The sequence below is a fragment of the Tyto alba genome, unplaced genomic scaffold (genome assembly GCF_018691265.1).
Source record: "Tyto alba isolate M040663 unplaced genomic scaffold, T.alba_DEE_v4.0 Super-Scaffold_2, whole genome shotgun sequence".
NCBI classification, from domain to species: Eukaryota; Metazoa; Chordata; class Aves; order Strigiformes; family Tytonidae; genus Tyto; species Tyto alba.
Genome location: NW_024881282.1, coordinates 56,328,883 through 56,400,971, shown reverse-complemented (window position 1 = coordinate 56,400,971; position 72,089 = coordinate 56,328,883). Strand labels below are relative to the sequence as shown.

General features: G+C 40.8%; 1 protein-coding gene across 3 annotated transcripts; it reads right to left on the bottom strand.

Moving 5' to 3' along the window:
• Positions 1-21,052: 21,052 nt before the first annotated feature.
• Positions 21,053-37,618, bottom strand: SLC38A2 (solute carrier family 38 member 2). Of its 3 annotated transcripts, XM_042792273.1 has the most exons (16): positions 37,293-37,615; positions 36,418-36,646; positions 36,026-36,107; positions 35,789-35,904; positions 32,568-32,641; positions 32,378-32,470; positions 32,101-32,182; positions 28,977-29,059; positions 27,882-27,940; positions 27,603-27,752; positions 26,933-27,012; positions 26,735-26,835; positions 26,225-26,349; positions 25,368-25,512; positions 25,153-25,250; positions 21,053-24,412 (listed from the first exon to the last, which is right to left on the bottom strand). In XM_042792273.1, exons 2-16 carry the CDS (start codon positions 36,534-36,536, stop codon positions 24,314-24,316), a joined length of 1,506 nt encoding a protein of 501 aa, XP_042648207.1. In that variant the 5' UTR covers positions 36,537-36,646; positions 37,293-37,615; the 3' UTR covers positions 21,053-24,313. The 3 variants fall into 3 exon arrangements, with proteins under 3 accessions (XP_042648207.1, XP_042648206.1, XP_042648208.1); XM_042792272.1 differs by having other exon boundaries at positions 25,153-25,512; positions 37,293-37,618; XM_042792274.1 differs by lacking the exons at positions 36,026-36,107; positions 36,418-36,646; positions 37,293-37,615 and adding an exon at positions 34,451-34,572 and having other exon boundaries at positions 35,789-35,903.
• Between the last annotated feature and the right edge of the window lie 34,471 nt (positions 37,619-72,089).

Here is a 72,089-nt window from a genome sequence, read left to right as displayed (position 1 = left end):
CAATCAACCTCCCCTCTAACTTACTAAATGAAAATGTGTATTATGCAAAGACTGTGGTCAGATGATACTGTTGGAGGGAATAAGAAGAAACTCTACTTTGTTTCTTTAAAACTAAATGTGTATCAGGCTGAGTATCAGGCGAACAGTCGTTGATATGATGCTTTCTGTTATCACCATTCATTTTATACCTGTAAAGACGGGTGTTTCCTAACCTGAGAGATAGTTTGATTCTCACCTTGTCATGAATATTCTTAGAACCAAGGTAATTATTTTTCACAGAATTTGGGAAAAAAAAATCTTTTTATCGTATCTTAACAGCTCCACAAAACTAATAGTACTTCTCAGAAATGAAAAATATTTTACTTTGCACTTTTAATATTTCAAATTTCACTACTCTCCCTCTCAATATCTTTCTGATTTTTGGCACTGTTGGTTCTGTTTACCTTGATATGCTGTGAAACCTTGATGCTTGTGACCAGCATCTTCTAATTCTAGCTTTTATGATTTCTTGTAAGTTTTTTTTTCAATAGGTTTTCATGACATTCACTGCTTATTGACCTCATTCACTCCTCCTGGACCTTTCTATTTATGCTTTTCACTTATAATTTCATTCCTCTACCTGGTTTCAGATATTGGAATCCAAAGATACAGGAATTTGCTTTTATATTTCAGGCCCATCATTTTTCTTTCTCTTGTCCATCTAGAACTGGCAGTTCTCATCTTGGATGCTTTTCAATGCACTTTTATCTAGTCAGAATGGATCCTGTTCTCTTTCCTCTTAAATAGCCCTGAACATTTTTCTGTCTGTGATAACACCATTCCCATCCTTCTTTTGTTCAGACCTGCAACTTCCAAATGTTCTTTTGATTATATTTCAGCTCCCTAAAATGCACCAGCAGCCACGTTCATTTTCAGAACTACACTCTGAAGTGCAATGTGCTTCCAGAGTCTGGAAAATTCCCTTCTGAACTGTCCTTCAAAAATTTATGCTTATTGACTAACTTAAACTGTCTAATGGGAACTGCAGGTATGCAACAAATAATATTCCTACATAATAAAAGTGAGCTTAAATCAAAAGACACCAAATACTTATTCAGTTGACTAAATTATCACATGTGTGACAATTTGGCAAGCTCCTCCATGCACAGTTTTTAAATGTTGTTTGATTTGGGGTGCTTTTTATTGAAGGTGGGGCTTGGTTGGCTTCTTTGTTGTCTTTTGCTTCCAAATTGCAGTGAAGCCTACAAGAGATTCCAAGCACAATTCTTGCACTTGGCACAAAGCTGATGACAGAGGGTCATTAAATTTGGATGATTACCCGTTCAAATATTTTACCCTTGGGCAAATATATGGCTACAGCCCAGGGGAATGCAGATGCTGGTGTTGGAGGTAGCTGTGCTCGGGGCGAGGGGATTCATGGCTGACGTGACAAGCCTGGCAGGAGGAGCTGGAGGTGCTTACAGAGTTCTCTTCACCTCTATTTTAGTACATCCGTCACTGGCATGTTTGAACTTACGTGTTAGTGCTTGTGCGAAAGAGAGGCAAATAAAAGAGAACAGATCAGAAGTGGAAAGGCAGCTGAAGAAGAAAAAATCCTCTGTTTTGCAGAGAAGCTGCTTGCTGCCAGAAAGTGACCTTGAACATCCTCGAAGTCTCTGACTGGCCTTCAGGAATGGCCAAGAGTGATGAGGAAGCACAGAGTGTAGGCAGTGGCTATTTTTGCACCTCAGTACTACACCTAAATCTTGTTCTAGTTGAACTAAAATGCACACAGACTTTTGGAACTTTTTTTGTTTGATTTTGTTTTTTGGAAAGAAGACTGGGTCCATTTGCTGCAGAGAGCCCACAAGTACAGGTTTGATAAGGCAGCATTTAAGCTACAGGACTGCTCACAGGAGGGGGCAGTACTGGTCCTCTTTTAAGAAGTAGTTAGACAGTGAGATCCTCTTCCCACCAAGGCTTCACAGAGACTGTGGGCTCAGAAAGTGTTACAGATGTGCTGCAAGGAGGAATAAAGTCCTGTTACCTACTCGGGCTGTGGGTCTTTCAAGTCCACATGGGACCCACTGAGGTGGATGAACTCTTCCATGGTGGTACAGCAAGCTCTTAAGCTGCCTGGTGCAAATTTCTTCTTAGAAATAAATTAAAATTATCAACAAATATGTATGGTTTCTCTAGTCTGCGATGCCAGGATTTGCTATCAGACAAAAATAAAGGTTTCTTGGAAATCTACTGCCATCTTACTGCAGGTAAACAGGTAGTTTCTACTACCCTGTTGCTAGCAGGGTCCTGACGTTGATTCTGTGACATTAGCTGAGAAGGAAAGCCTAGCAGCTGAGCAAGGAAAAACATCATTGACTACGATGCATAATGCACGGTCTGTACATGACTGGTCTTGCACGATACTCTGAAAAGAACTGCCCACACTTGTCACACATTTTGTGAACACTGATAGCATCAACTGTGTTTAAACATGTGTTCAGCCGCCTCCAACTCTGCATGTTGAGACAATCAGTTTTCGAGGGCTGCAAAGTCTTGCATGCATGTCTGCGACTCTGTGATCATGAGATGTTATCGTTTGTTAGTTTCCTGGCCAAAGTGTGGTATGCAGCTACAATGACTAATCCTGGTTTTATAGAAGGAGTTCTCCTCTGCTCTTCCTCTTTAGATTCAGGATTTAATGCAATGAACCAGGCAGTTGTGCTTTTTCTCCTTACCTTTTGATCACCTGCTCTGAAAGGTTTCAAACTTCTTGCACGAGGCTAAGGAAATATTAGTGACTAAAACAAAGGGATTTGCAGGTATGATACTTTAAAAGTATGTGTAACAAAATGTTCTTTTGTTTAATCACTTTTAGGGTGTTGCTTTTTACTGTCAATTTATAGTGTTATAGACAAATTTACATGGTCTGAGTAGACCATAAAACTTTGATCTTTCTGAAATGAGTAGATTCAGACTTTGTCAGTTCACAGCACAAAGAGGAGATCCTCTCTCCCCCCCAGAAAAGGATATTTTTTTGCCATTCCATTTGTATAGAATAACTTTAAAGGCTTGCTCAGTGTATTGAGCGATAATACCTCTTATGTCAGGTTGCCAGTAATGGTCCTGTCAACTTGTAACTCCTAGTGCCAGAATAAGGCATGGCTATGGAAGATGTAATGCATCCAGAAACATTAAATAATTGATAACTATTGTGAATTAAATCATACTAAAGATAATTTCTTTAATCCAGGACTGGCCTGATAGTGCATAGCCCAGTAATTGAATTCTCCTTTGTTAAAAAAGGAGAGATTAAAAGATACATATATAAAAGAAAATAAAAGAATTTGAAAGTTTAATTCAGAATTTGGATGCCAAATATTATATATCTAAATCCATATCACTAATTAGAAGCTTCTGAAGTTGCTGAACATCTCTTGCTCTTGCTTAAATCTATGGGAATTGAGGGAACTCACTGTCTCTAGAAATCAGAGTGCTCATTTATCTGACTATATATGAAATTAGATGCTAGCCTGTAAGTATCCCTGTTGCACATTGACCTTATTGTAATCCAACAATAACATGTCTCAGAGAAAGTTGTGAGACCAGGAAACATCATAAAATGAGTGAAGTTGAGAAAAAAAAGGGCAAATTATTATTTTTGACAATTCCTATCAAATAAGATGACATAAGCTTTTCAAGATAGTAGTAAAATGACGAACTCTTTAAATTACCACAGGAAACAACCAACCAATACAAATTAGCTTTACACTCAAGAAACTCATCGTAAAGAGTAGAGGACTAGGTTAAAATTAAGTAATTTGAAAACATTTTTATAGTTAATATTTTTGAAAAGAACAAACCAAAACAAAGTTAGTGACGTGCCCAAGGGCATGTCAGGAAATATGGCTGAAATACAGCAGAAATAGTAAGCTTATTTAAAAGCTGAGGCTGTTAACACATCTATAAGACCAGGCAAGTGCCTCATGTGGTGCCCAGTACCCATCCCATTGTTCCTCTGGTATTTACATTAGCTTTTGCAATTCTTTAAATTGCAAACAAATCCTGTTTTCATTAAACCTAAATGAAATCAGTGAAAGAAAAATTTAATCCATAATTTACAAGGCTTCGGGTATCGTGTATTCTGTGAAAGTCCTTCCCCAGAGACTGTGGCAGTGCTGTAGGCCAAAGCAATGCTCTGTGTGTGCTTGTTCAGTGGTTATTAAATGTGCATGCATTTAATAATGTGTTTATGGTGGAGTCAAGTTCTGTAGAAAAAACATTAAACCGATAAAATTAAGCTAACTGAAACTTCATGTTATAAATACAGCAAAACTTCCTGATCTGCTTGAGACAGGGAAGTCTCCAGCACTACTGGTGTGGCTGCTTCCCCCGGGCCCCCCTTGCAGCACGGAGCTGGTCAACGCCAGTTGCACCTCCTTGACCTGCTAATGAGCTCAAGCTGCAAATAAGGAAAAAAAAGGCAAATGGCAGACAAAAATATCGAAGTATACAGCTCTACTAGCAGTTGTGCTTAAAAACATTCCGAGGTACCTGTACGGTAACCGATTTCTTTCTCTGGTTTGGGGCTTCATATAGCAGCTGTCATTACAGTAATGAAATGATTAGATCTGCTCTATTGCCTAATTACAGGACTAGAAATGGCACGCATTCCTGCAATCTAGTTAAGTACTCTATATCTGAATCCTCTGATTTTAAGGATAGTCTCTGGGAAATTATCTTTGGAGTATATATATATATATATTTTTTAAGTGCACTTGAAGTGAGGAGTCTATCATATTGTAGAAGTATTGATTATGATAAGCACTTTGAACTTACATAGTTTTTTTTCATCTCAGAATCTCCTAGTATTTTGCTGCAAGGGGCAAATATTATTAGTCCCACTGCTGATTGAAAACTTGGAGGAAAAATGAGGGAATATGTGTTTTTATTTAGGATTCCCATCAAATTGTAGAGCAAGACTAGCTAGTTCAAGACTAGCTGCTCTTTCCTTTAATATCCTTGAGGGGCCTCTACAAGCAAAAGACCTTTCTTTGCATTTCTTTAGGATGGAAGAGTCTTCCATGCAGGTCCTGGTGCTATAGATTTTGGGTACAAAATGAGACTGCTCATAGCCTCCAGTTGGATACAGAACCTGAAAGTTTTCCTTCCCAGAGCAGCTCCCCTGTCTTTGTACAATAACCAGAAAGTTCTGTGTGGTCATATTAATGATAGGAGCACAGTATTACAAGATAAAAGACATCTTAACAGACTTTATGTGTCTGCCTTAATTATCAGTATATGCCTTTACAGGGGTGGGTCTACCTTCATGCCAGACATCTTTGGAGATGGAAAGATGAACCTGCTCTCCACCAGCATCTCTTTTATTGACTTCCACCAGCTGTATATCTGCCCACGTAAAATGTGTTGCAGAATTGTGGGTTTACATCCCTATAGCATCCTATCTGCGATGCTTAGTGTGACCAGACATTGAACATCCGAGTGAACACCACCTGCATTCGACCTACAGCCTCTTCTGGTAAACAGGGGTTAGCAGAAGATGCTGTTCACTTAGAAATGCATACAACTAATTGTGTACATTCTTACAGCAGACTAGATAATGATTATCAGTGGAACATACACAAGTCAAACATTGATAGAGGATCGTCACACTGGAAAAGGGATTCCGTAGTTTTGATTCCCACTGCTTTACCTCATCCACAAGCCCCTCCTGTTTTTCTATCTGTTTCACATTGCTTAGTCAGAAGATGAAGAAAACGGGTAACATTTTAACAAAGCTGTGTCAGAGGAAGTACAATAAAACTTCTAAGATCCATGTAAAAGTCTAAAAGTTAGTTTAAAAGAAAGTATCCTGAGGTAAAGGATAGTAGAAAATATTCTTAGAAGATCATAGTGCATTACATACTTTACCAGTAGATTTGGTATATAAAGCTCTGGGTAACCAGAAGGCAGAAGATATATTACAGCATGTAGTATATATAAATTCATATATATTACTATTTTATAGCTAAAATTTACAGACATATATAGTGTGTATTATATGTTAGCAGATGTCTACTGTAGCTCTTATAATAAATAAATTTTAAAAAACCCTGCAAATGGGTTTAGAACTTGTATTTGATGCATGAACTTGACTGTAGTTTGTTAGAGTATTTTTAGTCCAAAATAGCCATTAGAAAATGCTGTCTTCCTAAAGCCTTTCCTTGGCAGCACATCATAGCCTGGTCCTGCAAATTTTGTGCACTCAAGTACTGAAGTTTCATTGGAAATGTTATGGCACAGCATACATGAAGCTGCCTGAACCAGTATTTTTTTACTATTACCATCATGGCCTAATGTAGTTGTAAAAGAAAGGAGTAAGTGCATTTTGTAACTTAAATATTCATGCTGATCATAAATTCTACCTGGTTCGGGTTGTGGATGCTTTCTAAAAGACTGTCATCCAGAAATGCTGTTTTCAGAAAGACTTGTGGTCCCGGTTTTGCTCCTTGTTTCATCCTGATTCACTCCTTTTGTGCGGGGGCTGCGGGAAGTCATGTCTGGCAATTTCAGGCACTGTTAGGGATGACTGGAAACTTGTTGATGTCAATGAAGACAGACAGGTACATAAAATATAGCCTGGGCTGAAATACTTCCCCAAATTTGGTCCCTAATGGGGACTCTGGGATGTAATGATGCAAATAATTGCTTATAAGTTACAAGGGTCCAGGGGAAAGGAGCAGCCTGGGAGGACCACGCCTCCATCACAGGTTGTGGTTGCACAGATGTCTCTTTTGTTTTGAGCCAGGCTGGGGCACGTGATCTGGTTAAGAACAACACCCTCCCAAGCCTTGAGCTCGGATCAGTTCCCAGAAGGGCCAGTGGAGAGGCAGAAACAGGCAGGTGGTGCACAGGCTGCTTTGCTGCCCCGAAGTCTGCACTAGCATTTTTAACCCACATGAGTTGTCTACAAGAACTTGTCTGGGACCCGACTTCCCACTGCTGGACAAGGGACTTTTTCTTCCTTCTTCTTGTCTCCTCCTCAGGCTGGTTGATCAAGAGTTCCCACCGTGCTGCTGTTTCCCGTCAGCAAAACACATCCCTCTCTGGGACCCAGGCAGCCTCAGTGGGGGCACACCAGTGCTGGAGGTGGCAGGGGCAGGATCAGGGGGATGGAGACCAGAGCAGGGTCACAGTGCTGCCAGGCTCAGTGAGGGCTGCCTGAAAATACAGGGGAAGGATCAGGTGATGCAAACCTCCGGTAAGACTGAGAAAGGACACTTTATATGACAGCCTGGAGGGACACTGGAGCTTGCCCTGTGCCCTGTGCCGGGAAGCACAGCCTTACAAGAGCTACGTGGCTCTCTGGATTATAAAACCACATTTATGCCCATGTCCCAGGCAAATGAAACAGTTCTGCAATTTCTCTTGGGTTTTGTGCTTTTTGTTTTTTGCACTAAAATTTGTGGTTTAGTGCAAATATGAGAGGTGTGAAAAACCTGGTCATTGGGTGACAGATCCACTGGCATCGACAGCCAGAAAGTAACTGAGCTCAGGCACAGACTCCTGTCCTCTCCACTTGGCTGAGACAGGACAAACCCAGGCACACAACACCCCCCAGACTACCTCTGCTGGCTTTGTGTGAGCAGCGGGGTTTTTGGTAGCGGGGGAGGGAGCTACAGAGGTGGCCCCCGTGAGAAGCTTCTCGAAGCTCCCCCGGCTCCAAGTTGGACCCACTTCTGGCCAAGGCTGAGCCAATTAGTGATGGTGGCTGCACCTCTGTGATAACGTATTTAAGGGGGGACCTGGGAGGAGGAGTTGGAGTTGTGAGGAGGAATTGTGAGGAGATCTATGCAAACACGGGGGTTAGTGGAAGAAAGGAGGAAGGGAGGTGGGGGGTGGTGCTGCTGGATCACACCTGCAGCCTGTGATGAGAGGGCAGGGCCATACCCCTGTCATCCATGGAGGTCCATGGTGGAGCAGAGACCCAGCTGCAGCTTGTGGAGGAGCCCACATCAGAGTAGGTGATTGTGCTCGAGGAAGGCCAAGACTCTGTGGGAAGTAGAAGCTCCCACTGTTGTAGTTTGGCACTGCGAGGACTGCAACACGTGGGGGTGTCCCACCTCGGAGCAGCACAGGAACGACTGCAGCCCATGGGAGGGACTTATGTCAGAGAAAGTTTGTGGAGCACTGTCTTCTCTGAGAGGGGAACCATGCTGGAGCAGGGCAATAATGCAAGGAATTCCTCCCCCTCCAAGGAGGAAGAAGCGTTGGGTCTGACTGCACTGCGCATTCGTTGCCCCCCTGTGCTGCTGGGAGGAAGGAGGTAGAGACATCAGGAGCAAAGCTGAGCCCGGGAAGAAGGGAGGGGTGGGGGGAAGGTGTTTTTAAGATGTGGTATTTCTTCTCACTGTCTGACTCTGCCTGTTAGTTTTTGTTGTTAGTGTCTGAATTAAATTTATGTTCTTTTTTCTTCCCATAATGAGTCTGCTTTTGCCCATGACTGTAATGGGTCAGTCATCCTTCCCTGTCCTTACCTTGATTCCTGAGCCTTTTGATTTATTTTCTTCTTCACATTCCTGAGGGGGAAGGGGTGAGTGAGTGGCTGCATGGTGCTCAGTTGCCTGCTGGGCTCAAACCATGACACCACCTGATGCTGGGAGCATGGTTGGCATAGGAATTGTCGAGATTTTGATTGTGGTTTTAAGAAACCCAAGTCAGGATCTTAAATGAAAGGGCAATCAGACTTTGGGTCATGCCCACTGCCTCCTGTGAGAAAAACACAAAACCAGCAGCCTGTGCTACAGGGAAGTAGGAAATCAGAAGTATGGTATATCAGAACTTGTTTCACTTGCGTAATTCTGTTTGAAAATATTATGGGCTTAACCAGGGAAGTGGCTGATAGCAAATTGCTGGGAACCTCACCCCACTCACAGTAAATATTCAGCAAGCAGAAAAGCAGCATCCATAAACGATCAAGAAGCTCTCGAAGCTTACAGCATTATGCAATTATTACAATCTGAGCATTTTTTAAGCAGAGCAAATATTTGCTTTCAATTTCACGGCTAGCTGTTGCTGATGATGTACGCAGCCTTTATGGGCACAAGCATTCACTTGCTCCTTGTTTGCCTTTTGGTTTTCACACAGGAGGAGGGTTTGGTGCCAGTGTGTAGTGTTACATATATAAAGCTATTTACTTTTCTCTGACGTTCGGCTAGTTTGAAATGGCTACTGATGCTTTTCATTTAATTTCTCATGTGGATATTTGGATTAAACAAACATGTGCGACTCACAACAAACACTGCTGCTCATGACTCATTAAGTTGTGTTTCCTAACCAGGTAATCAATTGCCTGAAAATGCTGTGACAACAGAGTTGATGAGCTGTGTAATGTGAAGAGGACAGTAACACAAATGAAGGCCACTTTCTTCAGGCCTTTTTCATGCAGCAGTGCTGCATTGTGACTTCTAAAAATGGAGGGATTTTTCTTCATCTTTTTAATCTCATGTTTGGAAAATTTCCAGATTAAAATTAACGTTTTTTCACCCTGCCTTTTTCCTTACCTTTTTTCTCTTTATTAAGTCTGGGTTATATCATAGATAACATTATATCATGTTACATCATGGAAAGGGTGGAGCGGCAATGTCATTAGTTAAAGACAGACAAAACTTTCTCTTTCCACTAGCTTCAGGGTGTAACACTTTGTTAATTAAAATACCCTACTGCCAGCTCACCTACCTTGCCCAGTGCCCTGGGTCCACAGGGCTGATCCAGACCTCGTCCCTGTATGCCCGATGGGACACAGGAACAGCAAGCACATGTTGTGCCCTTCCTCATCTTGGTGATGTTGCTCAAAACCTAGGTGGTCCATTCGGGGATGTTTGAGTATGGCTGTTTATTTGCATGCTCTCTCAGAGTTCTGGAGTCCACACTGCTTATTTGGAGAGTGAAATAAAACTTTTAAAAATAACTTTCCAGTCTAGTGTTGAACCGCTCTTGGAAAATATTTGGCTACTAACAAAAATGACCGTCCCCCCCGCCCTGAATTTATCCAGTCTAAAAATACTGTGTCATACAGAATTCACTCATATTTTGTTTGCAGGCTTACCATTTTCCCTTAAGAAATTATTTCTTACTGTGAAAGTGTTTATTTTCTCCTGTGCCAGTGACACAAGGCTATTAGCATCATTACACTAATGCTTGAACAGTTCCTATCATTGTTGTGCTGCTGCAATAAAACTTCCCCTCTGGTTCTTAGTCATTTGGATTATTCTGTGTTATCACATCAAGCAGGATGGCAGTGACCCGGGACACAGTTCCTGCAGATGGAGTGTACTAACAGATGCTGGCAAGCTGAGGTCTGCACGCTGAATAAAGCAAAATTCTGAGCACACGTGGCCTTCTTTGGGTAAGATGTAGAAGCAAACTTAAAAGCTTGGTGGAAGTGGAGGGAAGCTGCTTTAAGCCAAATTAGGTGTATGTAAAGTAGGCCACCTGACAGAAAAGGTAGCTGGTACTTGAGCAGCAAAATGGAGAGATTTGATAAATTTATCCCCTCAAGTATGGGGAGGGGTAATGCATCACCTGCTTGACATGAGGGTGGGAAGAGAGAAGACTGTGAAGTGCAATGAAACTTAGTTTCATGGGAAACTTATGTTTGCTGCTTCTGTTTCAGTCCAGAACAAGAGCTTGTGCTCCTGCAGGCTTTTTTTCTTTGTCTGTTTTGTTTTTCTTTTTAAATTAGACAGGTTCATCTAATAAAATATATAATCTCTATGTGCAAAACTTGTCTTGGGTATGTTCTTATGCATTTTTGGCTACAATAATGCTTTTTGATACAAATATTCATTGAATATAACTTCGATATATATGATAGCATATTCTCGTTTTTCATTTTACAGCAAGTGAAGGATGGATATAATATGTTCTTGTGACAAAGTTCACAGAGGGAATTACCAAAATAAATCATGATTCTTATGGGACACTCCCAAGTTTTATAATGGACTTTTCTGAGAAAATGTGTTCTTCTGCTACACTGCAGTTTTTCTGCAGTCCTGTTTAAGACATATAGAAAGATTTCAGTGTTAGTTCTTTGATATCCAAATTGAAAAATCTTTAGTGTAATTCTGTTTTCCATGTCAGTTTTGGTATGCATTTTGTTTAGGATATACAGTTTTGTTTCTTTTCCTTTTTACTGTTCTGGGAGATAGGTGCCCACTTTTCAGAAGAAATGGGAAGCGCTTTATCTTTAATAGAAATGTGTTATGACATATAATGCTCTTATTGATCTATTGTGGTGTTATCCTCAGATACACTTCCCTTTCAGAGCCCAGAGTTAAAGAAATGAGCAGCTGAAGTTCTGATAATCCCAAACCAAACCTAAATCACACTCATAAATCTAAATATAAAACTAATAGCAAGATGTGATCAGGGTTTGCATATGTCAGCTTCATCTGCAAAATCAAATTCTGACAGGAAATGGAAAACAAGAAAATAATTCTTAAGAGGATTCTAATAGATCCAAAATTTGAATATTTTTATCTTTCTTTGTTTGATGCTCTTTAAGGATTAATACAGTATATTAGGATGGTACCTCTTACACAGGAAACTTAGCAGACAGAAAGTAATGTTAAAAGGTCTTGTATCACAGCAGAATGAAAAAATGTCTGTAACAAGAAGAGAACGAAAAGTGTATTTAAAGGAATGGTTGCTTTCTCATAACTCGACTACTTACCAGCGTCAGGCAGGAATTGTCCTAATTTTCTCTGAGGTATCAGATTGGCCACTAATTAGTCGGTGGGAAGGAACCACAGCAATACTGTTCTGTGTGCTGCCGCATGACCTCGCCCAGCGGGTAATGGTGGCTCTGCCAGCTGGCGCGAGGGGCTCAGCATGGCCGCTGCCCTCCCGCTTGGTGGCCATTTTGTGTGAGGGCGCCTGCACGGCATGGCGGTGGCTGCAGGGTGACACCGGTGTTGAAAAAAGATATTCACACAGCAAATGCGTTGGGGCGGTTCCCTTCGTCTTCCCAATTCCCCTGCTAAGAACTCTCCTTCCAAAAGTGGCCACGTCTTCCCTGAAATACCTTCAGGTCCGTTATCTGAGCGTTCCTCGAAACATTTACCGTGAAAGGGCATCTGTGAGAAATTTCTTAATTGGTACAGCTGGAGCAATGTGTGGGAATATTTCTAAGAGCACATAAAACTAAAAAGACCAAATACCTGGTAAAGGTGTCCCAGAAGCTCAGCTTATTTTACCGCTGTTGGTCTGCCTGGCCACGCCGATGCCGTGCCCTTGCTTTCGGCTGCCATGCCTGATGCTGTGGAACACACACAGGCATTTCAGCCTTGAAATGGAAAATATCACAAGAACAGTTTTGGTAATGATCCAGGCACTATTTGTAATAGGATTAGATATCAGCAGCGGGTCCAGGAGCTGGGGTAACTCTTCTCATGCCATAGGGCTTTTCCCCGGTGCCTTTCTTAACACGTGACCAAGTTACTTGCTTGTTTCAGTGCAAAGTTTGAGCTGCATTTTCTTTTTTCATGTTTCCAAATTAATTCTGTATAGGAGGACTTGAGTACAAAAATAACTTATTTTAGGCTTAAGTCCAAAACTACTTTAAAATAAGCCTTAAAGTTAGTGGGACCATTCAAGCTGCTTAAAGCATATACTTAATTTGGATCCCCTGAGGGCCCCAAGAGCAGTGCACTGAATGCAAACTTTGCCTTTAAGTTCAGGTAAGGTTGCTGGTCTCCTCTAGTACCATCATTGTGCTTGAAGTAGAAATGCTTATGTTCCAGCAAAAAAACCCCAATCCTGGGACTGTAATAATGATGCTGTCAGGTTTGAAGACGGTTTTAACAAGCCCCTGCCACTCTTCTGCATAGAAAAGTTGATTAGAAGATGAGTGAGCACCTCCACTGGGTTTTAGAGGGGATTTGCAGCTCTGTTTCTGTCATTGCCTCAATTAATCCTTGAAAATTTTGTGGTAGGTTTAAAAAAAATGAGCTGGGGTAAATATGTGACATCTAGTACCAACAACACATGAGATCACCACTGTTAAGACTGAAATCTCTTCAGAGCAAATAATTTATCCATTTTTGTGTCTTCTTGATAAGTGAACAGCTTGACAAGAGCAACATAACTCAAATTAATTATTAAAAATCTAAACATTTTAGGTTTCTGTGTTGTTACGGTCTTTAAAATAATTCACCACTGTCAGCTACCTCTGGTGCAGCTAGATATAAAGAAAAATGAATCGCCCTCACATTCCATTAAAATACTTCTTCACCTTGTTATTCTTTTCAATAGACAAAGTTATCCTTCCTCGAAACACAGGCATAGTTCAGGTCATCTGTTTTGTTCCACAAAGGCTGTTTTTAAATCCCCAAGAACAAAGATATTTCCTATGAGTCAAGGCAAATTCCTCCCTTCAAATGTGAGTATCTCCATCAATCTCTTGGCCAGAAGGAAATACTTACCCTCTTTTCCTTCCTATCTGGTTCCTGGAAAATTACATCAAGCCTACTGTTTTCTGTTATTTTATTTTCAGGAAGTGAATTTACTAATTCAAGGCCAGAACCTTTTTTGTGACTTCGCAATTTTTACATGATCCTTGTGTTTCAGAATATTTTAATTGGCAGCTACTAGAAAAATGTGCAGTATCGCTAATATGTTTTGGTATAGAAAGACAATCTCAGGGTCCCTCAAAGCTATGGACCAGGCTGACCATTTCCCTAGGCAATGAGTAAGTTTTACATCTTGTATTTGTAGCACCAAAACTCATCACTGCAAAAACTTTTCATACAAGAGAGAACGTTTTTCTGGAGAGGGGCACAGCCATGCCTGTGTATTTGAGCTGTGGCTATTTAGAAGAAGGAAGAATGATCTGCCTGCAGTTTGCTTGTGAGGGCTGCTCCGGGGCTGCAGTGGCTGTCGCATGGGTCATGCCTGCTGCATGACCATTGCAAGGGCCATGGCTGATACACCAGCCATTGTTGCCCACCACTTCTTGGCTGCCCTGAGATGCTTTGCCATGCTGGGAGCCAGCACTCTGTTTTCCAGGATGTTTGCTCATAGTCAGCTTGAAAACCAGGACAGGGAAAGGTTAAGATATTTCTGACTAAGAGTCAGAAAGAAGTGAAGTCTGAAAAAACTTACTCATTCCTTTTTGGCTTGTTTCCAATGGTTATGCACTCTAAAAATCCATGTTCAGATGGTGATCTGGGCCTCCATGCCACTCAGATGGGCTACCTCCTTCATTTTACTAAGCATTTAACGCTAGTAATTGCTCACAGTCAGCAGGAAAGGGTTCTAGCTTATAGTGATTTATTTTATTACTTATGTTAATGTGCCAGTGGGTTAGAAGATCACCTTGTGGGCACTAAGTAACAAGAGTTAAGTAATGACTCAGGTTTCTTTTGGAGACTGTCAACACATATGGTTTTCTCCAACCTTTTTTCACATGATTTCAAAATAATTTTGAATTATTATGAATATTAATTGAGCTGGTTTATGGGCTGTCTGATGTTCAGTTCTTGACTCATTCTATTATATGTGCCTTGTCCAGGATTATTTCCACAAAGTCCTTCCTCCTTTCCTGTTCAGGGAAAGCAAGGAGGCAAACAACCAACCACAAAATCTCTTTGGGATTTCTGATGTTTTGCACAGACGTTCTTCTCATCTCTCTTCTGGTTTATCAGTGGGTCTACTTTTTCTCTTCTTCACAGTCATGAAATTATTCTCTTCTTCTGTTCCTCTCCAGGTCTCTTTTTCTGCCTGTGTTTATTCTGACTTGTTTTCCTCCCCCATAGCTTGTGGCTTCTGTGAGACCCACTGCCAATTCTAAAAAAAGGCAATCTTTCCCTATGTCTTCACTCATGCTTGTGGGAACCCTGGGTGACACCAACCTGCTTGTGAGCATGCTGGGGAGGGTGAGAAGAAGACCTGAGGGGCTGGCAGCCCCCACTGTGATGAGCACTTTGCCAACAGTGGCAGCTCCTTTCCCTGTACAGGATAACTGGCTGCTGACTAGCTCTGGCTCCCACTCTTTAGGCACCACGAGGCAGGGACCTTTCATCAAGCATCCCTTTCATTAGTACACCCTCAAGTTTTTGTCTTGGACACCCTTCTCTTTTGGTCTTTGCAGCCAGTTCAGCACCCTGCCCACCTCTTTGCCCCTGTGGCATCTTTCTGCATCCACCAGCTGCCTGGAAGGCTGCAGGGTGAAGTGGCTCATGGACATAATACCAGCTAAAAGAAAAAAGCACAAACCCTGAAGTTTTGCACACAGATCAGTGTGCAGGGTATCAGATAAGCACAGCTGAGCTGCAGAGGTAGGATGTAGAGAAAACTTTGTGTGGTTACATTTTCAGTTACCCTCTCCAGTGTCGAAGATGAACCATAGTTTAATAACATTAAAGCATCAGTTGGCTGTCATATTCACTGCCATAATATTACAATATTTCTTGCTGCTTCTTTATCACTGAGTCTTTCAAAAATTTAATCTCTTTTAAACTTTTAAAAAATCCCACTCTAAAACTATATGGTAGACTATTTACTAGACTAGGTGAAAAGTACCTATGTACTTCCTCTTTGCAATCAGTTCATCTTTACAGTCTCTGAGCAGATCGTGTGGGAAACTCTACAAACCAAATGAAAAGTAAAGACATTTCTTTGTGGAAAAAAAAAAAAAAAAGGAAGTCCAAAGAAGTTTGCAAAACCTTGCAAGAGTTTGAAGAATTAGTTGTTTTGGGTGTCTGTGGTGGAGGGGAGAAGGGAAGACTACAATGCATTAGTCTGAAGAAGAGCGAAAAAAATGAAAGCAGGAAAGATCTTGCAGAGGAACTTCTGTAGTTTTATCTCTATGTTATTTAACTATGTATAATAATTCACTGTGCACAGACAGGGAAAGCACCATGTCTAGTCACTTCAGCAAGGGAAAAGTCTGAATCACACAAGCAAGTTGACTCAGATAACAGCAGAACTGACAGAAACAAAATGATCTGTAAAAATACTTTAAGTTCCATGTGTTTAAATTTTCTTGTTATTTATAAAAATAAGAAGGCAATCAAAGTAGTTACTCCAAGTAGTTGCTGATGCCTTTTTCAGAAGGATTGCATAGTTTTTCAAAGTTTCTGGATGACAAAGATAGGATCTGATTCTTTCCCACACTTATCCATATGCTGAAAAGAAAGGAAATATTACAGAGGTTTAGTTTTGGTCAAGTTGCTGCTAGAAAATGCAGAAGAGAACCGGTGTTCCCTGCCAAACTAAAATTTGCAGAGGAGGACAGACGGATATTTTAGCAGTTAGCCATGCTCAGACATAATAACTGTCATAGGACTTCTCCACTGGGACTTGGAGATAAGCAGTGTGTTGATCCAAGATATGGATTGTTTAAATGGGTTGAGAAATTTAACCACAAGATGGAAACTGGTTCTGTTAAGTCCAGGAGTAGTGAAATGTTGCCTTTGATCTACCACGATGGCTGGAAATCTGTGGCAGCAAAAAAATGAAACCATTTGTTTTATGTTAAACTACTGACTCAGTTTTGAAACACAGCTTGTATGATAGTGTGACCTGTCTGGTGACATGGCCTGTATTTTCTTTGATAGTTTAGAGGAGCTCACTGTAGAGCTTGGAGCTGAGTCCTGGGAAAGGAAAGGCTGCTGCATTTGTGCCTTATAAACAATTTGGGGTTGAAGCTGACTGTTTAAAATCTGAAGGAGCCAGGTATGTGAAATATGGCATACCTGAAATGAATGCTTTTGCAAAAGAAATGGAGATTAAAGGCCAGCTTGCTGCAGTTACCAGAATAACTACAGGTTTCAAAAGTACAGTGTGCAGGAGGAATTTGGAGAATTCTGGACCTTTCTGGGACCAAGAAAAATAATGGAGGTGTGAGAATCAATACTGACTCTTGTCTGGTTTACTGGAAGAGGGACTTGTGAGCTTCACTTCCCTATTTGACTTCTTATTGTCTTTCCAGGTAAATCCAAGTAGATTGGAAGAGCCCTTGTACCCTCTATTCCCACCATGCACACACACGCACACACACACGAAGAGTCATCCCAAACCACAATCGTTACATCAAGCATGATTCATTTATTTCAAAATGTTTCCTGGGACAACAATGGTTTTAATAATCTGATCAGAAGAAGTTAAGTCTTATTTGTGCTCAGAAACATCATCTCTGCAGTAAGGTGAGACACCTGTCCAATCTTTGGGAAGAGAACAAGTGCCAAAATCCCGCACAAGTGGGAAGCCTGCAGCCCCTCTGTGCTGGATGGCAGGAGGCTACAGATGGTCCCCATGGGTGGTTGGCCAGTGTTAATGCTGATTTAATCATTTCCTGCAGTCAAGACATTTTGGCTTGATCTCTGTGGGTGCTCCTGGCGCTGTTCCTCAGCAGGAAATACCTGCACCCAGTGCCGGCCTCTAGTAACTCTTCGACAGCTCCTTGTGGAAGCTTGATTTCCTGAGGCTGGTGTTCTTAGGAACTTCCTCACTTGTTCCCCAGAAAAACACATTCCTTATATGCCGTTTTCATTTTGAGTCTAGTAAATCTTGCAGAGCAATAGTTTCACAGCTGATGACTCCCCAACTGTGTTAAAAGAGCAATGTAAATATTTCAAGCAGCAGCTATTTTCACACCTGTCTTCTGAAGGTCTCTCTTCTAGTTGCTTCTGTTTGCTGATGGGCACGGAGTGAAGCTGCGGATCTGCTGTGTCTTTTTTGGCCGCTATCTTGTTTTTCTCAGTGTTTTCCTCAGCCACATTACTGGGACATACTCCCTGTGTCCTGCCCATGGTGGAAGCATCTGCCTATCACCAGTTTTATTCATCGCCCAAGTCCTCAGTGGAGGTTCGAGCAGGGCTTCCAGGTGACACCGCTGCAGTCAGGGTGAGGCGCTAGGGGGGCAGCTCCCAGCTCATTCCACCTCTCATGAGACCTGTCTGTCTGTCTGTCTGTTCTGTGTAGTGACCTGGGCTCCAGACCTGTGACACCCTACCAGTGCATTAAATTATTTTACTGAAGTGGGCAGGCAGGAGCGGTATTGGCTGTTCATGAATTGGTATTTATTTTAACAAAAAGTAGGCATGTGGTTGATCATGTTAGCTGTGGCCCAATAACTCATGAGCATTTGGGAATACCCACAACACCTCACTTGGCTCCATTTAATTTTGCTTCAATCTGAGCTGTTTGGAGATGATGTGAAGAAGATTTTTAGAGGTCACCAAAAAACTAGTTATATAAGCTACACTTGCTTTCCAACATCCATACTGATTTTGTATGTTATTGTTAGTACCTATCCAACATATATTACCTATCAATTTATGTACTGCAATTGGAAAACCTTTTTCCCCCTCTTTATTATATGTAAATAATAATGAAAATAAAAAATAGCACTTATTTCTAATTTAAATAACATTTTCAAACATGGTTGATGGGGCTACCTGTTACTGGGATTACCTGACTGTTCTCTTACTGGAATACATTTCTGTTCTTTTAAATGTTACCTAGCTTCAGTGTTTCTCCTGACATTTTCCATTAGGAGTAACTGCAGCAGGGTGGTGCTTTTGTGCATTTGTGTGGAAAAACAATCGGTCTAAATGATTTTTCCCATTTGAGAATAAAAGCGGGGAAAAGAGGATGTTTTCCCATAGTAAAATAATGAATAAATTTTCCTGGGAAAAGTTGCCCCTCCCATCCTCTGCAGCAAGGGCTCCTCACTCAGCCAAAGGCTGGAGGGGCAAGAAGTGCCTGAACTGAGTGTGGCAGTGGGCTCCTCCAGGCCACCAAAGGAGTCCATGCGGGACTGCTGGAGAGCCAGGGCTGGAGGGATGGCCAGAGAACAAGAAAATAATGTCTGTTGTTAGAATGGAGGCCATAAGGAGACAGGCTGGGCAGAGACTAGGAAAATCAAAGGAAGATGTTTCTAGCCGTGCCTGGGTAAAGTGAATGTAGAAGGGTGGAAGCTGGATTTGGGCAGGCATGTGTTTGCAAAGGCAGGAGATGAGGGGAGAAGGTGGCTCTTAAGAGGAGCTGGGAGAGATGATGCTGGAGAGCTGGCAAACGGACTGGGGTCAGAGCAAGAGTGACAGAGCCGACAAGCGGTCATGACAGCCGAAAGGCAGGAAATGCATGTGAAAACAGGTGGGGTTTAGACTGTCATGCTCAAGAGACTGAAACCAGAAAGGCCGAGGAAGCAGGCGCTGGGCATATCTGCACTGGAGATGGGATGGCATATCCATGTTCCTAGAAGGGCAGGACTGGAGGCTCCCTCGTGGCATCTCAGGTCCTTCTGGTGCTGAAACTTGGGCTTACACCAGCCACCCTCTGATCTGTTTCTCCAGAAGTGAAACTGGGGCATGCAGGCTGCCAGGGAGTGGTGCTGCCCTACAAATAGGTACAGGCGCTAAGCCAGGGGGGAGCTTGGGGCATGACCTGATGCGATCCAGTCGCTGCACTAACACCTGGGCGTGACGTGCCTAGGTGTGACCGTGGGGCAGAACAGACTTGGCAAGGCCAGCAGGGAAGAAAGAGGTAAACCTCAGGGGAACCAGAAGAAGGTAAAGATGCCATCTCTCATCTGCAGAGGACTCAAGAGATTCCCAAATCCCAGCACTGTGAATAAACCCTAAGTGACAGCTTATCCCTCTTCTGAAGCAAAGGCCTTGCAGCAGGTGAAGAGCACAGGATTTTAGACACTGTCACGCAGTGCAGTTTCTGTTTGTGTCTTCTTTTCATCATTGCACCAGCTCAGGGTGAGCCAGCACTTGGGAGGAATCGGAAGTGTGTAGAAAAGACTAGTTCACATATTATTTAAATTTATGGAAATGCCTGTTGGTGGAGAGGTAGGCTTAATTGTTCCAACTAGTCAAGGGGCATCCTAGGGAAAGGGCTTCTCTACTGCTATGAAATTCCTGTGATGGCAGGCGAGGTATGAGAATGATCATTTCCAGGCATGACTGCCCCTTCCAAGTGGCTAACTTGATGCTTAGGGCTCTTGTTACAAGAAATATGATCAATCAAAACCTGTTTGCAGTTATGATTCAGAGGCATGTAAGCAAATGCTGAAATACAAAATAAGCAAGTGCAGGACATTGAATTGTGGACTCAAATGCAGGCCTGCTTCACAGTGCTGCCTCTCCATACTTCAGGTCCCCAGAGGTGCAAACTGATTAACACCTTCTTACAGGCCTTGCAGCATTGTGAAAATGAGTAATAATTTGCGTTTCACAAAGATGACATTAAAATGAGAAGTAGAGAGAAATGAGGACATTCATCCCTCATCAGGATGGGCTTTGGAGTTTGAGCAAATACACAAACACTGCGAACACATGGAAAATGTGGTAAAAAAATAAAATAATTCCTTGGGGGTTCCAGCAAAAAATACTGTGCAATCATGTAATTAAAGCAATCTTAATTGAGGCATTTCCTAATTTCAGGGTACTTAACTGTGACTCTTTAATGTTCCTTTCATATAGCATTTTGTTGTATACATAACACACCAAGTTACACCTCCCATCTGTCACACCCAAGTCTTATTTGGGAAAGACAAAGATTCCTATGAATTGATACAGATTTCTGGAGAACAAAGAACTGATATGCTGCACTTGGTTTGTATCCAATTGCTAAAATACAAGCGGAAGAGACACACCAGTTTTGAAAATTTTTACAACAGATTTTCTTCTCCTGGAGATTCAGTTGAAGGAAAACGGCACAGGGTTTTTGGCAAGACTCACTCGTTTATTATCCTTAAACAAGACATAACACATTGAGTCTTGTCTCCAGGTATGCTTGTACTGCAAAAAATGACATAATACAGGCTCATTGCAGAATTTAATCTCTCATTTTCTTTAATGTCCAGACTTCTTCTGTTTACTCCTGTAGTGGCATAAATTGTGGACTTTGTTGTATGCCTTTTTTCCCGCCCCTGGGCCCCCCCGCAAAGTGCTCATAACCAAGTTAAACATGCATGAAATTAGATACACTTTTAACGATACATCTTTAGAGAAAATCCTTCAGATGCCTCCCCCTCCAAAAAAAACACCACATCAGTGCATAGGATTACCTATTTATTTATTTCAGTTAAAACAAACATACAATGTTTCATTGAAACTGTGTTGCACTCCCTGCCAACAACTGTAGCTAGATTGTTGGCCTCTAACAATACAGCAGGTATTTACATATGTACACAGAGGTACCGTAGGATGCCTGAATTTGGTGGCCTAACAAATACATTAGATCATAAAAGTTGTTAAGTTGCTGCATTCAGGAAATTATAACATCCATGGTAAATTTTAGAGAAAAAGTATATGTGAACCTGAACAATGCTTATGGACCCAAGTGACTCGTGTTTATTGCAACATATACATTTGTAATAAATACAATCTGAGTGTTTTCTTACACACCTTAAGCATAACACATTTCTTTCATTTTTGTAAGCATTACACTTTGTTGTAAAAGAATCTTTCCTTTGACAGCTGTTACACAGATGTACAACATGAACAACTCCTTGAAATGATGTAACAATGAGAGAGGAATATATACATAAATCCCAGATTCCAAACCTACATTATATACATCATACTTACAGTATATACAGACATACAATTTATGTACATAGACTATCATAAATATTGAAAAATAGGTTTAATTTTAATGGATTAATGTTTTATAAATAACATGTTACATTTATGACTGAAATATCATGGAAGACAGTAATGTCTAACTGAGGTGACAAAACAGTGGTTTAATACTGAAGCTGCTCTTTTAGGTGGTTTGTAAAGTAGGTAACTTTAAGTAGACAGGTTTGAAAAAAAAAATGAATCTAATGTTGGAAATCAACCCAGCCAAGTGGAACTCAACTGTCACAGGTGGAGAGCCAGTCATCAAATAATATAACAGATAATATAAAATCTAGAAATTGCTACATTCAGAGAATTAAGTGACATGTACGATACATTATGAGGTGTCATCACAAAAATCTTCCTCCTCTCTGGCTGCTGAGAAAGACTGTGTAGTAACTTCTCACGCCGCCTTCCTCCTCTATGGTTACTGAGAGAAGGGTGTCTACATCTCACTTTCTTTCTAAATGCTGGCAAGGGAAGCGCTTCATCCCTTATGTGCTACAAATTGCTCAAAGGTAGACAACATTTTAATCCTCTTCCACCCTTCTACGTTTGCGGAGAGGAAGAAGAAAAGCTGCCAAAGTACCGAGGAGACACATGCTCAGCACTTCTGTGGAGATCAGGTAACATGGAATAGTTAGCCACGGATGTACAGGACCTGAGGCAGAGAAGTACCTAAGGAGCATTCATCAGTGCTGACTCCAGGATCGTTAATTGCCAGTTGAGTACCACCGAACTAATAATACAAACACAAGAGGAATCTAACTTCTCATTACAGTTTTACACTACAGACTTAAGTGACCAGTACTTACAGTCATGCAGAAGTATCAGTATAAAATACCTGCAGGTTTTTTCATAGAATTTATATGGCTGGGCAGAGATTGACATTATCTGCCAAACAGTGACTATCATTTAGATTTGTTCCTGATTAGTTCTACAAGAGCAAAAAAGTCTCAGGCACTGTTTAATCATTGGATTACATGCCCTTACTTGTTCCCTCTGACACCACGACTGAGTGGAACTTTGTACATCAGATTTTTAAAGCATTATGTCAGATGAAGACAGTTGACCACACTGCCATGATTATTTCATTAATAATCTCTATCTAGGCTTCTGTACCCAATATTGTTGTGTTTGAGAACCTCTTATAAGCCAAGTATGCTGTTCTACAAGTGTCATTTCTCTTCAACCTGGGATAAGAATGAAAGAGTAAACATGCACTAGAAACAAAACAGCTAATTACAACCATACAGCACCTGTTTCATCAATTAGCTAGCTAGGGCTCATAAGAAACTTACCTATTTCTGAAGCAAACAAGTATGAGATGACTATCCAGCCTATGAGGTTATCTTTAATACTACTATACACTATAAATTGGAAGAGGAATCCCAGTTGCGTATGCGAAGAGAGTTTGTACCAAGCATGAAATACTGGTGCAGTTATTTTGTAGATTTGACTCAGAAACGGAATAGTCAAGTAATTCAAAATCCAATAATGGATGAGTAATTTGAGAAATACTGTACAGTTTTTGACTATTATACAACTAGTAAACTACCTTAGAACCTTTTTGTTTTCCTACAGAGTGTTTCAAGATAGATTGGACAGAAAAAAAACCCAACGAACATTGCTACAACTGACAATGGACCTTATTAATAAAGAGAACTCCAGAAGGGAGTTTTGTATTAATGGCATCATATGCTCCAGTGCCATTTGGTTTATATCTACAACAGAAAAAAACATAAAAACAAAAACCCCCAAACCCTGTTTTACTCAATTGCACTATTGAGTACCTCAAGAAGGGAAATGTCAATGCCATCTTTATAATTTCTAGATTAACTACGTTTTTCTCAAACGTACCCGTTCTAAAGGGCAGGTTTTTTTAAAGCTTGAAAATTTGTTTTTTCACACCATTTTTGGGAACTAAGGTAACTGTAGTTACTTAAGTAAGCTGACAAATGATTTTCAGGATTTTTTTCACACTACTTTGAACTAAGTGAATTTAATGGGAAGCATTTATAATCAGAGAATTTTGACCTGAATTGGGTAATTTTCTAGTTTAGTCATTAGGAGGTTATTTTTTTTAAAGTAAGATTTCTTTTAATGATTCCTCTACAGAAAGGCAAACTAGATTTAATTTAGGCCACTGATTAAATATTTTTATGAGCACTTCTGTTATTCTTTCATTCTTTTTAGAAAAATGTTTCTTAAAGTCAAAATAGTGCTTTTGAGGTCCATAATAATTTTTGGTACAAAAAATAATAGTGTTTCTCTCTCTCTCTCTCTCTCTCTCTCTCTCATTGGTTATTCAAACACTTTGCTGTAAATTAAAGAGTTATTTCTCACATCAAATGGTTCCATTAGGCACATTCAAGTAAAATAACAAAATACCCAAGTAACAATGACGAAAGCCAAACATGGCTTGATAAATGTCTACAGAGAGTTCTGTCCATTCTCTGGAATGGAATAAAGTTGTCACTTCCTTCAGCCAGACACTCATGTGGTTTGATGTTAATAATATCCACTTCCATCAAGCAGAACAGTTTCTTAAAGACAGAGTTCGGGTACTCTACAATCAGAAGAACCATCAACAAAGAATCTGCGTTTTTAAAGGAAGCTGTATAGCTCATTTTCGTTTTCAGTAGGTATCTGAGTGAACACTGGCATTTGAAGTGGAGTATTAGAGATTAAACCAGTTAATGGCCATCAGATGCAACATTCTGGGTCCAGTCTAGAATAATCAGTGTCATACATCCAGTCATCACAAGTATACCACTTAGAAAGAAGAATGCAGCCTGAAAAAAGAAAACATAAAAGAAGTATTTCAGATTCTGCTACTACACCTATAAAGTCATGTCCTTTTATGGCACAAATGCCATTGCTCATGGAGGACAAAGTAGAAGAGACAAGAGATCATAGTGAACTATTCTCTCATACTTGGGGGCCTTTTTCAAATAAAATTACATTTATTTTCAGTATAGCAGATGTCGCCACTCACTGAGGGAAGTTAATAGAGCTGCTGAGACCAGTCAGGCTGTGCCACTGCACTGACTTGATTCTGACTCAGAATGTCTAAGATTTGATTCTGAGATAGCATGTCTAAGATCAGTAAGAGCACAGAGATCAATCAAGATGACCCAAACAATCATTTTTTTGGTCAGCTTTTATGTGGTAAATTATACAAATAAATCTTGAAAGAATATTTAAAGGAGAACGACAAGACTTTTTTAGTATAGCTCTTAAGGGTAATTGGTTGAAATCTGGTTCTTATGAGCAACAGAATGACCCAACTTGTGTTGAGAACGGGGGCTGGAGGTGAGAGAAGTCACTGAAGTAAAACGAGCCTTGTAATGGCTATTCTCCTTGGTTTTGAGTACCTGTGCAACTCCCATATCTTTTTAAGATAACATTAAATGTCAATTCATTGACTACCTTCACCAGGACTTCAAAATTCTTAGATTGTGAAGATGGAAACTAAAGTTCTTGCTCTGAATTATTAAGTAAGTGTAACTACTATGTATTTATCTATACATACCCCAATCTTTTGCACTGACTTCATTGGTTCTTTCTTCACCAATTTGATATAGAAGGCAGAAGGAAGTATAAAGATCAGCATGGCAGCCGCAGAGGCACCTGTATTGAGAAAGCATAGAAATAAGTATTCATAAACAGGCAAATATAATTTAATTAGATCAGAACCACATTTTCTGAGACTTGAAAGACTATGTGAACTGATGTGAAAATGCTTACCAATGAATCCAAAGATGTCTCGAATAGTAGGGACAAAGATAACAAGCACATTGGTAAACACCAGAAGAGAAACTGTAATGGAACAGTGGCGCCACCATCTAAACTCCTTCCCTGCCCACAACAGCTGGGTAATGGAACTGCGGATCTTTTGAAGAGAGGAGGGGAGAAAAAAAAAAGTTTACTCTTCATTGTGGAAGTCAGTGACTGGCACCTGAATCAGACCTTCCTTCTGGAACTGTTTTAACATAATTTTCCCAAACACTTCAGATTTTAATAAAAGTTGAAAGATAGTAAATTATTTTTTTTATTTTATTTCATGCACTTAAGAGACAGCTGTGTTTCTGGTCTGCTTCTCTTTTCAGTGATTTAGATTTTCAAAGCACAGCCAGTAATGGAGAAAAAAGAAGGAAAAACATCTGTCTCGAACAAAAACAAATCCCAAGGATTTTTGTAACATCTCAGGACGCTGCTCAACAATACACACCTAAATGGCCAGAATTCACATTCACAATGTACTCACAAAAATAGACTGACTTTTGTAAGCTGGTAATGCAATAGTGCAAGTACTTTTATGAAGGAGCAATCTGTTCACCTCTGCAATTAAACCATACCAGGAAAACAATATAACTGAACGTAATTGCACCTACTGCTTTGGAAACGCTGCCTAGTTATTTGTTTTATTTGAATGAACAGTATAGAGGTATTTCATCAAGCTTATTGGAATAAGTTTCCTTTTTCAGTTGAGAGAAAAATTCCATAAATTAATAAATGGGAGTTGCCAAATCAGTAAATGACTGCAGCAGGACAAATGATAAAAATAAAAAATGGTAGTAAAATTTAAAAATTGAATTACTTACTGGGAAAATAACTACAGGTACAGTAAGGGTTACAGCCATAAGTACAGCTAGACGCACAATGAGAAGAAGAACATCAGCACCCAGATAAGCAGAGTAGGTATGAAGTAGTTCTGGTTCAACTCTTCCTATAATGAAAACAGTACTTTAATTACAATACAGTCGACATAAATCTCAAACAACTGCTTCTGCTCCAAAACTTAAGCAAATTTTACAGTTACAGGCAATATGAATTGAAAGCCTCAATAGCTCCTGTAAGCACATCTCCATTTTACACAGGGATAACGTGGAGGCACTGAATCTGTTCTAATCCAATTTTAATCCTGTGCCTTGGGCCCAATTCTACTACTGGTCGCTTTTTAGGTGTACACTTACAAAAATATTAAAAAAAACCCCAACAAACAGTGTATATTTATAACCCATAGTCAATGCTTGCTTGTTCCAACTTAAAAAGAACACTGTAGCTTTGCAGAACATAATTCATTTGAAAAAAGCAGAGAAGGCTATATTCACCATAAAATGTCAGGTATCCAAAGAGAGCAGCCAATAAATACATGAGGAACATGGCAAAAAAAGATACATAGGACACATTCATCATTCTTTTACGGCTTCGGCTATAAGAAGGAGAAAAAGAAACACTGTTAGCAATGAGAACGCAAGTGTTTTATACTACTTTTGTTTGTTTAGTGAAATTACATATCTAACATTTACCTCTTCAGTTCTTCATAGATAGGAAGAATTGCAGGATGACAGACAAAAGAAAATGTTAGGATTGGGACAGCATAGACAGTCTGAAAAACAAAAGTATCTTTCTTAAGTATCTCAACAGACATTAGAAATTTAGTTTTAAAAAACAGTACATTTTTCAGTTTGACTTTTAGGCATTGGTTTAGTTTTTGACAATGATTATTCTTTACTGGCAAAATCAAACCAAGTTCATATTTTCTTAAACCCAGACCCTGAGGTACCAAATACTCTCAAATCTCACTGAAGTCCATGCTGAGCTAGATATATTTGCATTCAGAATTGTGTTCTGCATCTCAAAGGCTTAAGCCATTATAGCCTGATCTTGGTATTGACTATTACACATACTTCTTTACTAACTTGCTTGAGAAATGCTGTGCTGAAGAATGAGAGATGTGTTTATTGCCACTCAGCTCAGGCAGGCACAACAAGCTCCTCTAATTTCTGTGTATTTGGAGGGTGGAAACACCCAGTCTACAGAAGTAAACACTGTCTAAATCTACCGAACAGAAAGTGTTAGCACATCCCAATTTTACAACTGGGCAGTTACTTGAAGGAAAAATGACCAGAAGTATCTGCCACGTATTTAGTTTCTCTTACTCATTTTCAACAGAGAGTCTGATTTTTAGTCAATTACCTGTGAATTGAAGATGAAATATTTTGGCCTGCACATATCATCACTTGTTATGTTTTCATCTACCAAAGGTGCAAGTGTCACATTTATTAACGTCATGTTCATGATGTCACTGTCCACAGGACAAGGAATCTGAAACATCTTCCATATTACCTACAAATAAACCCATGTATTTATTGTTACTTTGATTAATGCAGTATGTGAAATTTTTCAGAAACTGTGTTTAATTTCACTTTGAAATACAGTTTTACAAGCACTGGAAGTCTGCAAGATTATACTTACAACAATTAGAAAGAAGACCATGCAAAGTAAGGAAAAGCCACTGGTATAGCCCAAATATCCTGTGTTCAAGAAAGATAAAAAAATGTAAGGTACAATAAACAGAAACACCATTCAAGTCATAACATTATGACAAAACATTCTGTCAGAGGTATTTTTAGATTGCCATTTTCCTAGTGTCACATAGAACAAGTTAATTATTCATTGACTTTCTGCTAATCTCAACCCAGATCTGAAAGTTCTCAAAGACATATTGGGGTCTGTACATATAGTGAGCCTGTAATATTAAACTTTATAACTTACAGAAAAAAAAACAAACCAACCAACCAACCAAAAAAAAAAAACAAAACAAAAAAAACCCACATCAAAACTCCCACACCAACAACTACATGAATGTGTTATATACTAAGAATGATTGCAGGATTAATTCTAATAGAACGCACTACAAGATAATTTAGCCTTTTTTTTTACAAATTAAGTGAATCAATAAAAAAAGAAAGTAGTAACTTATGAAAGCAAATTCACATTGAGACTCTCAGTTAGTAAGGTTCCACTACAGAATTCTCTGAACAAATAGTATTTTATCTGAATTATTCACAAGTATCACTGAACTACAGCCATTTCAGGTAACTCATCTGGTATAAATATTCTGCTACTGCTCAAGATTTAAAATTAAAAAGGTGACTTCTGTTTACACTGTAAAAACAGTTTAACTGCCCAGGGCTAGCATTCCTATTCTTCAGAGACTGTTATAGGATAGCTAATAACATTATACTGTTTCACTACTGACCAAAATAGGTCAAACTTTGTGATAAGAACACAAAGTTACTGTTGAGCCTTCTTCTAAAGCTACCCTACCTATTGCCCTTTCATTTTCCATAAACACATCTGTAACTTAAGATGCCTGTCTTGACGTTTTTTATTTATTTTTTTTTTAAGTAGACTGACAGAAATTACCTAAACACTGATTAGTCCCAAGAGACGAATTTGGAGACAGCTGTTAATTCACATAGTACTTCTAGACTCAAACACTGTATCAACCCATTTTCTCACAGTATTTTCAATGTATTTTTATTTTCATCATATCCTACTGCTTACCTAAATTTTTCAGTAAGGACAGTGGAAGAATGAGGATGACAGACACCAGCAGTACTAAGTAGTCGCCATTAAGATACCATTCTCTGTAGAAAAAACGTAGTATTTGTAAGTAATCAAAGTATTTTAAAATTACTACATTTGAAGTTTATTCTTCACTTATATTCTCCTACAATATATGGCTTCTTAAAAAAAAAAAATGCAGTACCTGATGTCACAAAAGATTAGTGTTCAATTTACTATATGGACCTAAAACCCTACAATACTTTCTTATCTCACCCCAAACCTGCATTGTGCCTTTCCTTTAGTGTCCTTTTCTAAAATTAATATGCATCTGGAAGTCAGAAGACAGGAAAGTAAACAACTGGTCAGAAAAAAAAAAAATAAACTGCGATAAACAATGGAAAAAATAATAATTTGCTTAAATGTTGGTTCCCAACTCTCCAGATGTGTTATAATATTGCAGGGCCCCAGCAGGGTGGTGATCCACTTTTAATGGAAATAAAATTCTGTTGGGTGCCCTGAGGGAGTTAAAGAAAAACAGGTGAGGGCTGGAGTTAAGGCAGTAGCTCAAGCCCACTGGCTGAGAAAACTCCAACAAGCACTGGGAGTCTCTTGGAGGCACGTTTAGTCCCTTTCAGTAGGGAAACTATGACAAGAACCTCAGAAGTTTTTCCCTTCAGATCATTTTTGTCATTTATTCCATAAGAAGCAGCAGCTATTTTTGACAAAACATTTTGGAGTGTTAGAAGATTAACAAATTCATTTGAAACAAAGAAAATCAAAGTTAGATCTATTTAAATATAATGTAATTTCATTGAATTGTGGCAGGGAAACTGCTCTCCATCTTTCCTACAGGATCATCCTATATGCTTTAAGCAATTAAAGTAACTCTGAGCATTTACTCCCACATACTAATGTTTTATATCCGGCTACAGTTTCACCTAACAGTACTTATTTTAAAATGGACTGTATATTGTTTAGGTAAAGAAAGAAAAATTAATGACCTAATTGGAAATTTGTGCATTCAAATTCAACTGCTGAATTATAAGCCTATATATGGTAATTAAAATATGGACTAACCGTAACAGACTTGCTCTGGATTTATGGAGTAAATGCAAAAGAACTTTGGTCATCTTTTTCCCGAGTTTTATCTGGGAAAACTAAATGTAAAAAAATTATTTCATGAAGGTCAGATGCATAAGACATTAACGTCATGTACCTTTCTTTTTTTTTTTTTAACGTCGTAATCTTGTGGTAAATTTAAAAGACATCACAGCACAGATATTCCTTACATTTGATACAGTCGTAAGAACTTGCACTGTTATTGTGCATGCCCCACATGGAGGCCATCAGGACTTTCAGACCAAGGCCTTAGAAGTTTTTCTGTGCTGAAGGATGGAATTGCACAGCTTTAAAATACCAGCTGAGTATTTTAAAAACTGCTACATGAATTTTAATAACGGAGCTAGCATTTGCAATATTGTCTCAGAATTCCAGAATATTTTCTACAGTAAGCATTAGTTTGGGACATTTAAACAGGTGAGTGCTTACATTTTAGGCACCAGGCTGCCAGAGTGGAGTCCATGCCAGTGGTAGCCACCCAGACTCCCCTAAGCAATGCATGGAGAGAGTCAGTTAAATGGGGTCCACAATTGCCAGAGCACCGAAAAAAGATTTACTTTCAATCAGTGTACCTAGTACCAGCCAACAAGAAAATACTTCAGATACAAATCTCAATTTCTTAATTTTGTCTGCCAGGTTTGCAGAGCAGCAGCTGTATTTAGTGAGACTCAGCCTTTAACTTTCCCTCTTGAACTGCAACCGATTTTGAATAATTCTTCTCCAAAGATGGGACACTTAAAAATACTTGCCTCCAAGCCCCCTCATAAGTACTGGCTGCTCCAGGGACTTCCTTAAGAAGTGTAAAGTAAGGACTTGAATTCAGCCGAAGGAGGGGAAAACAACCTTTGCAGCAAAGAAACTGTAAACATTACACTACTAAGTAAATGGGGTGGGTACATTCTTCGAGTACATTAAAAAAAGAAAAAAAAAAAGGAAAAAAAAAAAAAAAGAAAAAAAAAGATGGCTAGCACTGTTGTCATGACAATATCTATCAGCAAGCTGTATGAACACCACCAAATGGCTTGAACCCCTTGGGGAACACAGGCAGAAAAACGCCTACCTTCTGAACTCAGGCTTAGGTGTAAGTTGGAGTCTTGAGCTGCTCAGCCCTCTCAAGACTGGGACACTTCAGGACAAGGCACAGAAGTACAACTCTGAAGAGTGAGATTTATAGCACTTAACTCTATCCATCTGAAGTCAGGCATCTTGTTTTAGATAGCTGTTTTCACACACCCTCTCAATATAGAGTGATACGATAAATTGTTCTTTGGAGATGCCCAAAACAGGTGTCTAAGCCAGGTGCACTGAACTGATTGCTACAGAGGATCACCATTCTCCACTGATTACACAAATTCCACAGTAACGATGAGCTCAAAATCTAGCTTTCAGATGGCATGGTTAGGTGAAATGAACCCTACCCAAGGCACCCACTTTCAAAGCCACTATGGAGTCAAGGTGTCTCCAGGGCTAAATGGCAATGTGTCCATCATTTTAGCCTTGGGCATATAAACTCTGTTTTAGTTCAATGTTTAGTCCCCATGCCTTTTTGAGAACTGTTCCTTAAGACATTAATAACATAACTGCACCTTAAATCTTACATTTAATCACTTCCCACAATATTAACACTAGAAAATCAAAATAATCAGACCAAACCAGTTGGAGTGCAGTAAGAAAAAAACAAAACCAAACCAATCATAACCACATTTACCTCTCCTTACTGGGAGTATGTACTGACTGGTACATACATTAACACTTACCTGATGTTCTTTAGAGAACAGATTTCTGTAATATGATGTGATACCTGTATTTTTCTACCCTTTTCCCAGGACAGGCTGGATCTAAGTGAAGTGGAGCACTCAGGGGAAGGGCAAACTTACTGTATCTCTGTCTGAGTAAGGAGCTACCCTATGGTGTACCGAACGTGGTCTTCGTATAAAAATATATACAGTCTCCGTATTTGTTTCTCCTAATAGTTTCTCTGATGAGGAGTTCTAACACCTACCCTGTGGTCTCTTCGATGTTCATAAATGTCTTGATGACCAATGGTAACTCATATTTCACTATGAAGAGGTAGCTTGACATAGCTGTAGGTGAATAACATCATAGATCATTACAAATATAGAATATGCCACAAGATGCAAGAATCACATAACATGTTTCATAACTTCACTTGAACACAAGCAGTTAATGAATACATGTTGTGTGAAAAAAAAGTCTCCAAGAATAAGTAGGGAACAATTACTATTGACAGTAGAGACATTTTAAGATCTTGTCCTCACCTCCAATGTTCTGCATTGTAATTGATCCAGAAGCAGCAAGTTTTCCAGCCATACCAAATGCCTTCATTCCCAACTGTTCATACAATAAAGATCCTAAAAGAAAACAAAATAATGCATTGGAGTGGTGCGCTTCACAAAGATACCATATGAAGCAAATACCATTTGTTTGTGAATTAGTAATTTGCCCTACCTCCTTCATTGGCAGTCTTCAAAAGGAGATGCACTGAATACAAAGAAAATATTGAGACAAACAGCAGGAGTATCCTGGGGGGGGAAAACATGCAAATTTTTAATAGCCATAAATGACTTCTGTAACCTTATTAAATAAAGGTAGATCAAACATAAAAATTAATCATTTAAAAATAGCATCTTAGAAAAACTTTTAGATTCTAAGGACAGATAAAAGTTTTCTGAAAACCCAATTAATGCCTAGTTTAGAAAGGATTTTATACCAAAATACACTTCAGAGGCGTACAATCTAGTGTAGGCTTAAACAACGCTTACATTCAGTGTAAAGTGGTGTAAGCACTGACATGTGTCAGGCCATTCTAACTGGACACATTTGATATAAACAACAAAGTATCAGTGGGAATGGTTTTGTATCATTGTGAGAAACTGTATTTCTCCTGTCTTCCTGTCCTTGGTCAACAGTGTGTCATGCATCTATTGAACATCCAGTTGTGACTAACCGTAGCTAAAGTGAAGATTATCTCTTGGTCTTAAACAAATCAGCTTTTCAGCTTAAACCTGTGTTATGTCTTTTTTTTATGTAAAGATGGAATTGCAAAAGCCTTAAAGAATTGACTGAAAATTCAGATGTCTTGAGAGCTCTGTCTTCAAATGGAAGTACGTATTTATTGTCATAAAAAAAAACCAAACCCACACAAAAAAAACTTTCTTGTCTCAAAAGTTACTCTTCACGTGTGCTTACATGGGAATCGCTAGTGGCTTGTTTATCCTCCCCGCAGCTTTTACATGCAATATGTATTATTTCCAGAAGCACATTTGCAACATCTAAAATTCGGATCTCTCAACCACAAATCTCTCCCACAACAAATGCACTTCCTGGAGTGGCACACTAGGGGGGACTTCTCAACTGCTGAAGAACACAGTGGAAAATTACAATACATTCAAAAAAATCCTGGCCCTTCTTATACCAATACCAGCATTCTGCTTTATAGGAAACTTAAGAATCAGCTTGTCTGCTCAAAAACGGCAACCTCCATTTAGAGTTCCCAGAGTATTCTTTACATTTCCCTTTGTGTCACTTTTCATGTTGGCAAAATTAGTAAACACAGCACAAAGAACTGGAAACATGAACATCTGAATAAAGCTTCACAGATCTGTACAAGGAATCCAGGGAACTTGTGCCACTGTGACAACTCAAGACCAACACATGCACACAAATATTTCTGACAGGTAGAGATTAACCAGGTTTTAATTCAACCATCAACTAGAAACAGCAGATCAAGATGTGCAAGGGTTACATTTCATTAAAACAGCACAGATTCTGGACCCCTCAGTCCTAACCTCGAACGGCTGCCTACAGCGTTGACAAGATCAGTCAGCATCTCAAAGCTCAACTCAGTTTCTGGCTTCCAGACCGTATCACTCATTTATTGAGTGCTGACACAAGTGAGAAGTCACAGCACAGACACAAGTGACTCCACACAGTCTTCGAACAATTTACTGCCTTAATCAACTGCATCTGGATCTGAATCTGTGACCTAGTTATTAAAGGATGCCTGTAATGCCCTCCTCTGTGCCATCGTAAATCCTCCGTACCATCAACGATCCTGCCTTGGAATGATACAAACTACACTGAGTTTTGAAAGGCAACAAGCTAGTTTATCTTTGAATTGGTACTAATGCAAACAGATCTGAATGCAGTATTGGGAAATGAAAGGTAACTAAATGACTTCAGCACCCAATTATTAAATTGACAGTTTTGTACATTTTTTTCTTCAGAAAAAAGGATGCCCATTATATGCAAATATTCAAATATCTAATCTTAAATTATTTTTTTCCCTCTCCTCTGAGATATTCTAATGTGAATTATGCTGATTTTCTTACATGTGCTGCAGAACATCTTTGGAGCATGAAACTGAGTTGCAGAGAGATGAAGTATCTATCTCTTCCGAATACATGCTGCCAAGTTGTTCATTCAGTTTAGCATCATCTAAGCAAGTGGAAGTCTTAGCAAAAAAAAAAAATAATCAACGAATCACCGCGTATTTAAAACAAAAGCCTTTAGATCAAACTTTACACGTTGGGAGTTTCCTCAAGAAACTCAAATGCCACCCTGATACACTATGAAGTATCTGGAAGCAAATCTGACCTACAACTTTCCGAAAATCTGGCAATAGAGTAAGGCAAATTTTAAACTAAACGTTACTCTTCACTTGTTCTTGAACATTCAGTACATTTATCTATTTCCAGAGGAAGACCACAAAGGTCCTTTAAGCATATCCACAGATTCCCATGTAAGCTCAAGTCACTGATACTACATGTTGTGTGAGTTGAACTGCCTCCAACACATGAAAAATGTACTTTCCCAATGCATTTAGAAGCACTGTACATAATTGTTTCCTCATGCCATTTCCAATTACGTTACTACAGTCTGGTCTCATAGCTGAAAGCTTTTGCCAATATAGACATACCAATAAAGATAAGCTGTCTATTCCACACTCCTCCCTTGCAGGGAAACATACATTTTTATAGATACAGCTGAAACCAGTTCCCTGAATTGAGTAATAGCACAGCAATAAAAAGGATTTCTTTATCAGTGTAAGTACATCATACCTCTACTGGCACAGCTATGTCAGTTGAGGAAAAGGAGACCGCGTCCCTGATTGGTAAGATTAGGCCACAGAAATTTTTAAGAGTAGATGCAACCAGACTTGCAAGAGAGAAATAAAATACTCCTCTTATGCCTACATGTTCCTTCTAATTCCCTACAGCCCGATCCTCTACTTTTTGTGCAGTTGTGACTTCCACTAATTGCGAAGTTTCTGTTGTCATTAATTTCAATCCAGGAACTTTGACGGAACAAGTTAATAATACAGACTTCAGTCTATTAAGTAGCAGCTCTCTTTTCCACTTGGATAATGGAATTTTCACAGGAAATCTATCATTTATTCATGGCGAAGCTACAGCTAGGTAAAGAAAAATTCACTGTAAAATGTTCTGTGGGTTGCAGAGCTTACAATGAATTGGTTTAATTTTTGCAAGTTCTTCTGAATGTATCACAATCTCTGAATTTAAAACAAGCCATAAATCCTAAAATGCAATCCTGCACCTATGGCAATCACTGGGTACTTTGTAAAGGTCATATTCTTACATCAAGTATTTTTCCATAATTAATTACACAGCAGAAAGATTTTTTTTTTTAATGAACTGAAAGATACTTACACAAAAAGAGCAATTCCAGTGTTAGCCATGGCATAAGAAAGACCGAGGATGCCACTACCCACAATAGCATTGCTCAGATTAAATACCGACATTCCAAAGGAAGTGGTACCCGGATGCTGAGAAAAGAGAGATAAGCAATGATTAACAGAAAGCTATTACTAATTTCAGAATTAAACCAAACATGAATTTGGCAAGGAAGAATTTTAGTTGTTCAAAACGTCACTGCTATGTACTTACATACTGAGTTTCATACTTCTTCTTTCCAAGATTGGAGTCGAGCAAGAAATTTTGGTTTTCTGGATCAATATCCGCATAGTGGCTGTAAAAACCATTGCATCATTAAGTGACCACCGCGGGCGACCTACGTATTCGCTTCCCGTTCAGCATTCCCAATCCACTTCCAAGAGAAACATTAAAACTACCTGAACGACCCCTAGAGAAGATCCCCCCCCCCCCCATCCTGCCCAGCACACAAAGCACCGCGTGTTTATATCCGCGGCCACTTCCGTGTTTTTGTAACGCGTGTCAACATGCGGCACCCCACCCCCCCCACCCCCCACCCGCCTCCCCAGACCCCGAGGCGGCGTTTGAAGCGCGGGCTGAAGCTGGGGGAGGAGAGGCCCCCTCACCTCTTCATGGCAGCCGGCTTGGTGGGGTAGGGGTAGCTGAAGTCGTTGCTGTTGGAGCTGTAGCTGCTGCTGTCCTCGTCGGGGGAGATGTTGAACTTGCCCATCTCGGCGCTGCTCATGGCGGCGGTGCCCGGAGGGAGCCGGTGGTGTGTCGGGGCCGGGGATGGGGGGGGGGGGGGGTCTCGACGAGCCGCTCTTTTGTCCTTGGCGGCGGGGCCGCTCGCCGCGCCTGCGGGGGGGGGGGGGGGGAGGCGACGTCAGTGCCGCAGCGGGCGCCGCGGCCCGGTCACGTGGGCAGCGCGGCGGCCCCCGCCCGCCGCCGAGTGGAAAAGTACCAGGCGCGCGGGGCCGGGGAGGGGGGGGGGGGGGGGCAAACAAAGGTGAACCTCGCGGATTTGGGGGGGGGGGGGGGGGGGGGGGTGAGCGTGTGCGTGTGTGTTGGGCGATGAGGGGGTGACCGGTACCTGCAGCGGCGCCAGCAGCGACCGGCCCGAGGTAGCGGCACCGCCACGCCGCACTCCCCCCCCCCCCCCCCATAACGGAGACTGATGCAACACCGATGGGCGGTTGTCACATTGGCTGCCGGTCCCGCCGCCGCCTCCGTGTTTACCTTCCCCCCTCCCCCCCCCCCCCACTTTCCTGCCGGCGACACCGGCGTTTTCAATGGCAAAATGTCACGGCAGCGCGCGCCGCAGAGTCGCTTTGCGTGGTTTTCCCACCTTTTGGGGATGCGCGTCCCTACGCGCGGCCGGGCAGCACCCAGCGAACCGGGGCGGGGGGGCGGGATGGGGGGGGGGGGGCTGCCGCCAGACAAAGGCGCGAAGGACCGGCCGCGCTGCGTCCGAAAACTCGCCCTGTTGTTCCCCGCGCCGTACCTTCTCCGCAGGGGCGTGGAAGCGAGGTGTCCTCCCGAAGCCGCGGGGTAAGGAGGTGCTCCTCTCTCTCCGCTTCTGCTTCTTCCGAGGGAAAAAAAAAAATAAAAATAAAAATAAACCCTTAGCTGTAAAACGTCAGTGAAAACAGAACCCTAAATAAATAAAGGTAGACGAAAAAAAAAAAGAAGAATCACTGAAAAAAAACAAAACAAAACAAAAAGCCAGCGGTATCAAGGAGAAGGAAGATCTGGCGTCCGGGGAGCGGCGGCGTCGCTCCCCGTCTGACGGCCCCCTCGGGGCGCCGCCGCTCTTCAGGCAGGAATGCGGGCGCGTCATCGCGAAGGGGCGCGGCGCCCGCCCGCCGCCCGCCCGCCCCCCGCCCGCCCGGGCCGCGCTGCGGGAGCGGGAGCGGGGGGGGGGACACACCGGCGGAGGTGGGGGGGAGCCGGTCAGCGGCGGGTGTGTGTGTGTAGGGGGGGGTGGGTGTGTTTCGGGAGCGGGGGGCGCCGGCACATGACAGCGGTCGTTGCGCCGAGCAGCCCTCCTGTATTGATGTTGGGGGGGGGGGGGGGGGCGGCGAGACTCGTTACAATGCGGTGCTCGTCAAGAACGCCCCGTCTGAAAAGGTGCTTCCACCTGCCCGGCGCCGCCGCACCTGCCGCGGGACCGCAGCGCCGGGGACGGACGGGATCACCGGGGGGGGGGGGGGGTGTGAAGAGGCTTCGCTCCGCTTGCCCCCCGTGCCCGCCTCCGGACCCCAGGCTTGGTGCATGACGCCGGGGGGGGAGGGTTGAGGTGCCACGGCCCCATTGCTGCTCGCTGCAGTCACTGGCTATTTTTAATAGACGAGCAAGCGGCGGTTGCACGTGCGAGCCCGGATCCCGGGGGCAGCCGAAAAAACCTCCCCCCGCGTTTCCTGCGGGAAGCGGTCCGGAGTGACGGCTTCCCCCAAGCGATGCGACGCAGGATAAACCCCACTTTTAGGGGAGAGGCGGGGAGGGGGGGCAAAGAACAAAATAACATCCTGCTTCCGTTTCCTCGGGTAATCACTCCAGAAACTTTTGAGGGCTTTGCTGCTCGATCCCCCGTGGAAGGGGGGCGGCGGGGCTTCACTGTTCACCCCAGCACCCTCAGAGACCCGCAGCGGTGTGTTACAGCGCCGGAGGAGGTTCGGCGAGGGGCCATTTGGTCAGTGTCTTGAGGCGGGGTGTTTCTGAAGCAGCAGCCCACCCCCCTCCCCCCCAAACCCCCGGTCGCGCTGCCCCCGCGGCAGCGGCACGCTCCCACGCGAGTCTGGTGCTGCCAGCCTCGAGTAAGGAGGACTCCCGGCCACCGAGTCGCCTGGCCCCTCTGCCTCTGCTCTCCCTCCCACCCTCCGCAGCAGCGAGGACGGGCGGAGGGGGCGAGGGGGCGGCTGGCAGCGCTGCCCGCCTGCCTGTCCCGGGGCCGGGGCGGGACACGGGAGCGCCTCGCACCTTCGAGGGGCGGCGCACCCGCCACCCGCGCCTCTGCCCCCTCCCCTCCCCTCCGCTGCCCCTCTGAGGACCCCCGGGTACGGGGCCGGGGGCGGGCGGGAACCCGCCGGTGGGTGCGAAGCGGCGGCAGCCCGGCCGTTACCGCCGCCGAACGTTCTGGAGCGCCCCCGCCGCCAGTGGGGTGGGATGGGGATGGGGAAAGGGAAGGCGGGGGGGGGGGGGAGGAAATGGGGGAGAGGCGGGGCCCGGCGAGGGCACGCGCAGGAGATGCGGAACCCGAAAATTTTCCATCACTGCAGTTCTCTCCCCCCCCCCCCCCCCCCCTCCGCCCCCATCCGGCACGTGACGTCAGGACCCACCCCTTTTCCCCCCCATCCACCGTGGGGCGGGGCGGGGCGGGGCGCGGAGCGCTGCGCTGCGGCCCCTTCCCGCGCAGCCCCGGGTGCGGAGCGGCGGCCGGTACCGCCCGGGGCGGCCCCGAAGCGGCGCCGGGTCAGGCCGGTGATGCCGCCGTGAGGGGCCGGGCGGGCGCCGCCAGTGTGGAGCCCCCCGGCGCTGTTCTCCTCGAGGTGGTGGTGGTGGTGGGGACGGGGGGTGGCTGCGCTCCGGGCGAGCCGTAGCGGGGTTTGAAGTCACCGCGGAGCTCTGCTCGGGGCGTTTTGGGACTGAGCTCGCTCCCGGCCGAACCACCGGCCGGTTCGGGGCCTCCGGGGGCCGGGCTGCTCCCGCCTGCGGGCACGACGAGGCGCAACCGCGGGTGCCTGCGGCCCTGGGGGGGTTTAGAGTTGCGCCTGGAGCGCCTTGTAGCCTTTTTTTCGGTCCTCCTGAAAACCCGACCCTGTAAGAGGCGGTTTGCAAAGGTTGCAGCAGCCTTAAGCCAAAGGACTGCACAGCCTCGCTGAAAAGTGCCGTCAGAGTGATAGGAGAATAAACATGAAGGGGAGTTGAGATCATTTCTGAATGGGAACGGTGAATGCCTTTGCGCGTTTTTTTTCAGTCAATCCCATGCCTAAATCGTTAGCAGTTCTGTGGAATTCCGGTTTACATCAGAGAGGTCAAGGTGATCTGTTCGTTGTGGGTTTTGCTAGGATACCGACAAATGTAATGGCGTAGCCCTAACGTTTTCAGGGCCGTAGCATCCTTTTCCAAGGCAGGCACACTGGTTTTGTGCGTGGTATAGTGCCCAGTGTGCGTCTGGGAAAGACAGAAGCCATCTTCATAGATGTGATCTCGTTGCCATGAACAGCACAGTTTTTAAAACAGTTAAAACCAGATTTCATAGCAAAAGTTTTATTGGACAAGTGCTTGAAATTTTTTCACTAGAACTGTTCTTTTATACGGAAAAAGATGATGAAACATTGTTGCTTATGAGAAGAAAAATTGGTAAAATACACTCAGGAAAATACCCTGCTATTTATCTAATGGACCCATTATTGGAAGGTTCACTGTGCAACATGCGAGTGCAATCTGCACCACTCCAGAATATTGAGTCTTTAAAATCTTTACCCATGCAGCCTGTTTGATGGTTCACATGATCTGCTTTTTCAAGTGGTTTTAAGTAATGCTTCAATGATTGAATTATAATTTTCCTGAATTTGTAATTGCCAAGAATGTCCTTGGCAAAACATGCATACAATGTGTTTCGTCCAATTTTGAAATGTATTTTGCAATCAGAATAATAAAAGTTAATATTCATCAGTTCCTCCCACCATAGTTTCAACAATCCATTTGTTTTCATTGTCTTGCTTTTCTTTCTCTTTTTTTTAGTGCTCTTATGTTCTTTTTTCTTTCCCTTTCTCTTCATCTTCCTTAGCTCTCAGTCATCCTCATCTTTATACCTTCCATTTGTTTGCCTTGTATTTTGTTCTTTTGTGTGCAGCTATTCATTGCAAGCTTCCTTACAAAGTTTGAGTCTTTAGGGTAGTTGAGAACTATTTTATTTTTTTTTTTTTTTTTAAATCTGGAGATTCTGTTTCTACTTTATGTATTCATAAAATAATCCAGCACAAGTCTGGACACTAAAGACTACTAAAGATTTTTTTAAAAATACTAAAACCCAGGTTTCTGTATTTTCTTTAATATTGAGCTGTGGGTGATGGTCTTGTTCTTAGTCAGGTTTGCCTTGCTGGAAGACCTCGTGATCACTTAGGGCGTGATGCTTTACACTTTCAAAACAAAACAAAACTAGATAAACAAAATATGCTATTGTAAGGTGTTGTAAAAGAAACTATAAGTTAGTCATTAGTTAGGTGTTCTAAAAATTGAGTTGTCTTCAGTTATGCAGGTAGAAATGAACTAGTGTTTTCAATTTATCGTACAGGAAGGTAACGGGGTTTTTGCAGCTAAAGAACTATCTGCTGTGTACTTCTAAGTCTCAGTTTGCAGTTGAGACTATGCTGTAGATTCACCCCTCGCTGTAACGTGGACTGCCAGTTCTCAGCCTGCAAACGGTTTCTTTTAAAATTGGTTTAGTTGCTTTTATGTTTGGAAAAAGAAGAAGTAGCTGGCAAGTGCCTATGTTTTTTCTTGGCTCATGTTTTAGCAAATAAAAGGCCTGTATAATATGGGAGGTTCTCGTTTCATGCTATTTCTTTCTACATATATAAACAAACCTTGTGAAATACTGTAAAAACTATCTGTAGCACATGCCCAGAAGAGTCATTTATGTTTATGGTATGCATCGAAAAGTTATGTGTACAGTAATACTGTAAAAGTCAAGTCCATCCACATGGTTTTAAGATGATACTTCCTAAATTGCCCAAAGGATATCTAATGAAATATGTAGTATGTTATGTCAAAGCAATCTGTACTAATAGCTACATAACATTCATTTTGCCTGTGCCTAGTATGAATAATAAAAAAATCCCAGCAGAGTAAGGATCTGCATTGGGTGGAATCCTCGGTACTGCCAAGAGACGGGGGGAGGATGGTGGAGCAGGGTAGCGCCAGAGACACCTGGGAGCTGTGTTGTGCCCCCAGTGAGGCATCTGCGCGGTGTTCTCTACATGACAGACGCGGTCTGTCACGAGGAGGAGCTGGAAGTGTGGGTGAGTGGGCAAAAAGAGGATTCATGATGTTGCTGCGTGGATTCAGTGGTCCACAAAGATGCAGGCGGGGCTGAGGGTTCCACCGTCCTCACCAGTTTGGCTCATTATTCTTACCTCACATGGGCTGCCTGTGGCATGCAATTAATGAAATTATAGGTTCTGATTGTATGCTTTCTCAAACAAAACTTCCACTGAAGCCAAGAGGTATTACGAGTGCGTAAGGAATGCAGGATTGCATATCCTGCCTCTTGGGCTTTATGATGGTGAGTTGGAGTTGCATATTAAACTCGGTTTAAGCCTTAATTTTTTCCCTCTGTGTTTATCCTAGTCTAGTTTCAGTTTTGCAATATGAAAACAACAAAATCACTATGTTAAGAACATAAGCAGCAGCATTCTTTTAAGAAATAGTACATTTACTATAATTATAACTTGGATTTAAGCCAAAAATAGAGATTCTGAATCTAAGTTTTAAAGCCATCTGATCATGCTGTTATACTGCAGTAAACTCAAAACAGTGGGTGCCGCATGAGCTATGTAGTACTAGTCATCCACAAGAAATTGTCAGCCTTAAATGGACATTGCCAGCTGCTATAAAAATAATTTTTACTTTATATTTTTAACTCTGTAACATTTTAGAGGTTTTAAAAATAGCGTTTCTCCATTAATCTTGATTCATCTTTTCCACTTAACAAACACTGATTTTTTTTTTTTTTTTCCTGTGTGAAATTAACATAAGTTTTTTAATCTCTTTTTTTTTTTTTGGGGGGGGGGGGGTTGGGGGGGTGGGGTATAGTACAAATCTAGAAAAGCTTTGGGAATGGCATTTGTTAATTAACTGGAACTCTCTCATTTTCCATAAGCCATCCCACATATTTTTGTTTAGATCCTTACGGGAATAAGAGCTACTATTTTTGTTCTTTTACCATTTGCTGATGTCAGAGAGTAAAATTTAAGATACACATTCGGATTCCCAGAGATGTTATTGCCATAATCACAGCAGTCTGTATCAGCAGATCTTTGAGGATACTGATTGTTAACTAAATAACGCTTCACATCTTGCTGAAGTCACCTGCATTTTTGTGGCTCTCTTAAAAATACTGTAAGTTTAAGAAATTACACGGTTTTATAGGCAAGTCACTATGCAAGAGCCGTATTCAGATGGGAACAAAACTGGAATAACCGTGTAGTTACCAAGCCCTTACCCCTGGGTAAACCCCCAAGCTTTACCAGTTAGAATAAGTATGAATGCACTGATGGGGCAAAAAAGGGGCAAACTAGGGCACTGTACTTTGATGGAAAACAAAGCCTTGGTGAACCAGCAAGGTCAGCTCCTCACTTAGTATTTCATGCCAAAAAATACAGTGAAATCAGATAACAATAAAAATATATTATATTTGGATCTCCATTCTGTAAATGTGTGTGTGTAAATTCGTATGTGTCATCCTTTTTTTTTGGTAAAATTGCATATATTCTTAAATATTTTGAGGACTGGATGACTTGAGGACTGGATCCTGCTTTGTGAAAGACAACCATTATCTACTGAACTTTGAATTCTGCTTTTCATCTCCAGTACATAAAGCACAAGAATGGCTGTTTGCAGTATCACAAAAGGTCCCTAAAATCTGGTATCTTTTCTCTGACAGTGACCGGTAGAGGATTCTTCTGTGGCACAGGGTAGGAAAGAGCATGGGACCATGTTGTTGTTTGTTCTAGCAGTCTGATGTTTAGGCTTTACTGAGCCAAAGGTTGTATCCACATGCCTGTATTTAATAGTTTCTGGTACTCATCTGCATGAAATTGTTAAATCTCTTTTGAACCCATGTTTAATTTGATGTTTATCATAAGCAGTGGCAAAGCTTACTCTAGGCATTTACAAAAACTTCTTCCATTTGTTATTTTTTTTCCCCAGACTTATTCCCGATGAGTTCATTTGAGATCCCTGCATTTTGCACAGTAAGAAATGGGTTTTATGTACCTTTATTACACTTTGCATGGCCAAGGAGTCCTAGTCAATCTGATAGATAGAAACTCTTCCATATCTTCAGTTCCCCTGGATTCCTGTGGTAGAGAAAATGAAGACTGTTCAAGATGTTATAGGAGTCCTCTCATTTATTACAGAATAAAATTTAGAGCTGGAGCCTCCTATGAAGTGGCAGTAAGCACATTTTACCTTTACATTGTTTGTCGTCGTTCTGTGTTCAGGCTGATGTATGTGTATCTGCATGTGCTGAGGAAGGAGGTTTTCCCCTGGCTTTTTCGATTGAGTGCTGTAGGTCTGCGTATTCTAAGTTGGCTAGTGTGCACGTGTAGGAAACTTATATCCATTTATTTTTTATTTTGGAAAGACGGGTTTTAGTTTTAAACAATTATGAGCAACATTTGTAAAGTTTTTACTGGTGGGAAGGAAAATCACTCTTCCACCTGAGTGTAGGGTTTTTCAGTGAGCAAAATGGACGTCATTAATTTAGTCAGAGAAATCTGCACGGATCAATTCCTGGAAAAATTTAGGAATGGTTAAATAGAGCTGTTTATACAGTCTCCCTTATATGCAATGAGGAGATTTGCAATTAATTAGTGAAAAAATTATTACATAAATTCAGTATGGTAGGGAGGACATTTTTGTTTATATACATACCAGAGAATTTCTTTGCTTGTAAAGACATCGCCCCTTCTGTTTTATCTCCTATGTGCAGAGTACTTTTACAGAATAAGCAGCTGCTGAGTCACGCTTTCACTGCATGACTGACAGCCCCTGCTTCTACTAGGAATTGGTAGACTTTCTCTCCTGTGTATCAGGAGAGCAGTGTTACACCCCTTACTTAGGAAATGAAAGCATGACACAGCGTTATAGCTGACTGACTTAATTGAAAATGCTATAAGCAGGAGAATGGAAATGTGTTTAGGCAGCCATGTAAAGCAAAAAAAAAAAAAATCTATCCACATTAAATTATTTACTGGCAGAAGTGATTTGTTGTTAAAGAAAATAATATAGTAGTGTTCATTTCAATGTGCTGAACTAGCAGTTTTGCAGTGCAGTTATTCAGAGGGAATTTTGCCTGAATATATGAGCAGTAATAGATCTGAGAGAGACATGGTGCTCTCTGTTGGCAATGTTTCCTTAGCAAAGAAAAATATATACATAACTAGAGTGGTTAAGTCTAAACCTAGATAATCTACACTTTATGATACCAATATATAACTTATATTGAATAGTTTCTGAGGCTAGAATAAATTACGAGAAACTGTAAAGATTGCCTTTCTCTTCATAAATGTAAGAAGGTTTTATTATGGAACTGTAAATATGTCCAATACATTTATTTCCCCTTCCTATATGATGTTTTACATTTTCTTTTCCTTGAATGTGTAAATATGTGTTTGGATTGTGACAGGCAGAATCCAGTTTACATTCACAGAGCTATTTACAGCTATTACTTACTTTAAAATCTTTTAAGTAGCTAGTTTATGTTGTTGCTAGAAGCATAATTGTTCCATAAACAGTATGGTACTTCACAGTTTGTTTAGCCATTGCTTTTTTTTGTTAAATGTATAGGTATAATCTTTTAGCAGAGACAGAAATTTACCTTTGACCATTAAAGATTTACTGTCATTTGTCATGTAAACACACAACTTTTTTGAGACTTATTGTACTTCCATGGTATTCCATAAAAAGGTTTGTCAGTGCATTTGTCAGGGAAGGAGTGAGTGCATTTATTTGGTTGTTGTTAATGTGGAAATGCTTATTACACCATGCTTCTGGTGGCCTTCTTTGGATTGAAAAAAGATTATGATATGAACTTCAGGTCATTTGGATTTTCTTATAGCCCATGAGTACCTCAGTTGCCATAATACTGAGATTTTGCTGTGTGGTAAAGTTACTCCTCTGAATAGAGTCATATGGTCTGAAGAAGACCATATATGACATAGATTCATATTATCTGAAGAATTTTAAAATAGCAGGCAGTTCTATAACTAACTAACATGTATAGAATGCATAATGATGTTTTGTAGTTTAACTCTTGATTAGCACACGTGTGGAACAATCCATATAACTCACAACCACCTCAAATCAAGAAACGCAGAAAATCTAGATCACTCCTTTTTATTCCACGTACAGTACACTCACGTGCACAGGTAAGCCCATGCAGACAAACTTATGAACAGGTGATCTTGGCTGTTGTTAATGATCAAGGAGGCTACAAGAGGGAATGGAATCTCTTCACCAGATATTTAACATAACTTAAAATACAATCTTGTGAGATATTGTTAAGTAGATTCACTAATTAATGTCAAAGTAACTAATACGTTTAAAAAGAGAAACATGGTTTTAATGGGACTTTAGAGTTAATCATGGCTAGTGAATGCTATTATTAAACACAATTTGTTCCTTTCTGTTCTGATTGCTAAGTTATTTTTAACATCATGTTAGTTTACAGAACTCCTCAAGGTCTTGATCTAATTTTACATAATTTTCTAGTAAACAGTCTGAAATGAAAAAGTTTCACAGAGAAATAAAATTGTTGAGATAATAATATAAATTAAAGTTTTGCTACAGGGTGAAGGGAATGTGGGTTAATTATTATATAAGTGTACTAGACATGCCCATCAGTTATTTTTTTTTCCCCAAACTTTACAAATATTCTTTATTTTAATATTGTTGGGACTGTATGTAACAAATACCATTTTTTGTCAGATAGAAGCTCAGAGACTTTAACTGTTGCCAAAATGGTCTTAGAAAACATATAAATTTAGAAGGTTTTTTTTTCCTCTTACAGAAGATATATGGGACAGTATCACAGTAGGGGGAATAGCTGACCTAGACAAAATCATACAAATGTAGAAAATTAAACAAAATTGCTTTTTCACACTTACCCTTCTGGTTTCCCTTATGTGCAGTCAAGACATCTTTTGTTCCGTTGTTCTTTGTCTACTTCAGGACCCTTACTCCTCAGATCAGATTGGCACCTTGTAAAACCTTAATGACACAGAAAAACTGCCCTGCAGTTTTTGATTTTATGCAAAGTTTTGAAATGGACCTATAGTAAGGCTTTATAAGAGAAAAATGAGGCTAGAGGCAGAGGAAGGCTAATTAGGAGTCACAGAGGGTTAAGAAAGTAATCAAGAGACCAGATCATCACTTTGTTCACTAAATTTCCATTGAGATCTTGTCAGGGACACCTTACTGCAGTACTCCTCAGGCTGAGTTCTCACCTGCAGGTGTATAATTCTGTTGCCTGTCACTGATGTAGAGTGGTCATACACCATCTTCCCCCAAACTGAAGGACCATTGAGTGTAAGGCTATCTGTGACAAGCACAAAGCCTCTTTGGCAGCTCATTTTTCATGTATTCCTGATGTCTCTAAAGGTCTGTGGCAACCCAGAATGAGCTGTGCCTCTGCATACCCTCTTGTGCTGGCAATCCTTTGCTGTTGTAACAAAATCACCCCGAGCAATGGGAGGAAGCACAGAGTAGGACCTGGGTACTAACCAGCTACGAGCTAGTGCCGGTCAGGATGTTAGCCCTTCACTTGAGAACTGGGTCCTGTAAGAAACCTCCCTTTGCAGTTTAATGGACACTGAAACCTGTGTTGTTTTGTACAGGCTGTAGCTGCCCTGACCAGCCTCCTCTGGGACCCCCACCATCACCCTGCCCATTTAAGCTCAGGTCTGGACATGCCCTTCTTGCTTGCGCGGTGTTGTAGGTGTAGCTGCGTCCTGGCTGGACCTTGGACCTGCAGTACAGGCAGCCTTGTCCTCAGTCCTGTTTCCTGGCTGGACCTTGGACTCCCACGATAGGCAGCCTTGTCCTCGGTGCTCTCCTGCAGGAACACCTGGCTGCACCACCTGGATGGACCATGCACCTCGTTCGATACCCGTGTCTGGGACTGTTGGTGGACTGTGACTCTACCACCACCCTGACTCTACCTGGGTGCGGGATGGTGCTATTGTGGGGGGGTGCTGGTGGTCTCTGCCTGCCTGCCCTGGGCTTCCCATAGGTTCATAGCTCATCCTCCCTTGCTGCAAAATGTATCTGCCTCTTTTCTTGATCCTGCCTAACTTCACCGAACAGCTTGGTAAGAGCACACCCTCAGATGGATCCAGCTTCTATATACGCCTTCATAGTCTACTAACCTTCATGCTCCTGGAAAGACACTACAGCTTTGTGCTACCTAACTTTATCTTTCTTGATGACTTCCAGTACATGCGGCAGAAAAATGTTTTTCCAAAATGTTACAGCACTTCAAGACACTTTTACTACCATAGGGATTTTGTATTTACACAATATTATGTTGTAGTAGAAGTCCTTCAGTAGGGATTTGGCCCCAACTCTTAAAGTTATTAAAAGGAAGGTGTAGGAGTCTCTCTGTGTAGAATCACTACAAGCTTTTGTGGGTAAACAAAATACTTTCTTACTGAGTGCTACACCTTTTAAAAAAACTTTAGTTCAAATCTGAAGCTCCAGCTGCTTATGAATCACGATGAAGAGTGTGTTAGATTATGATGATCTGTTTTTGAATGCATACCTTAGTTAATGGGTTTCTATGTAAGCATCTAAACCCAGTGTATAGGGAACAGCCTTTGCATTTTAAAATGTAGCTGTTCTTTCCTAACAAGTATAAATGCACAAGCTGAAAGTAGTGAAGAATAGTTACATTAGTTTACAGAGTGCAAAACATGCCAGTACATTTATTGTAACATCTTCTCTCAAGGTTTTATATTCCTTATTATTGAATGAATTAAAGAAGGAGAATTCTGCTTCTATAAATTAACAGGACTACGCAAACAGTTGTATTTTTAAAGCACATAAGATTGTAGAACTTTACAATATCGTCTTACCAGGTTTCATGCTTGTGTACACACAAACACATGCATACACACCACCATACGTAGATGATAATTGCTGTATAAGACCACATACTTATTTTAAAAAATAATCCATCAGTAGAAGTTACAAATATTCCTATTATTATGTGCCTGTAAAATGTATGCAGCTGCAGTAACCAATCTGTGATTCTTGTAAACAGTATCAGAACTTGTATGACTAAATCAGCCTTTTATCTATTGGTGGATAATCATGTAGAAGCTAGGGACAAAGGAATGCCGAACAGATAATATAATTGGTAGTGTAAATCTGAGTGGGTAGGCAGTTGGATTTTCTTCAGTCAGTTCTTCCTAGCTGCTGTCTTTGAAGCTGTAATCTTTCTGAGCCAAGCATAGTCTCAGGTTCCAAACACACAGTAATGCCATGATAAGAAACTTGCTGCAGAAAGGTTGTGCTGCATTGGGGTGTCACTGCTCCCACAGACAAACTGGCTGTGAAGTTTCCTCATTTGTTTCAGTGCAAAGTCAATAGCTTTCCAGGATAATTTTAATCAGCTGAAGCTATTTTGCATGAAATGCATAGAGAAAGGTCACGTGTTTCATCAGCTCAGCTCTGGACATAGTATCTTTCACTAAATTTGTGATCACAAACATCTGGTGACTGGTAACTGTGCTTGCATCTGTGCTGAGTAGAGATACACGGTGTGTTTTGGGGTGCAAATGAAGGGAAGAGAAGAATCATAGGATGGTGTCATCTGGTCTACTTCTGTTAATGGTTTAACTTCATTCAGCAGGGCGTGTGTGTCCTGGAGATCTGTGGAGTCAGCAGGTGCTTCACAGCCATTCAGACATTAGGAACAGGACCCAGGTTTGTAGTCTCTCATGCCCAGTGCTGGGTAGAATATATAAAACTCTTTTTCTCTGTTTAAATATTTAAATACAAATATTATTTTATTTAAAGTAGTGAAACTGCAAGAGAGTGAAGGCTAATAAAACTCTTAGTTTTCTTCTAAGACAGGGCATAAGCAATACAGAAGGTTCCTGAAATACATTGATGATAATTTCATTCTCCAAGTGCTAGAGGAGCCAACAAAGAGAAGGTGCTATGCTGAACCTAGTTCTCACCAGCAAGGAGGGGCTGGTGGGGAGTGTGAAGCTCAAGAGCAGCCTTGGCTGCAGTGACCATGAAATGGTGGATTTCAAGATCCTTAGGGCAGTGAGTAGGGTGCACAGCAAGCTCGCTACCCTGGACTTCAGAAGAGCAGATTTTGGTCTCTCCAAGGATCTGCTTCGTAGACTACCATCGGATAAAGCCCTGGAGGGAAGAGGGGAACAAGAAAGCTGGTTAATATTCAAGAATCACCTTCTCCAAGCCCAGGAATGATGCATCCCAACAAAGAGGAAGTCAGGTAAGAACACCAGGAGGCCTGCATGGATGAACAAGGAGCTCCTGGATACTTTCAAACATGAAAAGGAAGTCTATGGAGGGTGGAAGCAAGGACAGGTAGCCTGGGAGGAATACAGAGAAACTGTCCAAGCAGCCAGGGATCAGGTTAGGAAGGCCAAAGCCCTGATAGAGTTAAATCTGGACAAGGATGTCAAGGGCAACAAGAAAAGCTTCTATAGGTATGTTGGTGATAAAAGGAAGACTAGGAAAAATGTAGGCCCTGTCTGGAAGGAAATGGGAGACCTGGTTACCTGGGATATGGAGAAGGCTGAGGTACTCAACAACTTCTTTGCCTCGTTCTTCAGGGAAGTGCTCCAGCCACACAGCCCAAGACACAGAAGGCGAAGGCAGAGGGACTGGGAGAATGAAGAACTGCCCGCTGTAGGAGAAAACCAGATTCAAGACTGTCTAAGGAACCTGAAAGTGCACAAGTCCATGGGACCTGATGAGATGCACCTGTGGGTCCTGAGGGAACTGGCAGATGAAGTGGCTAAACCATTACCCATTGTATTTGAGAAGTTGTGGCAGCCCGGTGAAGTTCCTGCTGTTTGGAAAAGGGGAAATATAATCCCCATTTTTAAAAAGGGAAGAAAGGAAGACCTGGCCAACTACAGGCCAGTCAGTCTCACCTCTGTGCCTTGCAAGATCATGGAGAGGATCTTTCTGGAAACTATGCGAGAGCACATGGAAAATAAGTAGGTGATTGGTGACAGCCAGCATGGCTTCACTAAGGACAAATTGTGCCTGATGAATTTGGTGGCCTGCTACAACAGGGTTACAGCATTGGTAGACAAGGGAAGAACAACTGTCATCATCTACCTGGACTTCTGCAAAGCATTTGACACTGTCCCACACGACATCCTTGTCTCTAAATTGGAGAGACATGGATTTGATGGATGGACCAGTCAGTGGATAAGGAATTGGCTGGATGGTTGCACTCAGAGAGTTGAGGTCAACAACAAAATGCCCAAGTGGAAAGCAGTGATGAGTGGCGTTCCTTAGGGGTCGATGTTGGGACCAGTGCTGTTTAACATTTTTGTCAGTGACATGAACAGTGGGATCGAGTGCACTCTCAAGTTTGCCGATTACACCAAGAGGTGTGGTGTGGTTGACACGCTGGAGGGAAGGGATGCCATCCAGGGGGACATTGACAGGCTTGAGAGGTGGGCTTGTGCAAGCCTCCTGAAGTTCAGCAAGGCCAAGTGCAAGTACCTGCACGTGGTTGAGTCAATCCCAAGTACAAATACAGTCTGGGCAATGAGTGCATTGAGAGCAGCCCTGCAGAGAAAGATCTGGGGGTATTAGTGGATGGAAAACTGACTATGAGCCAGCAATGTGTGCTCACAGCCCAGAAAGCCAACTGTGTCCTGGGCTGCAACAAGAGAAGTGTGGCCAGCAGGTCCAGGGAGGGCATTGTCCCCCTCTACTCTCATGAGAACCCACCTGCAGTGCTGTGTACAGCTCTGCGGCCCCAACATAAGAAGGACATGGACCTGCTTGAGAAGGGCCAGAGGAGGCCACAAAGATGCTCAGGGGGCTGGAGCACCTCCCTCATGAGGACAGGCTGAGAAAGTTGGGGTTGTTCAGCCTGGAGAAGAGAAGGCTCAGGGGAGACCTTGCAGTGGCCTTACAGTAGTTGCAGGGGGCCTCCAGGGAAGATGGAGAGGGACTCTTTATCAGGGACTGTAGTGATAGGGTGAGGGGTAACAGTTTTAAACTGAAAGAGTGTAGATTTAGATTTAGATTTAGATTAGATATAAGACATTTTTTACTGTGAGAGTGGTGAGATACTGGCACAGGTTGCTCAGAGAAGCTGTGGCTGGCCCCTCCCTGGAAGTGTTCAAGGCCAGGTTGGACGGGGCTTTGAGCAACCTGGTCTGGTGGAAGGGGTCCCTGCTCAGGGCAGGGGGTTGGAACTAGATGATCTTTAAGATCCCTTCCAACCCAACCCATTCTATGGTTCTGTGATTCTGGTCTTTGAACAAGTACTGCTTATGCCAGAAATTAAAGAGATATAGGAAAAGAGCTATCAAACTTAAAAATGTTTGCTTCTGCTTCTCATTTTCATTCATTTCTACAATGAGATATCTTTAGTACCACGCCTAAATATACAGGCAAAATAGTCTCAAAATTTCCTGTGATGAGCTGACAGAGTTTTGTAATGACACATGCATTCTTAAGTATAATTTTTCACCATTCTCCAGGTCTATAAATAAAAAATTATGTGAATAATAAATGATATTCTTTCCTTCTATTTTTATAAATATCCCATTTCCAATGGAAATGAAACACAAAATAACCAAATTTTGGTCTTCCTGTGCTGCCTCTGATCTTTATGATAGTATATCATTGAGGAGGGTGTTCCGTATTTTGGATGGAAGAAATAGTTACTGTGAAATTTAGATTTCTTGCTTACATTTGCACAGAGGCTTGTTCAGCCAGTTAGTTGTATGGCTCCTTCCTTCCTTCCTTCCTTCCTTCCTTCCTTCCTTCCTTCCTTCCTTCCTTCCTTCCTTCCTTCCTTCCTTCCTTCCTTCCTTCCTTCCTTCCTTCCTGCCTTCCTGCCTTCCTGCCTTCCTGCCTTCCTGCCTTCCTGCCTTCCTTCCTTCCTTCCTTCCTTCCTTCCTTCCTTCCTTCCTTCCTTCCTTCCTTCCTTCCTTCCTTCCTTCCTTCCTTCCTTCCTTCCTTCCTTCCTTCCTTCCTTCCTTCCTTCCTTCCTTCCTTCCTTCCTTCCTTCCTTCCTTCCTTCCTTCCTTCCTTCCTTCCTTCCTTCCTTCCTTCCTTCCTTCCTTCCTCCCTTCCTGCCTCCCTCCCTCCCTCCCTTTCCCTCTTTCTTTTCCTCTTGCTTGCCTGCCTGCCTTTCTTCTTTCTCTCTTTCCCTTTCTGCCCTCCTCCCTTCTCCCTGTCTCTCAAATGTAATATTTTTCGTTGTATATCTCACAGACTTCTGTTTAAATTCTCAGCTTTGGCAAAAAGATATCTACACTTGAATGTTTAGCAAAATGATAGTGTAAAATTTATCTTCTCACAGTTGTAAAGCATGAAATTACTCTGATGTTATTGTACTCTTGTAGGTGTAAGATAGCAATTGTATAAATGAGGTGCAGGTGTTGACTAACATCAAATACTACCATATGAGCAGTGCAAGGCAGAGTCCATATCGAGGCAGCTTTTCTGCCAATATAATATTATTGACTGTAGCCGATCAGAAAATTTATTCGAGACTATCTGTGCAATCCCTGTGCAAATTTAAATTTTAAAAAGCCAGATTATGCATTTCTGTGCAAATGCACTTGTGAATGAAATCTATGACACAGACATTCTCATTTCTATACAGGAGAAGCAATTAACACAAAGCATTGCCTTCTTTTCTCCTGCCAACTTAGACAATACCAGGAAATATGTTCCCAAGCAAAGGGATAATTCAATGAAAACCTCAGTTAGAATTTGCCTAGATTAAAAAAAAAAAAAAAAAAATAAAAAGGGTACACTGAGCCCACCCTGGAGTCCAAAGAGCAGGTTCTGGTTAATTAGAAGTCTAAGGAGCAAGTCTCTTTCCTTTTGTGGGTGGTGATAAAATAGTTACAATAATTAGTCTGTTCTAACTCTGTAGCTAAAATTCTTCTGTGGCAAAAACCATTCCAAGAAAAAAATTACTTTGAAGAACAAGGTGAATTCTTTATTCTAAAATGTTGTGCCTACACAAGGAATAGTTATTTTTCTAACACTTCTTGATTCATTTTGTCATGAAGCAAGCTCTTACAAAAGTCCTCAGCATTCATATGCAGTTGTCAGGCATTAACACAGTCGCGATTGAGCAATCATCTTTTTACCGTGTTTTTTTTCTTTTTTGGAAGAATTAATTCCCAAAAAGCCATTTTTCTACTTTATAAGTTTTATCACATTTGGTGTAGAGATGTCAGTCTTTGACTTTTTCTTAAATTTAGAGGTAGCAATTTTTAGTTGGGGACCACTAGATTAACTTACACATACACTGAAAAATAGGTCTACAAAACTGCTGACATGTTTGTATTTTACTTCTGGAACAATTCAAAGTATTTATTGAATGTTGCATTAAAGAAGTCATAGAAAACAGACAAAGTAGCCCTTGAAAGTCAGCTAGTCCATCCTCAGTTCTCAAGGCATGTCTAAGTATGCCTAAATCATTCTTGGCAGAGATTTGTCCAATTCTCCCGTTTTGCAACTTAAGTCCCCTGCAGTCTGTTCTCTCTGCAGTAGCCTTTTACACATCTGAAGACCATTATCATGTCTACCCGCAGTCTTCTCATTTCTAGATGATAAAGAGTCTGGTCCTTTAAATGTTTTCCAGGCTCAGAGATCTCTACCTGCTTTCCTCTGTAATCTCTCCATTTGATTCCTGGCATTTCTGGAAATGATGCTTCAGACAGAAGATAGTACTCCATCTGAACAAAGCCTTCCTATTGACACTTTTGCAGGATGATATTTGCTTTTCTTGCAACCTTGTGGCATTGCTGACGCACGTTCAGTCTGTGACCCACTGTGACCTCTGATCCCGCTTGTGGAACTGCTGCCTGGTCATCCCATCTTCTGTTTGTTCAGTCGATTATTCACAAGTGCTGTGCTTTGGATTGGTCCTTAGTAAAATGCGTTCCATTTGTTTAATGACCACATGCATCTTATTTCAGTAATGCATCCTATTTCTTCAGTTCATCCTTCTGAATTCAAATCCTGCCATCTGCGTAGGGCTTACAGCTTTTCCAAGCATTGCATCCTTTGCAAAGCTGATATGGGTGCTGTTGTTTCCATTGTACAAATCATTAACGAAAATACTGAAAAATGCTAGATCTGGGATAAGTATTGTATAATGTGATGGGTATGGAATGTCCTTGTCAGTGACTCATTACTGAAGCTCACAGGGCAGGCACGATGTGAACAGAGAATTATTCTACCCATATGCCATGACTGGAGAGAGCTGAAGCAAAGTTGTGTCAAACCGTCCGGGCCTGGGGAGTGCTGAGCAACAGTGCTGATGAGGGTCCCTCGTGAGGTCCAAAGCTGAAAAGACAACAGCCTGAAGCATCAGCACCTCCTCCACACAACCAGGGGAGTTAAATTTGCTATGATCCCTCCCTCTTTGTGTTTGTAGAAATCAGACCTACATGATTGTACTAGAACTTTGTTTTAATATTTTCATAATGTAAACCTCTGTGAGAAATTAAATTGAGTTTGGCCTAGTTTCTTTTTTTAAAAAAAGGTATGCTTAAATAGGGGGAAAAAGAAAGAGTTAGGAATATGATGAGGAAATAGAAGTATTGTTGGAAGGGAACAAACATTCAGGAACTAGAGCTGTTGTAGTGCTCTGAGTAAACCATCGTATATATGTTTTCCTATTCATGGAAAAACTTGTTAATTTTCACTTTTGAAAGTATGCGGTTTTTTTCCCTGACTGAAGTGCTATAAATGGTATGTTTTATTAGGAAATTGTACTTTTCTAAAAAAAAACGCTGACAAGGATTTTTTTTTTTTTTTCATCAATGCTTCCCTATGAAGATGAGCCCCCAAATATATCTGGGTTTCACACAAGTTTTTCAAAATTTCATGTGTTTTAAACTAGCATTTCTATTACAGTTACTTTTTTTTTTTCAATAATTCCCAATACACAGATGCTTTACAAGAATGGTCTTTTGACAATATATTTTGCTGTGGAAAGTGCTTTTCTTTCTTACAACTTCCTGTAAAATCTTTCCTTATCTCAACAAGTGATGAAGATGAATTTGCTGTTCTTGCTAACAATGATTGCACTCTTTTCCAAGGCCAGTTACAAGAAAATAAATAGTTTGAGCTGCACTGGCACTTATACTTTCTAACAGTTAGCTCAGCATATGAAAAAATAGAGATCCACAAGCAAACATTTTAAAATATTTTGCCTGCTCATCAACCTTGAAATTAGGTGCAAAAATAATGCACACTTATACATAACTCCTTTGTTTTAGTTATGGTAAGGCAGGATTCCTGAGACCAAACTTACATTTTTGTAAGGGCTCTTTAGGAGTACTTGGTTGTTTAATGCAAGTTACCAAATACCACACCTGCTAAGTATTACATGGTTTCTAAAGTATAGCCCTGCATTTCCTTTGAAAGGAGTAAGACATGGAAAAATTACGTTAAAGAATGATGTGTCAGCCAAGTAATTTTCCCTTAAGACATAAATGATTCAGAGAGGCTGATTCTTGCTGCTGTGTTACTCGGTGAACAACAATACAGCCTGATATAAAGCAATGTTTTGCTTTGTATTGCTTTATATTACACTTGACTGAGTAACACTACATTGTATCAGGATAATAAAAACAGAATCACATCCACAGTATCTCAAACATTAAAATATTTAATGAGTGATTTTTGCCATTGAAAAAGTCCAGTTCTAGCACAGCCAAATTTTGAATGAACTGGCCTAGATTTGTCTCAAGGTTTGCTCGATGAAAGACTAGTCTGAAAGAGGGCAAATGTAGTTATCAAATCAATGACATATGACTACAACTGAAACATATTTGATGGAAAAAGGAACTTGAGCAATCCAAGACAATAAGATAAGGCAGTGGTGTCTCAGTGGTTTATTAAAGTTTGGATATGTACATCCTAAGAGACTAACTTGGCCCATAATTTTGCAACTCTCATTCAAAGCTGTTATTTTGCATTTCAAAGAGTATTGTTACCTGAAATGAAAAGTTGAAACTGAAATGGATATTTTATTTTTTTTACACTTTACAATGTATAAACAAAAGCTCAAACTTTTTTATTTGTTGTTGTTAATATTTTTTTAAAATCTTTTACCCCAAAATCCAGATACTATTTGGACTAGGGCACTCTGGAGTTATCTTGTCCACTTGTTCTTGAGTAACAGATGCTGTTGACTGACTGAAAAGCATCACTCAGGAGTAACTGAAGGGTTAGGTCCAGCTTTGTTATCCAATATGAGACTAGCCTACATATGGTGGCTGTCAACGGGGTGAAGGGACTGACTTACCCAGGCTGTTGTCACCTGCCTGCCACTTTCTTCCAACTGGAAATTTTTGTCCCTCTTCCTACCCCCAGCCTCCAGCAGAACTGAATGTCTGGTTACTCATTAACATTATTCTGTCAGTTTTTGTGATTTGAGTGAGTTTAAATACTTCATAATGAGGGATTTAAAAAAAAAAAAATAAAACAAACCTGGATCAATTTTGACAGAACTGGGTTAGAGGAGACCGTGCACGCAGTGATGCCAGCAGATGGGAGGGTGCAGCCATCTCGCTTGGGATGTGTGGTGAGGCCTGAGTAAGCAGCTTGGGGAAGTCTGCTTGGGTAACCACTGCCACTGGATCTGCCACAACCAGAGGAGTTTGTCTGACTGGGCTTTCTTTAATTCTAGCCTCACCTTCAGTGCATTTTTCAGTTAAGAAAAATGTGTAAGGTGATAGCAGCATCAGTGAAATAACAACGTCACAACATCTGAAGGAACAAGAAATCCTAAGAAAGGGAAGAACTTTTTAGCTGTAGTTTGTAGACTTTGGGGTGTGGGGGGATGAGTTTATAACCTCTTTAATGCCTGTGATGATTAACTTGCCTTTGGAAGTCACAACTGCTGCTAAGGACTTGGTACCTTCTCCCCTTCACTGAAGGCGTTAGGAACTTTCGGCAGAGTTCTTCACACCTCCCCATAGCTGCTCGCCAGTCACCGGAGGATATTTCTCAGGATGTCAGTCTGTGTTACGCAGTTAATGTCAGTCCAAGGAGTCCTGCCTCCTTCCATGTGCCTCTTCTGCTCATATCTCATTCCTATGCCAGTGTATCAGCCTCTGCAGGGTTACTCATAACCTAGATCTTTTCAGCAATCCACCTTCTCACAGAGCCCCACCAACAGCTCTGTGAGTGTTGCTGGGGAGGCAGCAAACTGGTATGGTAAAAGAAGAGAAGCCCAGGCTTCTTAAACTGGTTTTGCCACTGAAGCCAGTGAGAAGTGAAGCAACCATTGGGACAATAATTTCTCAAATTATTCTAGGATAAATATATTAAAATGTTCTGTAAATTATTTGGAAGACTGTGCAGATGACTCAGCACAGGTAGGACATTTTGTTCAACTTTTTTAGGACAAATAGTCTGAAAATATGCACATTTATTATGCTTTTCACCATGACAAGACAAGAGCATCCAAATTTTGTCTTTGGCTTTAAGATCCAGAGTACATTGCAGTAAGATACATTAAATCTAATCATTGTAGCCACTTGCATTTGAAATTTTCTACTTAGAAGCATAAGAACTAAAGCATGGACTTAACATTTTAGCTTCTGTAAAAAAAGTTACTCTTAAAAAACAGCTGGTTTGACCCTGGGCAGGAGTGTGAGAACCATTACAACATTGTTCATTGGTGAAAGTCATGTGCCATTTCAGTTAAAGAGTTTTAAAACTGTATCATCTGGTCAGCAGTGAGTTCTTTTGTCTTCTTTCTTCCTGTATTTGTGAAGCTCCTGTTGCGACAGAATCCTAGGCATTTGAGAGTGAGAACATTTTAGTACACCAGTAACGTGAGCAACAATCATAGTTCAACTGGCCAAGCACTGATTTACAGTATTCTTTGTAGGCAGATTACTAACGGGCAACAGTCCAAAATACTTCAACGACCTTAAAAATGTTTCCAAGAAAATGTTACTGATTTTAATAGTGACTATGCAATACATAGTAAACATGATTGCAAGAGGGTAAGAGATCAGCAAAGAGTTCTCAGCAGCACGGGTTTAACACAGGAAGCAATGGTGAAAGTCTAAGGTTAAATTGTTCATTTAAAGCCAGAACGGAAATTAGGGCAAGAAAAAGAAAACTTAGTGTCATAAACATGATGACATCTCTGTGCTAGGAAGATGACTCACAATATAGTTGTAAAACCTAGGTATAAAAAGTACTTACAGATTCTAGAAAGTAAGGCAGAATTGATAATCGTGTCATGTCTTCACCACAGATAAATCTATTTCCCCATTTGATTAAAAGGTCAGGCAGATCAAATAGGATCAGATAAAGCACATGGTAAATCACATACTCAAAGTACTCTAATTAGTTATGAAATATAATAATGTGTCAATGAATTATTTTCAGGTTAGGCAGAGGAGGAATTTTCTTAAAGTATTTAGGCATACAGGAAAAATGCATTGTTTTAAGTGAAAAGGAGAGCATGTTGTTCTAACTTGCTTAGATCTAGAATACATCAGCTACTTAAAACAGCTGAGGAAAGTGCCATGATCATCTTTGTATTTTCAGATGAGGAGAAATATAAATGCTGCAAGAAGTTGAGTTCTCTGGCTTTGGCTCAGCAAAGCTCTTAAGCATGTTCTTAACTTTAAGCACAAACATTCCCATGGAAAACATTGGTGGTGACTCAACAACTTGCAAGATCAGGTCCTTAAAAATGTTTGTTTTCTTTCATTATTTTGCATATGTGTTACAGGTTCTCCTACACCAAAACAGCAAGCTGCTACACATCCCTTTTAACAGAGGAATTTACAACGTAAGCATTTTGTAATATATTTTGTGAAATCTGTGCCATCATCTCAAGTTTTTTCTGTAGATTCATTGTAGCACAGAAATGCTGTAGAACTGATACATATTCACTCAAGGGGGATGGGAGATATTGCTTCTTTATCGTCAAAAGGCATTTATTTGTGGGAGAGTTTATGAGCAGGAGCAACGTATCACAAGGTTTATTACTTTTCATATGAGATTGGGTAACTAGTTAACAAAACTGTATTGTTTGCTGACTGGAGTCGTGGCATTTTGTAAAGGAAAGGAACCTCATATGAAGTAATACAGAAATACTCTGGCTGTCATATTTGTAAAGAAAATAATCTGTGTTCATTTCTCAATAATAAAGTGTTTTGAGATTATGCAAGTGCACCAATGCAAGATGGTCATTAACTATTTAAGAGTCAGAATCTAACTACTCCATGTTGTCTTTTTTTTTTTTTTTAAGTTCTTCCTGTTTTGTTCATATTAGTTTTACCATTTGTTTGTGCTTGCATCCTCCTCTTTACTTCTAGAGAAAAAGAAAGAACCTTTCAGTTTTAGGCAGTTTACTGTCTGCAATATATAAAACTGCAGTTTCGTTACATTTTGGTGCTGCCTCTATCCTTATTCTGTGTTCAGTTAATACTTTGTAAAGTAGAATAACATCCTCTTCTCCTTCACTGTTTCTGTTGATTCTGTGTCTTGGGATTTTGACAGGAAAAGAGGCTCCAGTTTAAAGCTAGCCTGAGTTAGCAACCAAGGGTTTCAAGAATGCAGGCTAAGCAATTACCACAGAAGTGGCCAGAGCAGCTAGTTTAAATGTGGGTCCAAGATTTCCCAAAGTTTTCCTCTGAGCAGTGGTTCTGGTTACAGCTAACTCTAATAATCACAGTTAATACTGACCTTCTTCATGAAGTCCCATTTGCAGCATCTAGAAAGGCAGAATCCTGATTTCTGCCAAGGACTTCCAGGCAACAGAGTAACAGGCAAATGATAATGCTAATGCTGACATCAGTAATAGGAAGTTTAGCACTGTACTTTAAAAGACTGTAAGCTAAGAATAGATTGACCTCTGTTGTTGGACTTTCCTTAAAAATGCAACAAAAAGATAAATTCAGATCCAAAATTTACCTACTTCGTTTCTGGCAGTAGCTCTGATGCAATAAATGTTTCTAAATGTATACATGCATGAAATAAAGTATGCACAAAATCAATGCACACCTATTTTTTTGTTTGTTTGTTTCTTTCTTTCTTTCTTTGTTTTACCTGGATATTTAAGCCCGTGCAGAGCAGCCAGAACTGCAACCTTTCTCACATTCTGCTGGTCAGGTAGGCATGGGGTTCTGCACTCAGACACGAGAAAAGGATTGTATTTTACAGTATGGAGAAGTAATTGCAGTCTTTCACAGTATGGAAATTTGAATCACTGTAGCCTGCGAACTACTCTACATTTTGAGACACAAGAAAGAACCAGTAAACTATATCTTCTGTGCAAACCAGGCTCAGGAACAACAGCATTTTCTGGTATGAGAATGCACCTTCTGTTTACTCTTTGCATAAAAAATGTGGTTTGTGAAGCTTATGCCTCTGATAGCACATTATTTACTATTCTTTGGAAGTTACCTTGCTTTATAAATGTTCAAGTTTTCTTTCTTCAGCTTGGAAGATGCTGCTGCACTTTGAATTGCCTGTCTCTGAGGAAGGAAGCCAGTTAGAAACCAGGGGCTCTTGCTCCATCCTTCACACAAATATTATGATGCTATGAATAATATCAAGTAAACGTCCTATACTTTAAGATGCTTTTGCAGGAGGACAGGTAAGATTTGAGGTGTATGCCACAACTGATGATGTGCATCGTGATGTGCCACAATAATAGAAGCTGGGTTTAGTTTTAAATTTCCTCCTTGTGCTGGTGGTTGGGGGCCCTGGAGGTTAGGCTGTTGCTTTGGAATAGCTGAATGAACGATTAATTCAACCCTGTCTTTGATAAAGAGAATGCTTAATATTTGTGATGAGTATTTGAATGGTACATATCTGTGTAAATTTTTTAGATTTTTTTTCTTAAAGAAATCCCCATTAACTGTTTACAGCTATCTCAAATTTGTTAAAAAAAAATCTGAATTCTGGGTCCTTCCCAACTGTTGAATTTTTTATGTAGTTAGTTAAAAATAACTTCTTAACTCTGATCAGTTCTGTCATCATTTCATGTATTGGCACATTCATGATGAGTGAATGCAAAAGGGAGCATGAAAACAGCCAAACAAATTCAAATTTTAATTTGAGTGAATACTTTTTGAAGGTTTGGCCTGGTGCTAGTCAAAATGCCGTGCTTCTGAATCAGAAGCGATAAACTCACAAGAGAGAGTGTTGGAAATAATCCATGGACATCCTATTCTCATTAGACATGGGTAAAACATTCTGACAGATTTCAAACCTACTGAAATATTCAGTAAAAATTTTGACATCGACTCCAGCATTACTGAGAGCACGTCTTACTTACCTCTTTAAGGGTGACTATGAAAAAGGGATAAGACAGAAGAATATTTGGTGAAAAACAGTGAGAAAAGAAGCAGAGACTTGACTGTGAGAAAAAGAAAGAGACACCCTGGGAAAGCAGTAGAGAAAAGGGAAAGAAAAAAAATCCCAATTTTTGTAAGTATGTCTCTTTAGGACTGAGACTGTGCCAAACCTTGGGCCTGGAGACTGTTCTGCCCTTAATACATTGCACATGATTGTCTGTAGCTAGAAAAACATTTTTTGTGGTTTTAAAAAAATTGAATTATCCTTATATGAAATAAAACAAACTATGAGTTTAAATGACAGAGTAAAAAGAGACAAAATTCATTTTGCAAGCCCTTAGAGTGTTTAAAAATCCCTTAGGTTCACAAAACCTCAAACTCTGTAAGTTTCATATATTCCCATAGTAAGATGTACAATGAACTTGCTTTCATCTACTTAGTTTTCATCAGATTCTTTCTATTTAGCTAACTGATTCTCTTCTCAAGACATATTTGTATTAAGGGCAAGATCCAAAATACCCCACTGACACTTCCTGTGCAATCTAGATAGAAGTTAGGTAAGAATAGAGGTTATAAAACCTGTGTAACTTTCAAAGCTACAAGACCGTAGGCAGTTGACTATGATGATGAATGTTTATCTCAGCACCTATGCCTTGTTTCAGATAGGCTTATTTGCCTTTTAAGATCTTCATCTTGATCCATTGTAAGTATTTAGTGTGTTTAAACCCCAGAGACAGTGGCTCTTAGTGCTTTCCTTAAAAAAAAAAAAAAAAGTATTTCCTATTGGCTGCCTCTAGGTAACTTCCCACTCCATAGGGGTTTTTAGCTTGTTCCTCATGAATGCCATTCCCCACTCTGTATGTTGTCTAGGCTTCCAGCTTAGTGTCTTAACACACTAACAGGGTCCATTTTGCAGATGTTGGACTGCCTGCTAAGCAACGTGAAGCTGGCTCTAAGCGTTAGCTTAAAATAGAAGCAAAGGCTTGCAGCACTCAAACCTGCAATGTCAATATATCTTCTAGTCAAGCAATACCTAATGAGTGGATGCCAAAGCAGGGTTGTGTGTGGAGTTAGATCCTGAAACAAGTTCATACTGATAGTCAATACCAGTAGACTCTCATAATCAACAGATACCACGGGGTTGGGTGAACATAAGAATGGCTGTGCTGGGTCAGAACAAGGATTCACCCAGCCCATCAGGCTGTCTGTGATACCTATCTGACAGGGAGGAATTCTGATCACACAAAGGTGGTTTCTGAGCGTGACTCTCATCACTAGCACTTCAGGTAGGATGACTCCTGGAGTTTTCCAAGATCCAGTGAACTTGACTGTAAAATTTGAGATGTGGGAGGCTGTTGTTGTTCTTTTTCCTGAATGAAAATATATTCCTACCTCCAAACTACTGGTAATCTTAAGTGGATGCCTAGGGAAGAATATAGGAAAAGGTGATCTGTTTGCTGCTTAAGCCCATATCAATTTTTAGCATCTTTGGTGTTCCTTGAAAGGAATTCCACACATTTAATGAAAACTACACCTTTTAGTTCAGTTTGAATTTTTATTTGGGGCTTCATTTGATGTCCCTTACTCTTGAATTGGTCAATGCAGTACAAAATTGGTGCCAGATTACTCTCTCCATGACACTTACAGTTTTACACACTTCTTCCACATCCCTCAGTCATCTGTTTCTCAGACTATAGAGTCCTGAATTATTTGATGGTTTCCTTATGTGGAAGGTATTGCAGACCTCTGGCCATCCATCCCTGCTCTTTCCCAGTTTTTCTTTATTATGAAGTATGTTCTGAGCCCCGTTTCTTTACTCAGCTTTGAAGCTAAATCTAGACTGTAGATGGAGCCTTCTTCCAGTCAGGAGTCTTCCTTAGAGTTAAGTACTTTCACTTTTAGTCTAAAAAATGATGTGTAGTGATTCATTTTTCTTAGGACACATTTATATACATGCATGTGTGTGAGTATATGCGAGTACTTGAGATTTGCTTCACCTGCTCTTCTACCATGGATGACACAAAGCTGTTTTTCATATTATTGTACCTGGGGCAGGTTTGTGAACACTTCCCGGCCAGTGTGACCCTTCAACTGGCGACTCACATAGCTTTTTCTCACTCTCAAATTAGAGCATCATCACTTATCCCATGTGCAGTGTGACTGCTTCAGGAACACCTTTACTGCAGCGTGGCCTTGCCTCCTGCTTCACGCCGTCTCTGAGAGATGGCAAGGGTGGGTTTGCACTCTCTTGGGATCTGGGGACAGGTTGTCCTTATCTTATGTAATTGCTAAGCTATTGCGTAACAGGACTTTTCCTCCTCTAAATGAAATAGCAGCTGCTGCAACACTTTGTCCAGTGCTTGCTCCTATAAGTGTAGGGAGTGTGTTCATGTGCCATGCAGGACTAGGAAGCATGCACAATGGCACTGTAGGTATCACAGGACATGGGTCACAGAGCTGGTAACAGTGTACTGAAGAACTCTGCTGACAAAGATGTAGGTGCATACAGAATTAGGCAGCAGGAAAGACAGAATCATAGAATCGTAGAATAGTTTGGGTTGGAAGGAACATTTAAAGGTCATCTAGTCCAACTCCTTTGCAATGAGCAGGAGCACCTTTAACTAAATCAGGTTGCTCAAAGCCCCATTCAACCTGGCCTTGAACACTTCCAGGGATGGGACATCTACAACTTCTCTGGGCAATCTGTTCCTGTGCTTCACCACCCTCATCGTAAAAAATTTCCTCTTTATATCTAGCCTGAATTAACCCTTGTCCTATTGCAACAGGCCCTACTAAAAAGTCTGTCCCTGTCTTATAAGCCCCCTTTAGGTACTGAAAGGATGCAATAAGGTCTCCCTGGAGTCTTCTCCAGGCTGAACAACCCCAACTCTCTCAGCTTGTCCTCATAGGAGAGGTGCTTCAGCCCTCTGATCATTTTTGTGGCTCTCCTCTGGACCCTCTCCAACAGGTCCATGTCCTCCCTGTACTGAGGACTCCAGAGCTGGACAGAGTACTGTAGGTGAGGCCTCATGAGAGCAGAGTAGAGGGACAGAATCCCCTCCATTGACCTGCTGGCCACACTTTTCTTGATGCAGCCCAGGATACGGTTGGCTTTTTGAGCTGCGATGGCACATTGCTGGCTCATAGTCAGTTTTCCATCCACTAATACCCCCGAGTCCTCTGCAGGGCTGCTCTCAATCCCTTCATCCCCCAGCCTGTATTGATATCAGAGGTTGCCCTGATCCATGTGCAGGACCCTGCACTTGGCCTTGCTGAACCTCATGAAGTTCGCATGGACCCACTTCTCAAGCTTGTCCAGGTCCCTCTGGCTGGCATCCCAGATCTCATGAGAAATGATTTCTTAGCCTCCTTATACATCAGTATTTCTTTCTTCCACAAGCAGTTGCCCACCTGAAGTGGGTATATGAACACAGGCAGATTAGGTATGCTCAGACATTATTTTTTTTGTGACTAATTAAGTGCACAAAGTTAATTGGGTCTGCATTAGGTTTTACTGTATTGTGCAGAAAGTTGTTGAGCACCTATTGCATCATCATAGTTGCCTACATCATACAGCAGTGTCAACCCAGATAAGAGGTCCATAATGTCCTAGGTGCCTGATGTGGACTTACTAGGAGAGAACTATTATACTAAGGAACTATCTCTATGGGTTCACAAAGATGGTATTACTTTTATCCCTGATTAATGTATGGACTTGGGGCCCAGAGGGATTTTGATTTACTTACGGCAAGGTCATTCAGAAAGTCTGACAGAACCCTGAAGTGACATCTGTTGTCTAGCATTCCAGTATCATAACTGGCCACCAAAGCTTTTCTTTTCTTTCCATTATTCAAATATTTTGGAAAAGTTGTGATCCCTGTTCTTATGCTTCCTACTCTCCTCCTGCAAAAAAAAAAAAAAACAAACCAAGGAATACAGGGAACATAGAGGAAGTTACCGAAGAGGAAGCTTCATGGAGCTGGTGCAAATAATCTTTCTTTCACTGACTTTTCTTTCCTTCTAAGTATCTCCAGATCTTATTGCTTTCCATAGAGTAGTTTTACAAAGTAATGGGTGAGTCATATTATTTCTCTGTGAACAGAAAGGGCTGTCTGGTTTTCATTTGAAGAGGAAGTAAGTCAGCTTTCACATCCTTACTTGGGGACAGCTGGTTTAAAATCTAAATGACTAAAATTGGAAATTAACTGGAATAGAGATATTCAGTTTAGAAATGCATTAATAGAACATTAAGGGTGGGAGTTATACCCACATCTAACAGAAGATTCAGCTGTGTGTTTGTTGTGAAATTTCTTCTCATTGTTATCTAGTGAAACAAAACAAGTTTCTGGACAAGTATCTGTAATGTAACTATGAGCTAATTAGGATAAAAGTGTACTGAAGTAATATTAATGAAAAGATGTGTCAAGTTTTCTTGTTTTGGGGCTTTGCTCACCTGTTGTTGTGGGCAAAAGCAAGGAAGGGATGGAGAATTCACCATCATCTTTTTCAGAAGAAGAGACGTAATGATTTAATGTGATTAATGATTTAATGGTTTCATGATGCAGAGCTGTCCCAGCCAGAGCAAGTCACTTTGACTTTTGGCTGGGAGGGTCCTCAGGGAGGGTCAAGAGAGAGGTTGGAGCTGCATGGGTGCTGGTCCCCTTGCCCACTGAGGTCTCATGTGGTGGCTGTCAAAGGAAACTTTTCAGACGGGACACATCTCTAGACTTGTGTAATCAAGTGCATTACATGAATGTAATGTTGCTAATTTCTCTGAGGAGGCTCCAGTGCATGTGGAAGGATATTGTGTCCCTTCACTGGGATGTCGCTTCTCTGCCCACTTGGGATCAGGAGCGAAAGTGGCAATGGTGATGTCAGGGAGACAGTTCAAGGAGTATAATCCCACATGGGAGCTCCCCCTTCTGTGTATGCAAAGGAATAGGGGCTAAAATTTGTGGTGAGATAGAAAAGAAGGGGCTCATTTCTCCCTGGGGTAAACTAAGAAGGGAGGAGCATGAACGTTTGTCTCTGAATTTGCCTATTTCAGTTTGCAAACATAATGAGTTGTAAATAAGAGTGTTTAGATGAGGTTTTCTTTACAAATGAAGAAAGACTTTGCTAACCACGCACTTTTACCTGTACAATAACAACACCCTGTTCTGTACAGATGTTTGAAATGAGTAGAACTGATGTTGAAAAATTAAATAAAAACATCACTAAATTAACTACATAGCATCCATGTCAATATACCTTTCTATAAGCAGAATAGCAGGTGCTACTCTGGTTCCTAGCAACCAGCTGATCAACGGCTACTGGCATGTTATAGCACCAGCTAGAGCTGTGAAAATGCCACGGAAACTTTTTCTTTTTTTGAAATATCATGATGAAATTCCATCTAGAATGGATTCCCGACAGCGGATCTTAAGATAGAAATTCAGAGATACATAAAAGTAGCTCTAAACAATTATCAAAAAATGATAATAATAAAAAACTACTTGTATTTAATGTAAGGGAAAATAAGTGTTTTTCCAATTATACATAATTTCCAGTAACATCCATCTCAGGAAGGTAAATACTGTAACCACTTCACTGTGTGAGAGTGCTTGTTTATTATGGTCTATGTGAGCCTTTTTTTGACCATTGTACAGAATAAGGAATTCTGCTCTCAAAGCCTTAAAAGTTCTGGTGTTAGTGAATACATGAGGATAATGCTGCTAACAAAAATCACTTCCTTTTTTTTTGAGCCATTGCCTCTTTATCCCCTTCTGATTGACTAGTGTTAACATCATTGTCCACATGTATTCATACACAGGAGCTTTTAATCTCAGCCTTCCTGCACTGAGGAGCTGTGCATATGTGAACACACAGTTGCTGTTGTGTTAGAAGATGGTGAAATGACTTCTGCCCCAAGTATTGTCCTGCCATTTACTCTTTTCTGGAGTGTATTCACATAAATGTTCTTTCCAACTTCCTTTATTTAATAATGTATAAGCAGTTACATCCTGCTATTGAAATTATTTTTTGCTTAATACTGAATACATTATACACATGAATATAATATGCATTATACATAGGTACTAATGCTTGTTGTTAGCTACTGTTTTACGAACATCAAAAAATGAACAGGGACTTACAAAGTTATATAACTCTTAATGTCTGACTTGAGCATTGTAACCTGCTAGTGTCAAAATAGAAACCTCCATGGTTATTCTTCCAAAATAAGGATAAAGGAGTAGAACTACCAAAACCACACTGGAACACAGGGAAAGATATATAATCAAAACATATTCTCAGCTATATTGAAAAATGGTTTTTATTGGATTGAACTTTACGGTATGTTTGTATATGAAGTGAGAAATACATTAGTTCTGAAGAAATTTAGCAAATTCTATTTCATAGAACAGAGAGTTTTCAGAATGTAAATTGTAGAGTTCATTGGTCAGATTGATTTCTTTGCATTATGGTCAAAACTATCTTTTGGGTGGTTTGTGAGTAACATCCTGCTGAATATATTTTTCATTCTTGTGTCTGCAAAATAAGAGTTGTTTTTTATTTATGCAAGAAGCCTAATCAAAATAGCCTACAATATAGCTCTGAACCAGATGAGGATGTAATATTTTTGGAAGCAACTGTATGTTTATTAAACAACAATGATTTGCTTTTAGTTTTGTGTCTAAGCATTTTTTATTTTCATCTTGTTTTCCAGAGACACTTCATTACAATGCTGCTTATTTTATTGCTACTGGAGCATTAAAACCCCCCCTGTTACTTATAAATAGAAACTTAATATGGGTTATAGTTCTGACCAAAACTGAAAATAAACTCTCATTAGATTATGGCATCTCATATAAGAAATTATTAAGATTGCTTATGATCTTATGAATGAAGTACCTTTTAATCTGAGAGAACTGGGAAAGGGCAAAGGCAACACAGCTTGTTTTTCTACTGCACCCCATTTGCAGGCAACAGTACCGCAGACGAATATGCAGTAAAAAGAAACAAAGTCTGAAAGTTAATACCCCAGGCGCCAAACACATGTCTGTGAAAGAGGAATGCAAGCAGACATTTCTATGTGCAGTACATTAATTCCTAATGGGTTCTTTCTCTATTACGAATGTCAGATTATTGGACAGAACAGAACCCAGTCTCACGCAATGTATGACCTGCCTTGGTGTGCGTAGAGTATCAGCATAGCTGTATTTCCTTGCTGTGGGGTTAACACCCCCCACTAAGTGATTAATACTTTTGCTGGTAAGACATGGACAACTCAACAGGTCAACCCTATCAGAACTGGCTGTGTACAAATCTGTCTTTTTATACCACCAAAATATTCTCAGCTGCAAAGTGCTGGGTGTCCCCGTAACAAAAGGGATAGGATGCTGAGGTGGATGCATGCACAGAGGATCAAACTTCTCCTGGTGTCTTGTTCCATATGCCACTTCATTTTTAAGTCTCTAGCTTCCCTTTTTAATTGCTGATGATGTGATGGAAAACATCGGGTTGATAATTCGAGTGTCTGAAGCCAGGGTGTGACATAGTCATAGGGTATGAAATCACAGCAAGCCTTGCCATAGCCTCCAGTGAATTGAGGCTCGCTCCCTTGAGGTTTTGCCATGGGAGAAGCGGAGCCTGGGCAGAGGCAGTGGGAGGGTCACTAGTTTTGTGCCCAGGCTCCAGAGGAGACCAGAGTTACTTTGTGGATGGTTTACTTCTACCTGAGCAAGTGCACAAATTGCTGCCAGTTGCAGGGGCAGTTTCTGGTTGTGGCCAACTCTCCAGCAGTGACAAAGCTACAGCACTTACAACCACCAAGCAACTGAGAAAATGTGGCAGCTTTTCTAGTTGTCATCCACAGCTGAATTTACAGAATAATCTGAGAGGTGAAAAATAAGCAAGCCTCAAGTCTTTGACTCATTTGGGACACATTTTCTTTCTAAATCAGTGCTCTTTGTTTAGATTTTGGACTAATTATATACAAACAAACAACTGCGTAGCTTGTAACTGTGCAGGACTGCAGTTTGCAGTTCTGATTTGTCAACATTCCTCTTGGTTTCAAAAGTAGTTTTTCTCAAATAAGAACTACAAAATTTCATCATAAAGCTGAGTTTATGCAGGATTTAAACTATAATTAACAGGTAATATAATGGTATTAGATTAACTTTTGTCAAGGGAAGCTATGTGGAAGAAGAATAATTGAGCCTAGAATTTCTCACTGCCTTTGTTATCCAGATATTTGACAGAAATAAAAATTGGTCTTTGGTACTTTTTTTAAGAAGGAAATCGACAATGTACAGTGTGAATTGGTATTTCAATGATCCCTTATGACTAGATTTCTATGCAAATATATAATTAGTATATGCAACTTGTGATTAGCATGGTTTGAATATTATAGATTTCACCTCAGCTCTGAATATTATTTTTCTTCAAATTTTTCCTCTAACCTTTTCTGAAGTGAGAATTCTAAATGATCAATGTAACATTTTATGCAGCTGATTCTTGTTCAAAATGTGATGTTTTGTACCATGTAGTGAGAATAAAAGTTATGAAAAGTGTCTAATAAAAATATGATCATACTAGAGAGTTTGAGTCAGCTGAGTCTTGTTGACTCAGCTGTACCATCCACTGTGAAAATTTTAAAGGAGGAGGAGAAAAGCAGATTCTGAAATTTATACCTGATAGCTTTTTCTCACCCATCATCGCTTTGGGAAAGTGAAGTTTGAGCTTTACAAAGGTGCAGGATGTGAAATCTCCAGATGCTCAGAAAGATGTATTTCAGTGTTGCATAATGAAATCCGATGGGTGGAAATGCCCTTCAAAGGCTATTTCCTTCCCTTGAACAACAAATGCTATCATCCGCTATTTTTGATTAGCCTGTGAATTATGATCCTGTCAAGGCAATGGGGCTCTGGTTACAGATGTACCTTCAAGCGTAGCAACAGACATGTAATCATGAGCAAAACCTGACCACCTGCAATGGCATAGGGTTGTTCGCATGGTTCATGATGAAATGCCAGGTCAAGGCTCACCACTGTAGGATATGCCAGAGTCTCAAGCACCCGTGATGTTGGCTCTGGTTGTAGTGCTTTTGTTGCTGGAAACATGGTAACTCCTAGAATACACAGTTTGGAAATGTGGGAAAAGTGGAAATGACAGATTCTCAATCAGCAGTAAGAAAAATTCCATTCCCGTTTGTTGGCTATCCTATATGTATATTTAGGGAGAGAGAGCAAAATCTTTTGGGGAAGCAATTCAGTATACTGTGGTGATGTTATTCAAGAGAAAACAAATTACACTAGTGTGCAAAAAAAATGGAAAACAAACATAGCAACAACAGATTTGAAACAAATCTGGTTCCTAATTTCTACATCCAAATGAAACTACCCAGTACATGGTGTTTATATTTCTTTAGTAATACAGTGGGTAGGATAAGTTACTATTCTTACTTCCACTATTCTTATTTCTTAGTGTGGCGATCTAAACAGTTTAATTCCTTGCTGTTCACACTTTTCAAATATTTTGTAAGAGTTACAATTTTTTAATTTTACTCTTAGGCTATGTGTTATCCTCTTTACTCTCTCAACATATATTAGTCACTGTAGTTCATTTATCTCCACTGTTGCTCTTTTCTGAATTTCTTCCAATTTGTGGCTGTCATTCTGGTATTGAGGTATCCAGAGCTGTAGATAAAGTCATATACGAACGATCAGCATATCCTAGTTCTGTACCAACAGTACTGAATTATACATTTTTAGGCTTATGAACATTTTGACATTCAGTATCAACTTAGTCTTTTCTAGTAAGGCTACTGTTTCTCAGAGGGTTTAGGGTTATTATTTCCTGTATACATTTTTTTCTAAATTGAACCTCACTTGCTTGTTTTCCATCAGAATTTTTTGTCTCATGGTTTTATTTGTGAACACTGATCCAGTTTTGTTGTTTATCTTACATCTCTCATCACTAGAAAAGCAGACTCCTTT

Bases quoted from the DNA above. Each gene is read 5' to 3' on its own strand.
- SLC38A2 (XM_042792272.1), bottom strand. From the start codon at position 36,536: ATGAGCAGCGCCGAGATGGGCAAGTTCAACATCTCCCCCGACGAGGAC. The intron at 35,905-36,025 runs GTAAGTACATAG...CTCTTTTCTCAG, and splicing joins AGAAGTATGAAACTCAGTAT to CATCCGGGTACCACTTCCTT. The intron at 25,513-26,224 runs GTAAGTAATTCA...TCTCTTCAAAAG, and splicing joins TACCTGTAGTTATTTTCCCA to ATCCGCAGTTCCATTACCCA.